The 68,770-nt window shown below is 39.0% G+C and overlaps 5 protein-coding genes and 1 non-coding gene across 11 annotated transcripts in view; 3 read left to right on the top strand and 3 right to left on the bottom strand.

Annotated features, from left to right (window-relative positions):
• Positions 1 to 17,045: 17,045 nt before the first annotated feature.
• LOC122639306 (F-box protein At4g00755) lies at positions 17,046 to 22,504 on the bottom strand. Of its 3 annotated transcripts, none has more exons than XM_043832128.1 (5): positions 22,318 to 22,504; positions 20,898 to 21,311; positions 20,634 to 20,812; positions 19,809 to 19,927; positions 17,046 to 17,223 (listed from the first exon to the last, which is right to left on the bottom strand). In XM_043832128.1, exons 1-5 carry the CDS (start codon positions 22,439 to 22,441, stop codon positions 17,115 to 17,117), a joined length of 945 nt encoding a protein of 314 aa, XP_043688063.1. In that variant the 5' UTR covers positions 22,442 to 22,504; the 3' UTR covers positions 17,046 to 17,114. The 3 variants fall into 3 exon arrangements, with proteins under 3 accessions (XP_043688063.1, XP_043688065.1, XP_043688064.1); XM_043832130.1 differs by lacking the exon at positions 17,046 to 17,223 and adding an exon at positions 17,586 to 17,616 and having other exon boundaries at positions 22,318 to 22,503; XM_043832129.1 differs by lacking the exon at positions 17,046 to 17,223 and adding an exon at positions 19,457 to 19,490 and having other exon boundaries at positions 22,318 to 22,503.
• Positions 22,505 to 25,263: 2,759 nt separating this feature from the next.
• LOC122639990 (ubiquitin-NEDD8-like protein RUB2) lies at positions 25,264 to 32,724 on the bottom strand. Its single transcript, XM_043833064.1, has 3 exons — positions 32,591 to 32,724; positions 26,994 to 27,253; positions 25,264 to 25,525 (listed from the first exon to the last, which is right to left on the bottom strand). Exons 1-3 carry the CDS (start codon positions 32,681 to 32,683, stop codon positions 25,414 to 25,416), a joined length of 465 nt encoding a protein of 154 aa, XP_043688999.1. The 5' UTR covers positions 32,684 to 32,724; the 3' UTR covers positions 25,264 to 25,413.
• On the bottom strand, positions 28,504 to 28,640 carry LOC122641238. Its single transcript, XR_006329884.1, has one exon. It is a non-coding gene; the product is annotated as a U6atac minor spliceosomal RNA (small nuclear RNA).
• A 14,719-nt stretch (positions 32,725 to 47,443) lies between the features above and the next one.
• Positions 47,444 to 48,327, top strand: LOC122639989 (VQ motif-containing protein 22-like). The gene is made up of 2 exons (XM_043833062.1): positions 47,444 to 48,144; positions 48,231 to 48,327. Exon 1 carries the CDS (start codon positions 47,500 to 47,502, stop codon positions 48,139 to 48,141), a length of 642 nt encoding a protein of 213 aa, XP_043688997.1. The 5' UTR covers positions 47,444 to 47,499; the 3' UTR covers positions 48,142 to 48,144; positions 48,231 to 48,327.
• Positions 48,328 to 52,923: 4,596 nt separating this feature from the next.
• Positions 52,924 to 55,526, top strand: LOC122639987 (probable pectinesterase 8). Its single transcript, XM_043833057.1, has 5 exons — positions 52,924 to 53,450; positions 53,544 to 53,715; positions 53,957 to 54,163; positions 54,868 to 55,127; positions 55,352 to 55,526. The coding sequence occupies exons 1-5, from the start codon at positions 53,044 to 53,046 to the stop codon at positions 55,503 to 55,505; spliced, it is 1,200 nt and encodes a 399-aa protein (XP_043688992.1). The 5' UTR covers positions 52,924 to 53,043; the 3' UTR covers positions 55,506 to 55,526.
• An 11,222-nt stretch (positions 55,527 to 66,748) lies between these two features.
• Positions 66,749 to 68,770, top strand: part of LOC122639988 (choline-phosphate cytidylyltransferase 2-like) — a 5,602-nt gene continuing 3,580 nt past the window's right edge. For 3 of the 4 annotated variants that reach the window (XM_043833061.1, XM_043833060.1, XM_043833058.1), the window contains exon 1: positions 66,786 to 66,939. In XM_043833061.1, coding sequence (XP_043688996.1) covers positions 66,812 to 66,939 — 128 coding nt within the window. In that variant the 5' untranslated portion in view covers positions 66,786 to 66,811. The other variant, XM_043833059.1, reaches the window with a different exon arrangement.

Below are 68,770 nucleotides of genomic sequence, written 5' to 3'. Positions count from 1 at the left end.
ATAAGACCAGACCACAAAGACTAGTCGACGTTTGAACTAACGAGAGCAAACTCTCCCCATGGCCGAGCGAACAAAGTCTAAAACTAAGCTAAGGCATTACGCTCACTATGGAGGCCGCTCGGCCACAACATCAAATGGAACAACATACACAAGGAAAAGAAGGCTAAAAAAATTCCCGAGCTAAAATAGTTAGACAAATTTTGAGAAATAAAATTTTCATTGATTAAAGAGTCGACTGCTCGACACAGTACATAGAGAGGCAGCTCGGCCCGGTACATACCCAAAAAAAGAAAAAAAGAAAAAAAGAAAAAGAGGAAGAGTTCAGCTTGATTCAACGATCCAAATCAAAAGACGGTTCAAAATCCTGAGCATCATCATTACGCCGAGGAAAGTGGCACGACACCCTAACGAGACGAGTACAACGTCAAATCACCGAAGGAAAAGAGCTCGGACTTAGCCTCGGCAGAACCGTTAAGCGGACCAAAAGATGACACTCTATCAAGGACAAGCCGAGCCTTGATGAGTGGGGGGGCCTGTGATGCGTCATAGAATCCCCCAACCAACCAAAAGCTACCATGTAAACGCATCGGAATCGAATCCGAGGCCGAGGCCGAGCACTAAGACCGAGGCCGAGGCCGAGGCCGAGCACCGCCGAGGCTAGGTCGAGCACCGAGATCGAGGCCGAGTACGAGACAGAGGCCTAGGCCTAGCACCGGCCGCCGAGGCCAAGGCCGAGGCCGAGCACCGGCCGGCCGAGGCCGAGCACTAAAGTCGAGGCCGAGGCAGCACTGAAGCCGAGGTCGAGGCCAAGCACTGAAGCTGTGATAGGGCATAAAATCACTTCACCAATTAGAAGCTGCCACGTGGCCAACCTGAGGTCAGTCCAAGAATCGAACTGAGCTGAAAAGGAAACCGGGCCGACCCGGTCTTCGATAGGTCACCTGACAGAGCCGAGCTCACACAAGTCAGCCATAAACTCCTGACCGAGCATACACAGGACAGCCTAGGCCGAGCTGACTGTCGAGACCGACTTAACAGGCTGACCTCTCAAGCCGACCTCCTAGGCCGAGGTGACTGCCAAAACCGACCTACTAGGCCGACCTCCGAGGCCGAGTCCTCCTCCACAGAAGCTACCATAGCGCCCCACCGGGGATCGCGGGGCCACGTCAGCACATCCCGAGAATCACGGGATAAGGGTCGAGCAACAATCCCAACGCAATACGAAATCACACTTTACATGGATTCTTACCTTAATAAGAACCCGACCCCGAAAATAGCTCTCTACTCCGCTCTACGCGAGAGAGACTTCCAAAAGAAGGACTCCTACCATACTAGGACTCTCCCAACCGCCTCATCTCATCCTCACTCTATAAATACCCAGGTATGGAGCACCATTCCTCATCTTGCTTTCACTACACAGTTACGCTGTTGCATTGGAGACCTGACTTGAGCGTCGGAGAGTCCTTGGCCGGAGCCACACCGGCTCTCTTGTGCTCATCGCTTGGTTTTTGCAAGCTCATCTGTGGGCGAACCGAGCATCTGAGATTTTCACCCGCAACAGTGTGCTTGTGTTTGCGATTTCTATTCTTCTCTGCATCATGTTAGGTTTAACAGTTTTTAAGTTCTAGGTGATGATAGTGTGCTTGTATCCGATCAAAAAAAGATATAGTATTTTTTTAATTAAAAAGAAAAAACAAAGTATAGTCATGCAAGCATATTGATCTCTTGAGGATTTCATCCTGGACACTTTGATAAACTTATCATCAATTGAGAATGAGTTTTTAATAAATTTAATTAAAACAAACTTAACAAACACTAATTAAAAGAGAGAGCCTCACTCTTCCACCCCCCCAACCCCTAAATTAACAGTTTAAAATTTTGGAACCCAATCCATATATAACATTTCCATTAGATAGGATAAAGACATAAAGTAAAAGAGAATCACCATTTCAAATAAAAAATATAAGAATAGAAAGAAGTCGATAGGAAGAGAAAATCATATAATTATCCCGGCCCCCTTATATAATGTTAATCATAATACAAGGTTAAAGATATAAATCATCTCAACAACCCCAACCCCCTGCCCCACCAAAAATAAAATAAAATAAAATAAAATTTCCCTTCCATTGGCAGGTACATATAGGGTTGCAAAAAAATTTCTTCCCTCCCGTTCATATCTCTGAAATGTTCTATATATTAACTAGTTGCAAGCCTCAATCGAATTGGATCAAATTAATATCTAATCCAATCCATATATAATATTTTCTCATTATAGATAAGATAAAGTAAAAGAAAACCATTTCAAATAACACAAAAGCATATATAGAGAGTACTTTGATAGGAATAGAAAATCATATAATTATCCTCCTTATATAATTAATGTTAATCATCATAAGACAAGATTAAAAACATAAATCAGATAGGACATCTCAACAACCGGCCGCACACCTTTTCCAGTTCTCTACCAAGAAATTGGTGTGAACCAGATGGGAAAATACATAAAGGGTTGCAAATAATTTGAAGGAAAAAACTCAATGCTCATATCTTTCAAGTGAAACACACCCAGATAGTGGCAAGCTTTCGATCTATCATTCGTGAAATATATGTAGTTTCCTCTAAATCCAGGGTAATCAATTGCCGAGAGAGATACGCTAGTAGTACTTTTGGTGCTAATAAATAGCATTTGATCACCCAAGTCCTCCACCTTAATCCAACGTCCACCCTTTAGATCTAACTTGAATATCTTGAACGTAACAGTTCTGGATAATCCTGATGAATCAACAAAGTGACGAATTTTGATTACTAAAAATAATTCTCTAAGACATTCCACCAAATAAAAGGAAAGTATCCTGCCCGAAGTAGAAAAGTTAAATTCGTCTTCTAGTGTTGGAGGAGTAATGTTACAGCTTGTTAATTAGTAGTTTTGGATGAGGAACTAACTCCACCAGTATAATATCAATAATTGCTATGTAAGAAATGGCATACAATTTTCCATCGTAGAATAATGTCTTTGAGGCCAACCGTAATTTCCAATGGCAGTCCACATCTCATCGCCGGGACTAAAAAAGGCTAAATATCGGTCACAATGAATCGCTATGACTACACAATCATCATCAGCAACAGCAGCAGCAACTGGAGGAGGTGGCGACAACAACAACGCCTTATTGATGTAGTTTTGGATTCCATAGGGATCAGGAGGAAGAGTAGGTTGAGGTGGAAGGTCGATTAGTAAGTTGGTCAATGGATTAAAAAGGAAATGGATTCCCATCTTACCCCTCATTATCAACCATCCACAGTTAGACCCACAAGACTCTGCGCCAATGACTTGGGGCGGCAATTCTAACCTGAAAAATTTGTTATGGTAGAGACTGAAAAACCCATCATATTCAGATCTTGAGGAGAAAAGCATCAGCCATGGGAGTTGTTGAGGAGGTCGCAACTGCATATATTTCTTGGCAGATATGGAAATCAAATGCCAGGACCTACAGACTGCACTAAAGCGATGGAAGTCCACCAAGTCTAACTTCTTTAGGATTAACATCTTCAAATCCTCTGGAAGTACTGCAATCGCTACTGCTCCTGTATTATTATTATTATTATTATTATTATTATTATTATTATTATTATTATTATTCTCATTCTCATTCTCATTCTTAACTACTACTACTACTACACTATCGCAACCGTCAATGAAGACCCGAAGGGAATCCGCCATGCTAGCTAAATATACACATACACCTATATATGTAAAGAATGTTACGAAACTGATGAGAAAAACGAAGACAAACAAGCAGTTCAATGAAAATTATAATATTAAAAAAAAACAAAAAAACAAAACAGATTTGAGGAGTACCTTGAGCGACTGATCTATCCTGAATAGTAGGGTTTCGAAGTATGCATCCACATACATGTAAAGAAGAAGAAACCAATTAATCCTGCCTTCTTTCTAGACTTCTTACTCTCGCTCTCTCTCTCTCGTCTTATACTCCTACTCCATAATTGCTTTAATTGAATTTTAATCTTAATGGTTGTTTTAAGTTTTATCTTCTCCATCCAACAAATCCAAATCTCTCACGTCTCTCTCTCTCTCTCTCCACAGCTCCTAAAGTCACTCCTTCCCTTCCCTTAAAATATTGTTTTTAATGGTTTTCTTTTTAAATAAATAAATAAATCATCTGTAATTGACGAACCAAATTATTACTAACCAATAAGATGACGACACGTGGTAGAACGAGAAGATTTTGGACTGGTTGGACGTACAATACCCCTAAGGAACGAATCATCGGAAAATTATCTCCTCAATATGCCTACCCATCAATTTCCTCAATTCCATCTAATAGGGGAGGTGGACCTCACCTGGGCAATATGTTCATGTAGGGGGTAGGGTGCTCATTTGCGTCCCCCCTATTAGATGGAATTGAGGAAATTGATGGGCAGGTAAATTGAGGGGTCAAACCTGGATAGATTACCTTAGAAAACACCACCACAGTCCACAGCACAACATTTGTTGATCGGTCATCCCTCTGACCATTAAAATCGGCCTGTCCCGCATGTCCTATTCAGCAAATATGATTCAGTTGTCAGCCAGCACACAATCTTGCGTCACTCTTACTCGGCGGACAGTTCAAATGAACACTTAGCTTGAACACTTAGCTTGACCAACAAGCAACTTTTCTCCTTTTTCTTCATGACCTTCTTACTGACAGGTGTCCAACCGAAGACACTCCCCCCCACCCCTACTCAGATAAAGGATGCTCCACAACAGTCTACCATCGCAAAAGTCATACATCGATCTATCATCTTAGTCTTATAAATAGTAACACCTAACCCAGGTAAAGGGTCTCTCTCGTTTCCACTTTTGGATTTGAGTATTATCTGTTGCAAGAGGTTTAACTTAGGCCTCAGAGCATCCCAACCAGTTCAAACCAGCACTCATTTGCTCAACTCTATTCTCCTGTGCAAGTTAGATCGGCCGCGGAAGATTATCAATCAGATCTTGCCACAACACTAATTATTGAGCAATATCCAAAATAAACAATTAATTGAAAGACCTCTGTCTGAATCTGGGTGGCCGGACCACTGGGATTAAGAATTGAATATCTGCCTAATGCCTCATTGAAAGACCTCTGTCTGAATCTTTTTTCTTCTCACCAATTAGACAAGCAATCTACTAGTTGCTTTTTTGAAGTATTTATTATAACTTGTTACTTTATCGGCAAGGAACAAGACTATTCTTAGGTCTAAGAAACCTAATCCTATTTGGGTAGTAAATCAGGTCAATCGTTGGATATCACATTTAAATTTATCCCTCCCCCTTCATTTTCATCCCACAATGTAATTAATACCACTGAAGAGGAGTTTAAAATCCCTAATTTGTCTTCCATACCAAGACTCAATTCTCCTATTTTAATCTGTGCAGGATTCCAAAGTCCGAGAGTAAGTTTGGCAGGATGGTCATATGTTATCTTGCTAGATGGTAGGTTTATGGTAATTGCTACAAGATATATAACAACTACCACATTTTTGGAACTTGTAGTATTCAGTATTAGGGGTTGAAGATAAAAAAAAAAAAGTGTGGTATTCCAACCTACAGATCATCGATGTTCTTCCATCTCCAACAACATCCCCTTGGCCTTGGTATCTCGTTAAAGACTTGATATATATTAGTAATGTAGATCAGGATATCTCTTTTGACAAAAAAAGAGATAATTTTTGTATAGCCATTCTAAGGTACATATTTCGTTTATAATTCAGTAAATTGACTTGGCAAATTAAACGTGATGATTAGGTAGTTAGTCAATTTTTAGGTCTAGATTCTTGACCAGGACACGTACCTTAAAGAAGGGTTATATAAAGGAAAGATATATAGATTGGTTTTTTTTTTTTTTTTTTTTTTTTTTTTTTTTCCTGAAAAAAGAAAATAATTATATTAATAAAAAGGGGATTTACATCCTATAGAAAATTTGCCCTGAATGGCAAGAGTATTCTTTGTTTTTTGGAGGGGTAGGTGGTTTCTCAATTAAAGAATTGAATTTTCAGGGCTGGATATAAATCTCTTTTAGCAACACAAATTAACTCTCGTCTATCAGATTTTATCCTGAATTGTAAACAGGAGTTCCCTGAGATGGGTTCAATTCATGCCTTTAGTGAACCAAACCGGTTGCCCTTTATTTTTGGGTTGGTCACGGTTTAATTTCACAGATTCAATCCAGTTTGAAATTAACGGTTAGATGCAGCTCCATCCACGTGACGCGCTCACGAGGCTGCATAGCACGATGGCCGTTACATACTTGGCTGCAGACCATAAGGGAAATGCAGATCGTGATCCTCTACTGCCGCCTGCTCGTGCGGCCGGTGTGTAGCCTCGCACAGGTAGGGGTGAAATGACCGCCTGTGCCTACCCAGATAGGGTGCTCAAGAAGTGGGTACTGCCGTCATTTCGCCCTTGTCTGTGTGAGGCTGCACGTCGGCCGCACAGGAATCGATATTACCTCCAATTCCTCACATAGGGGCGGAAATGATCTCCTGCCTGAAACACTGCCCAAAGTGGGGTCCACTCCCGAGTCCGGATCCTCTACTTCCACCTGCCTGTACTTCCATGTGCGCCCTACACACAATGGGGCACGCAAAGACTACCTTACCCCTGTCCGAGCGCCTTGCCCGAGCTGGGGTAAGGCGGTCTTTGCTCGCCCCGTTGTGTGTAGGGCGCACATGGAAGTAGGGGCAGGTGGAAGTAGAGGATGTGGATATTCCACTCCCCCCTATTAGAGGAATTGGAGGAATTGGAAGTGATAATTATTCGACCCGTACGAGCAGAGAATTATTTCTTATAAAATATAATCTATGGATAGAGAGGAATGCTTGGCGTTTTGAAGGTAGAAGGAAATTAATCTTCTCGGCATATGTATCTCTCCCTAATGAGAAAATTACTTAGACCTCCCCTGACCTTTCTGACAATTCAAGGAACCTCCCCTGAATTTCTGATATGAAAAGATCGATCAGTTCAGTGGTGGGTCTATTGAGTTCAAGAAGATTGCATGCATGGGCCTGCCAATCATTTCCGCACTCTCCTGTTCATATCTCTGAAATAGATGTTCTATATATTAATTGAAAGCCTCAATCGAATTGGATCAAATTAATATTTGATCCAATCCATGCATAATATTTGCATTATAGAGATAAGATAAAGAGTAAAAGAAAACCATTTCAAATAACACATAAGTATAGAGAGTATACTCGAGAGGAACATAAAATCATATAATTATCCCCCTTATATAATGTTAATCATAAGACAAGGATAATTAATTAAAAGACATAAATCAGATACTACCCCATCTCAACAACCGCCCTCAAACCTTTTCCCTTCCCTACCAAGAAATTGGTGTGAACCAGGTGGGCAGATACATAGAGGATTGCATATAATTTGAGGAAAAAAACTCAATGCTGTTATCTTTCAAGTGAAACACACCCAAATAGTGGCTAGCTTCCGGTCTATTCTCGTTGAAGTTATTATTCGTGAAGTATATGCAGTTTCCTCTAAATCCAGGGTAGTGAATTGCGGAGAGAGATAAGCTAGTACTACTATTGGTGCTAATAAATAGAATTTGATCACCCAAGTCCTCCATCTTAATCCAGCGTCGACCCTTTAAATCTAATTTGAATATCTTGAACAACCTTGTACCACGTTTGAGGAATCCTGATGAATCAACAAAAGGAAGAATTCTGATAACTAACAATAATTCTCCAAAACATTCCACCAAATAATAGGAATGCATCCTGCCTGAAGTGGTAAAGTTTTGAAGTTCATCTTCATCTTCATCTTCTGCTGTTGGAGGAGTAATGTTACAACTTGTTAGTTTTGGATGAGGAACTAACTCCACCAGTATAAGATCAATTACTGGGTAACTAATGGCATACAATTTTCCATTGTAGAAAATAATGTCTTGAAGCAAGTAATGGTAATTTCCAATGCCAGTCCACATCTCATCGCCCGGTCTACAAAAGGCTAAACAACTGTCACAATGAATCGCTACGACCACACAATCATTATCATCCAAATTGGAATTGTTGTTGTTAGTGGTAGTGGTAGTAGTAGTAGTAGCAGCAGCAGCAGCAGTAGCAGGAGGTGACAACAACATCGCCATGTTGATTTTGTTGTGGATTTCGTCACGTCCTTCGGGATCAGGAGGAAGAGTAGATTGAGGTGGAAGGTCGATCAGTAACTTGGTCAATGGATTAAAAAGGAAATACTGTTGTTCTATGTTTCCATTCATTATCAACCATCCACAGTTAGACCCACAAGACCGAGTGCCATAGACTTGAGGGGGCAATTCTAACCTGAAAAGTTTGTCATGGGAGAGACTGAAAAACCCATCATATCCAGATGTTGAAGGGGAAAGCATCAGCCATGGAAGTTGTTGAAGAGGAGGTCGTGGAAGTATATAATATTTCTTGGCAGCAATGGAAATCGAATGCCAGGACCTGCAGACTGCACTAAAACGATGGAAGTCCACTAAGTCTAACTTCCTTAGGATTAACATCTTCAAATCCTCTGGAAGTACTGCAATCGCTGCTGCTGTAATATTATTATTATTATTATTCTCATTCTCAACCACTACTACTACTACACCACCATGGCAATAGTTACTGTTCTTCATTAGCCGCTTTCTATTAATTGGAGACGTTGAGCCCACAGGAGCATTAGTATTGCTGCAACTGACGACAGGAAGGGCAGACATGCTGCTAACATACAAATCAGTGGAGTTAATTAAAGGGGATCTAGCTCGTCTCCAGGGAGCTCAGCGCTCAGAGAGTGTCCAAGGGGTATCCAAGGGTTGGGCTGTATTGCACAGATTTTGACGTATGCTTAGGAATGTGTGCGATACAACCTAACGGCTGGAATATGTTTCCTGGGCATGCTAGGCTCCCTGGAGAGGAGCTCAATCCTAAATAAAGAGGGAAACAAAAAACAGAAAAACAGATTTGATGATGTGTACCTGGAGCGGCAATAGTAGGTTCCTCTTCCGCTTGATCCAATTTTACTGTAATTCCTTCTAAATTTCTTACTTCTGAGATTTATAATCTCTCTCTTTCTGTCTCTCTCTCGTCCTACTCCTACTTTAACTGGGAGTCGTATCTTCTCCCTCCAACAAATCTCTCACGTCTCTCTCAGATCCTAAAATCACTCCTTCCATTTCCTTGAAATATTTATCTCCTTTCTTATGGTAATAACGTGTCTCTCTCTCACGGTCTCACCAATCTTAATGATTTTTTTTCCTAAATAAAATCCATGCACCAAAAAAATTAAAAATAAAAATAAAATCCATCACTAAATACCCTATTACTTACATGAATTCTAAATTCTAATATTTCTATTCCACTATCCTTCCTTAATTAGGATTAATCAATCTAATCCTTATGTGCTTCTAAATTCTTATAGCTCTATTCCATTATCTTTCTTTAATTAGGATTAGTCAATCTAATCTAGGTTTTATTTTTTATTTTTTTAATTTAAATCTCGATTATCAAATAAATAATTTAGTTTTTTAATCTTATTTATATTTATGGGAAGAGTTTCCATACACGACCGTGCATTATGCACAATCATGCTTTCAAACATTGGATGGGCATGATCATGTATAGTGCACGACCCTCATCCACATCCATTGACTTGATGAGAAACTTGGTGATGGCCAGTACAACTTCGAACCCTTTAGGGGGGCCATGGTTATTTGTTTTGTTCAAAATAGACTATGAAGTGGTAAGACTTATATTGATAGACATCATCGCCTATGTTAGGAATTGGGAAGCTCGGTAAGAGAGAGGTAGGGCGGTCATTGTGCCCCTATTTGTGTGAGATTGTATGTTCACCCGCAGCACGGGTAGCGGCAACAGAGGATCCAAATTGGCAGAAAGAACAAGTTAATCTCACACGACCGAATTTGCAGAACATGGATCATTTGCACAACGTACATCTCAAAGCCAATCACATGTTTATTTTATTTTCATAAATACCCTTTCTCCCCTTGTAAATGGCAAAAATAGGACAAGTGGTTGCCTCTCACATGTACATGTAGGTGCAGAGGAACCAAACTCGAATCAGAACACGTGGCAGTGGTTAGAAAGCTTCACCATTTCAATCACCGGATGGATATTAGAATGGTCCATTAATGTGGCCAAGATCAAATTAAGTTTTTTGTTTTATGACTACATGGTTTGGCCATTACCATCCGTTTGTCCATTCATGTGGGGATGGGGCTCCTCTGTAGCGCGATAGGGTGTGTAACACACATCCAACGGTTTGCAGTGCTCGGGCTCGCAGCCCAACACCTTGTCTGTGTGTTGGACTGCATGTCTGAGCACTTCGGACCATCGAATGTACACTACACGCCGTGTCATGCTACAGAGGATCCAAATCCTTCATATGGCCAAGATTGCGGGGTTTTTTCCTTATTTTTATGTCCTTCCGTTATTCCTGTTAATTAAAAGGAATCTTAAAGGGTTAAGAAGTCGGACTAAAGAAAAGATAAGATGGGTTGTAAAAATAAAAAACTAGGGATAATTAAAGCAAATGGGATGAGAAAGGAGGACAGGGGTATTATTGGTAAAATAAAAACAGTGAGAGGGAGGATAATTCTGGAATTAAGATAAAATAGGTCTTAAAATGAATAAAATTAAGGGGGAGTGTGGCCCCTGTGCTTAGAAGCATCATGGGGGGTTAGGATTTTCGCCTTTGATAGGGGGCAGGGTGGTCATTTTACCCCCCTCCCCCCAATTTTCTGGACATGGTTTCTCCTAAACCAAAAAAGGGTAGTGGGCACTATTGATGGAGGACATAAGCGAAAAGTAATACAAAGGGAAGTGGTGTCAAATGATCAGTACAATCTGGTTTCGATTAGGCTGCATCGATTTTGATATGAGAATGAGTGAAACCAAAACCAAACTAGTAAGGAACTTTGGTTTTCGTTCAAGTTTGGTTTCAGTCTGGTACGGCTTTGATCAGGCTGAATTGGTTTTTGGTCTGAGAATGAGTGACACCAAAACCAAATCGTTAAGGAATTTCAGTTTTCAGTCAGTTTCGGTTTACCTCGGTTTTTCAATATCAGGTTAATATCGATTTGTTTCCGTGTTTAACCACAATAAAACCCCACATTCATAACCTTTAATGAGAAAAGATTTGGTAAAAACAATTTAAATCATCTTCCCCAAATCAAACAAAGAAATAACAAGGAATAGGAAAATTAATTTGATGTGTTCATGTTGTAATCAGAACACAAAGGGGAATAAATTATGAGTGGAAGATAACAAAAATTGAAACCAATGGATTAATCTAGTTTGTAGCGAAATCATTTTTACAAATCAATTAATTGTTTATCATTGTAAGGGGAATATAACTAATATTGAAATCAATGCATATTTATTAGTGAGAAAATACCTAATATTGAAATCACAAAATGAACCTATCTATCAAATCATTCATTTGTATGTCTAACAATTTTGCATAGTGAACTAGGAAATCAATCTTTACCAAAAAAAAAAAAAAAAACTAGGAAATCAATGGAAATCAATGGAAGTATTGATACAAATGAATTTCCCCATTCATAACCTTTTTTTTTGTAAGGTCATTCATAACCTCATACTCATTGTTTGTAACAATTCCCCTTACAACCCGAAATCTTCTCACTAATATTGAAATAAATATGTTACCAAAAAAATATACATTAAAATAAATGTATGATCAATTCACTTATTCATAAACTCATACTTAATTTTTTTTTTATCGGTTTCAATCTAGATATTGGTCCGTTCGATGTGGTCCGATTTTCAGTCGGTCCCATTAGACCCTAGTCCAAAACCAATCTAATAAGGATCTGTTCGGGCCAGGTTTTTACATCGGTTTGAGTCGGTTTTACTTGCCGGTCGGGCTAGTTTTGACACCTGAAGACGGGGTTTTCACACATAGGGAAAAGGGTAAACTTGGAAACTAATAAAATAGAGACAAACTAGAAGAAGAATAAAGGGGAAGGGGTAATTCTGGAAAAGTCAAAAAATACGAAGACTTTAAAAGACTAGCAGACAATATGGAAAATAGGGTTTAAGAGGGAAGAGGACTTGCCATTTGGAGGGTAATTCACTAATTTGGGTCGTCTTCGACCTATGAAAGGCAAGAATGGCAGTGTAACGTTAGAAGTTCGAACTCAACAACACCGGAAAATCAGCCAGCGAAGGAGGAGAGCGAAAGCGTCCTCTACTTGTACACGAAACCAATAAAGAGTTTGGCTTCCAGGAGGATTTCTTCCACACTGGATTCCTCTTCAATGGAACCTTGAAACAATGTATGCTCGATTCTAAAACTAAAAAGAAATCGCCTAAGAAAGGGGGACCTATAAGTAAAGACTAAGGTAGTGTATTGTAGAATTCTTATCGTCTACGGTTTCCTGACCGGTATGGTTTCCTAGTGCCTCTCACAAGAGGGGGGTGGGACCCACCCGGAGTACTTGACCAAACACTCTACCCTGGTGGGGTCTACCCTTCTCTTGTGAGAGGCACTAGGGATCCGTACCGGTCAGGAAACCGTATACGATAAAAATAAATTTGTGTATAGTATGCATTCTCAAATGATAAAAATAGTTGTTTTTATCCCCCGAGAATGTGAAATCAACCTAGAATATATACCAAACACAACCTTAACTCTCTAACTAGGAGACTAATTAAAATAAAGAAACTGAGAACAATTGAGAAATCAAATATCATACTTAGCTAACTTGTAAAATAAACAGAATGAAATAAAGTTTAAAAAAAAAAAAAAAAACATTATCTTTTCTAAATAACATAAATTTTTTAAATTCCTATTACATCCAAAAACTAAAACTAAACCCCATTCATCTCCAAATAGCCAAACGGTTTAGAATCGGTCCAAAGTAGCGCACCAGCATCAGACCTCCATCGATGTATAAAAAAGACATTACCTTCCCTAAATAGCATAAATTTGTTAGATTTCTATTAAATCCAAAAACTAAAACTGAACCCGATTCATCTCCGTCTACATAGCCAAACGGTTTAGGATCAGTCCAAGGTAGTGCACCTACCTACATCAGACCTCCATCGATGTAAACCATGCAATAATAATGAGCGAACAAGTTTGGATGGGGATTCCCATTTAAAAATTGCAACCTGTTTATACAACAACAACTCAGCCTTGTCCCAACTAAATTGCAGCCTGTTTATAATGGTAGAAACAACCCTTTTTACTCTAGGGCCTTTGCCCTTTGGATCAAAATATTTTCCTGACCGGATTGGATCGAAGAGTTTATTCCTCCATAATTGATTTATTTCATCCTTGCTGTAGCAAATAATCTATGCTTAACTGTTCTCTCAGTAATTCTTAGTTTGTTTTCAATTATTTCGAATTGGTAATAATGAAATAGAATTCATGGTGAACTCAAATAACATTTGCATTAGATAAGAAAAAGTAAAAGAAAGTCATTTCAAATAACACATAAAGGATAGGAACTGAAGAAAATCATATAATCATTCCCAAATTAAATCTCTTCCCTTCCCTACCAAGAAACTGGTTCAGGTGTGAACCAAATAGGGAAATACATAGAGGATTCCACAGAATTTGAGGAAAAAAACTGAGTGTTGTTGTCTTTCAAGTGAAACACACCCAAATGGTGGCTAACAGTTTCCGATCTATTCCGGCCGAAATAATTATTTGTGAAATATATGCAGTTTCTTCTTAATCCAGGGTAGTCAATTACCGAGCGAGAGAAGCTAGTTCTTGTACTAATAAATAACATTTGATCACCCAAGTCTTTCACCTTAATCCAGCGCCAACGCCGACCCTTTGGATTTAACTTGAATATCTTGAACGTACCAGTTCTGAAGAATCCTGATGAATCAACAAATGAACGACTTCTTATAACTATCAATAATTCTCCAAGACATTCCACCAAATGAAAGGACTGGGAAAATTCAAGTTCCTCTTTTTTTGGAGGACGAGTAATGTTACATCTTGTTAATTTTGGATGAGGAACTAACTCCACGAGTATAAGATCAATTACTGGGAAAGTAATTGCATACAATTTTCCATTGTAGAAAATAATGTCTTGAAGCCAGTAACGGTAATTCCCAATGGCAGTCCACTTCTCATCCCCTGGTCTACAGAAAGCTAAACATTGGTCACAATGAATCGCTATGACCACACAATCATTATCCAAATTGGAATTGTTTTTGTTAGTGGTAGTAGTAGTAGTAGTAGTAGCAGCAGCAGTAGCAGTAGCAGTAGCAGGAGCAGGAGGTGACAACAACATAGCCTTCTTGATGTAGTTGTGGATTCTATCGAGACGAGGAGGAAGAGTAGTTTGAGGTGGAAGGTCGATTAGTAACTTGCTCAATGGATTGAAAAGGAAATAGAATCCCATCTTACCTGCCATTATCAACCATCCCCAGTTAGACCCACAAGATCGAGCACCATAGACTTCAGGGGGCAATTTTAACCTGAAAAGTTTGTCATGGTAGAGACTGAAAAAGCCATCATATCCAGATGTTGAGGGGGAAAGCATCAGCCATGGGAGTTGTTGAGGAGGTCGCGGCATATATTTCTTGGCAGAAATGGCAATCGAATGCCAGAACCTGCAGACTGAACTAAAGCAATTGAAGCCCTCCATGTCTAACTTGCGAAGGATCAATATCAAGACATCCTCTGAAAGTACTGCAACCGTTGATGCTGTAATATTATTCTCATTCTCAACTACAACACCATTAATGCAATCACTATTACTGTTCTTCATTAGCCGCTTTCTATTATTTGTAAAGTATGTAATTGAGCCGACAGGAGCATTAGTAATGCAATCGAAGACAGGAAGGGATGCCATACTAACATGCAAATTATAATCACTCACAGATTTGCCGTGTTACTGTCTGCTGCATAGCCTGCCCTCTGCAAGCTATGCTCGGCCGACAGCCGCTTCACCGTTGCCCTCTGCAAGGTCGTTGCCTCTCAGACGTGGCTGTCACCTCCGCTTGGCCTGCTGCCCGCTTGATCGTGGTCCTCCGCTAGGGCAGCACTCCTCTGCTGTGGCTGTTTGTTTGCCTGTGATGCTCCGATTCTCGTCTTGGCGGCTGGTCGATGTTGTGCTAAAAGCCTAAGATATTTGGTTTAAGGTTTGTGGTTCCCTACCCGGTATTTACTTGACTGCCCTTCTCTTTCTTTTGGGCTTCTTTGCTCTCGTGGGTTTTTGTATTTTCTTGGACTTCCGTTTTTATGTCCATGTGGGTTTTTGAAAATATGTTGAAACACAAACATAATTGGGAGCCGTATCTCTCTCTCTCTCTCTCTCTCTCTCTCAACTCCTAAAATCACTCCTTTTAACTATTTATCTTCTCCCTTCAACGAATCTCTCACCTCTCTTGTTACTAAAAAACAAATCTCTCACCCCTCTCTCGCAACTCCTAAAATCATTCCTTCCTTTTAAATATTTATCTTCTCCCTTCAACAAATCTCTCACCTCTCCTGTTACCAAAAAAAAAATCTCTCACCTTTCTTTCTCTCAACTCCTAAAATCACTCCTTCATTTTAAATATTTACCTCCTCTCTTATGGTAATGTCGTCTCTCTCACCAATCTTATTTTATTCCTATTGAATTTTTTTTTTCTAATTAAAATTCATCACTAAATACCCCATTACTTACATTACTTCTAAATCTTCTAAATTCTCACTAAATCTTCTTTTTCCTTATCTACTTCAAAATTCTAATATCTCTATTCCGCTATCCTTCCTTGGGAAATTCTATTTTACAACTATTCTAAACTACAGATTTTATTTTATTTTTTTTACTTAAATCTCGGTTTAGCAAGTAAACAATTAGTTTTCTACCCCCAAACAAAAACAAAAAAAAAAAGTATACATTTAGTTTCCTAATCTAATTTATATTTATATACAAATACACCTTTACCTAAAGGGAGCTTTCTCTTAGCGCGGTTATTTTGAATGGAGTTGGGGTGGCTCCTTGATTCTCCAATAATTGCCATGTTGATGAGGTTATTCTTTATGTTTTGCCATTTTTTTTCATGGTAAGTTGAATAGTTATTAGAGTTCTTGAAGATATCAATCAAAGTAATAAGAGATGATGTTAATTTAATGTTTGTGAAGATTCGAAGGGAGATGGAGATGGGTTTGAATACATTGTCAAGAGGTCAAGTACTCTTGAAGAATTTGAAGTCTTGTCTTAAAACTCTTAACATTTACAAGGTCAGTAGCCATGCATCTTTCTTTTTTGTTTCTGTTTTAGCACATGATGGCAAGTTAAAATTTCAATTAGAGGTCCTGTTGTGCATATGATGAGTGCCACATAAAACAAAGATAAAAAGTAATAATGGAGTAATGAGAAACAAGCACACAAGAACAATGACTTAACATGGAATGGTCACTTTGCCATCTCAGATTCAGTTCTTTCTTAAATCAGACTGTTTGGAATGGACAGTTAGAATGGTGACCACTGCACCAGTCTGTTCTTTAAGACAGAGACCGGTGCATTGAAGGACAATCTAGTGCTTACAGAAATCATGCTTTCACTGCTTAAGCAGATTGTATCTTGCTATTATTAGTTCGTGTGTTTACCGTGTTCTTTAGATTGTATGTGTGCTTTCATGTGTACCACGATCTTAGAAAACTGGAGAAGCTCTATTGTGATCCAATGCAGAGGCTAGTTGCTTAGTGCTAGTCGTAGCATGGTAGCCCATGCCAGCCTTTTGAAGCAACCTTAAAGCAGCAACCAAGAAACTGTTATGGGGTAATGGAAACAATAGCTATAACCAGAGACCAACTGATTTGCAAATTTCGGTGTTCACTTTGGTTTTCATAATTCAAATGAGATTCTTGGATAGCTTAAGGTCCTTAATGAAAGCTCATGTGTTGTGCTATTTCAATTGTTTTTCAACCATGTAAAATCATCCAATCATGAGTGGATTCTAATCACTTTCCTCAGCAGAGTATTGATAATCAATTGCTCCCAACCCCTCACACATCTCTGCATTAACCTGAAAACATGCAAATGAGAGGATACACTTGCCTCATCCTCAGCTGATCTTGCAGGAGACATGCAACATTCACCCTAAGGGTAGTACTTCAGTATGATCTTTCCAGACTCTCCAGGGCGATCAAGGATTTCAACATCGAAAGTAGGTAAGAGTGGGCGACCAACAACATTAACATGGGAAACACTGTAACACAAAGCAAACCAGAAATATAAAGATCATATATAATCTCATATACTCAACTAATTTAAAAGACAAAAAGCTTATTTGGTTAACAACTTGAGGGTATCTCTGAATCATGTACTTAATTGTACCACATGGAAGAGTACTGTGGCAATTCTAGTTGTTGAATATCTAAGAAATGGTCTGGATTCGTTAAATTTCAGACTCAAATTCAATTATATAGTATATACCCTTTCTTGCATACCATCCTGTGTTATGGTATGCACACTCTCTGTAGTCCTGGTTCTTCAAATGCTTTGTTTTGGCACTTGGCCAATTCCTTTTGGGCTGAAATTTTACATGTAGAGCAGGCTCCTTGGGGTCCATCTGTTCACAAAATTTCAGCCCCAATTTGACCTACCATGTGGCAGTATTTGTATGGTCAGGAGATAATCTTTAGAATGTCCAGACCAGAAAAATCATTTATAATAAATAATAAAATTTTAAATATTGGCTATAAACTGTAATGGCTTATGAAAATGGATTATGCACCTCAAATGATCTTAGATCACCTTGACTCTCAGATGTAGAGGGGCAAAATCACCTTGGGGCTGTACAATATGAGGATGCTGCGATTTTGCAAAGACACCAGCATATTCCCTCAGGCCCAGCTTGTTTAGAAGGAAGTAGGGAGTGGGATAACCTGATATGTGGATCCCGTAGTGTAGTGGGGTAGAAAACAGGAATGGAAAAGATACGGTAAAAACATAGTTGTCAAGGCGTCCAAGCACCTTGGTCAACTTGGGTGCCTTGTTTGTGTCGGCTTGATTTTGGACCCTCTCCTATGCCTTGGGTAGCCTAGACGCTGTGACAACTATGGGTAAAAATACTGTAGCATCCCAGCCCACCTTGTTAGTTGGGTGGATAGAAAAGTACGAGACGGATAAGGTGAGACTTGAGAGGGGAGGAGTGAAGAGAGAAAGAGAGTGATCAGAGAAAGCGGGTGCGAGGAAGAACACGGTGGACTGTGTAGTCCTTGGTTACTGGCTCAGCCCCTGGTCGTCGGGAGAGTGAGCAGAGAGAAGAGGGAAAGGAACATGTTCTTCATCACATGTAATTTGGTAGTTTTCTTGGTCTTTGAATGGGACTCAGGAATGAAGAATGTTCTCTTCTCTACTTCTGGATCCCTCTATCAGTGTCTATCCTTTGAAATTTTCTAAGATTCTTTCTTTTTGTTCAGACTGAACATGTCAATGCATGAGAAAACATTTCAAAGTTTTCTTCTGCTTCAACGATTTGAGCTCTGCTTAAGCAGCAACTATATGTTTCCAGCAATAACAGGTCATTGAGTTCAGCTTCAACAGAAATATGAAAAAAAAAAAGAGGGAGAAAGGAAAGACAAACACAGAAGAGAAAACCCAGGTTTCCAGCAACAATACTGCTCTCTGATTTTTAATCCTTGGGCGATTTGCTCTCCGGATTTCTATTCTCTGCTCTGGTTTTCTACCTCTGAGTGATTTCAATCTAAAGAGGCTGCTTTGAATCTCAAACATTTTGATTAAATTAAAAAATGCTAATTATTTTATCATTAATTTAATGGTTTTTTGTGTTTATGGGTTCTTTGTTAACAGGAAGAGAAAAATTTCTTTTCATTTTTGTTTCTCAGATATTGAGGTAACGAATGGAAGAGATGAGATGAAGAGATGGGCGACCAAAGGTTCTATTCTTTTTTGTTTCTCAGCTGCGGAACAGAAGCAGTTGAGAACGAGATGAGCCGAAGAAGACAGAGGTGTTTCAGTCGCCTATGGGACACCAATGGCATTTCAGTCGCCTATATCCAGAGAGGCAGAGATAATGAAACTCGCACTGCCCTGCCCGGAGGTGTTTCAGCCCTAAATGATCCGGTGTTTGGAGATGCAGACGAGACGAATATGACGATGAAAAAAACGACTGCTACCATGATTTACCAGTGTGCAAGAGTCCCGCAGATTTTAGAGGATTTCAAAAAGGGTGGAGCAGAGAAAACAGGGTCCCGACAGGGAAAACCTGACGGTCCGACAAGTCCACATCAGTTTCCCACCCCAGTGCTTAAAACGCACCTAGAATTTACTGTTCATAGGTGAAGTGTTTCATTCCCAAAATCCCACTCCACTATCCAAACAGGCCCTCAAGGGTATAATCAGGGTTAGTTCAAAATTCACCGTACTGGTGATTTTAAACAGGAGGAGGGATTTACAACTGATTAGAAAATGTCTTATCTGTAGTGGCAAATTCAACCTGGTACACAGCAACTAACATGTAGAACTTATTTATTAGGTGAACCAAGGAAAACTTGCTTTTAACCCACCCCCAACTCCAGAATAAAAATAATAAAGCTTGCTGATTTGAACTAGTGCATCAGAATTTCAAGTTTTTCTTTGCCATTTAGGGCATGATTTTGGGCATTATTTAGGCTCAGAGATGCTTATGAGCAAACAAAACAAATTTTTCATTTTCTTTTCTTTCTTTTAACATATATATACACCGCATCAAGTATTAGAGCACATTCTAGTTGAAATTGCAGCCATGTAAAACACAATAAGAAAAATATGGCTGTCACAGTTACCTACCATATGTAGAATAAACCATCCATTTTTTGTCTCTGGACCCTACCCAATAGCTCAACCTGCAGAATTCCACCAATACAGAGAACAGGCTCTGGTAGCTTGAACTTCTGCAAAGTACTATCCTGTATGATTGAAGCAACAGTGAGCAGTTAAGAATTTTGAATGATTAAATTAGTATTGACTCAATTCCAACATGCAGTGGCTTGCTTGTTTTTTCGAATGCCCCACATCATAGCATCTGGAGATAACCAAGAATTCTACTCTAATTTGTTCACTTTTCCGCTTTGATTATGGAAGGGTTTTCAAATAAAATCGATTGTTGGAAAGTACATTGAATTCATATTTCAAACAGGCTCTTTAGCACCCACAATGAAGTGGCAGGACTGAAGGGTGACTCATGCTTTGCCAACCCACCTTCCATGTGTTAAGCTTCCACCTAATAAGCCTCTTTTCCATATGGCATCAATAGATATCTTCTAATCTACATGCTCCCACAAAAGAAGAAAGGGTTGGAGGAGCGGGAGGGACAAACCTTATTCCATTAGGAAAAACTGGACCAAACAAGTGCCTATTTAATTATCTGAAGGAGAGAAGAGAGAAGTGCCAATTTCATTTTTCCACTTGATGAAGGGTTCTTGAGTTTAATTAAATAAAGAGAGAGGATCTTAAAAGTGAAAGAGTTACACATTCTAGATATTCTAGTAGTTTAATTAGTAACATAGGTTATAATTTACAACTAATGTCTGTAAATTGACCATCTTTAGACTTGTGGAAAGTTTCTTTTGTAAGTTCGGGGGAGAGGGGACTACATTATTACTATCAACGCACCTGAGCCATTGGGAACTCTGGTGAAACATATGCTGAAATGAAGTTGTCTTCATTATATCTGTGCCCTGCCGAAGACTCATCCATGTGATCACTCCCTGCTTCTAGTGGTTCCTTGAGATAGCCCATTCGAAATCGCACAGCCTTGGCCGAATATATAGGGTAACCCCACTGAAAAAATGCTGATAAAACAAAATAATAATAATAATTTACTAAGGAACAAGGTATAATATGCTATGAAAACCAGGAAAATATCAAGAGAGCAACCTTGGAATGGCTGTATGCTGATTTCAGTTATAACACACAGCCTGGAGACCAATCTATAAGTTAACGTCTCAGGCACTGCCGGATTCTTTTCTCCTTTGCTTGACCAGTATGAAGGCCTCCTTTCTACTCTGTCACTTGGTTCCAAGGTGTTGTCAATGCTCTCTTCAGGATAATTATCAGTACTAGAAGCACTAATGGCATCTAAAATGCAATCTTTTGTCCTAAAATTTTTGGAGTTGTGAGCTAAGTGAGCATAAACACGATGGTCCCTCTTTAGATTTTGCCATTCCAAAGAACTGTATGATCCAACTTCTAAAGGTTCTGTCATGTTTTTTACTTCAATAACATGTGCAACCCTGGAGATTTCTGAAAACATTCTTAAGCACAGGTTCTTGCAGAAACCATTTGCAATCACTGCATGGAAACAAAAAAAATACATGTAAGGAACATAGACAATTGAGCTTGTTTCATTCATCATCAAGCTGCCTAGTTTTTAAGATTAAAATCCTCTCATAACCCTAGAACCTCATTAGTACTCATTACTTTGAAAAAGCAAACTGATTATATACCACAAATTTTCATTTTCCCAGTAAAAAAGAAGACAGAAATAGAAAAACTGCTTTCCTTGAACCTAAACTAATAATGCTCCTACAAAACTCTAGTTGGATCCCAGTTTACTATAATACCACTTTTTAATTAATCAAAGCTATCCTAAATTGTGTTATGCATATATCTCTACAGAATTACTAGGTCCTTGATAATGCCCACATGAGAGAGAGAACTAATTTGGGTTTGGTTTGCTAGAGGATTCGCATAAGGAGCAACAAAGGTAAGTCCTATATCCACCTAAATGGTGTTTAATGAAGGCACAGTTATGACCAAAATCGTGACAGAAACCAGAGTAATTTGGCAAAAACCACTGTAAGTTGTAAATGACATTATTACTTCAGTCAATTTCAGTAGAAGCAAAGAATATGTCAGGTTACAGTCCTCATTGAAACAAAAATATCTGAGACATTTCAACCCAAATTTGTTGATATATGACTCCATGGTTTTATTAGTGAATACCCACCTTAGTTCTACACGTGGATCAGATGGGCCTTTCATAGGATTTCGTTTCAAACTTTGTGAGAAAAATCACAGTATTTTGACCATGTTTTAAACAGTTACACGATCATCTTAAATTTTAACTGATACTGACAAAATGATGACTATAAATAAGCAAAATTGAAAGTAGTTTTTGGGCATGCAAGGTTAAAAGAATTCAATATACACCCCCTGTCGTCTGAGATATGTTCGATGATTCCCAACAACAGTAATTTTACTCAAATTCGCAAGAACAAATAAACTGGGATGTATAAATACGCAAGAAAATTGGAAAGTAGCACAACTTATCGAATGGGCTAAAGTTGACATTTACCGAATTCACGCCAAGCACGAGAGACAGCACTAGCACGGACGAGATCAGCTGGATCATCTAAATTATTGAGAATCCTTGACGCGTCTGGTCCTAGCAATAGCAGGAAATCACTACAATTCTCCATTTCAATGAAACAAACGTAATTCTAAGCAAGATCCGGCAGATTCCTCACAAACCTGATAGGCAAGGAGATGATAATAAGGAGCATGTTAGAAAGGAGATAACAGAAATTTTAACAACAAACTAATTCAAACAATCAAAGAAGAAACCCACATAGAAACAACAGATAAGAGAAAATTGGCAAGGTAACCCCACACTTCAATACACAACCAAATGCAACATTATTCACAAATTAACCCTAACAAAAGGGAAACCAGATTAATTATACTTGACCAAGTAACTACTTTTCGCATTCAAGTTGAAGAAAGAATCGGGTAAACGTATTTTTTACACAAAAAAAGATAAAATTTTGTTCTTCGAATCGAATTCAAGGAATTTAATGCAGATATGATGATAGATGATCGAATCCATGGTAATGAAAAATCAAATTTTGCATTGGAATTCATGTAATAATAGGAAAGAAAATGGAGAAGGAAGATGATGCTCGTTGAGACCAAAAGAAAAAAGTTAATTACCTTTCTGTTGGGGACAAGCAGCAGATCCAGAAACTATAGCATGGTAGCATCGGAAAAATGAGGAAGAGAAATTAAAAGGCCAAAAAGTCTTCCCTCCAAGCATGCATACCTCTCCTCGCTGGTCTCCAGTCTCCCCAGTGACTTTCACTAGACCACCTTCGCTCCTTTTCGGCTTTTCCACGAAAGAAAAAGGGTAAAAAGACCATTAAACAGCTCGGATAAACCATCATCAATTCATCACTCATTTGCAGTTTAACAAATGAAAATGCATTCTTACCAACAGCTGCCTAGTACAATTGGTGACATGTGGTGTGCTTTATGCCCATGGTCACTAGGACGTCTTGAGTTGGAGTCTCCTGAGCGCTACCTTCCGGTTTCCCCCTCCCACTCATGCACAACACATTTGGTGGCTCCCCTCAAATTCATCATCTGTCCTTTTTGGTGCTTTAGTTTGAGTTGGGTCCTGTCCTTGCCATTAGCCGCTTCTGGCTTCTACAAGACTGCAACGCAAATAGGTCATTTATGAATTGTGTTGCTTCACTTCTGGATCTCTTTTGCATCTGATTTTGAAAGGTGTAGTAACTACAACCAAGACACGGAATTAGGAGGGAAGGAAGCTCACCAGTAATCCACTATAAGCTCTTTTTGGTATAGTTTATATTTCTATTTATCTGATATATTTTTATGTATGCAACTGTTTAGTATGGTATATGGTTCTTATTTCTCATTAATACAAATCAAAATAAACAGAAATTCATAAACAGTTGAAGATTTTTTTTTATGATTCCTAGCCATGAATCACTTATAATTGTTTATGTGAAAGTTGCCAATGAACACGAATTTATAAACAATTTAAGTCAAAGGTTAATTGCAACTTGTTGGTTGTGAGTTTGAAACTTGAAAACAGTCTCCCCTGTGAAGTAAGGGGTAAGGTTGCGTATATTTGTCTCTCCCAAACCCCACAGTAACGGGAGCCTAGTGCATTAGGTTGCTCTTGTTTTTCAAGTCAAAGGTGAAAAGGTCACTCCATGTTATTTTTAAAACAAACGCATTGAAAGCCATTACGCTCGTCTCTCTCCCTCCCTCTCTACAACAGGAGACTAATTTGGTATTGTTTAAGACTCCAGAGTATGGTACGATCTTTCCTGATAAAATGACAAGTTCATTTGGGGCTGAAATTTTGTTACTTATGGTGCTTGCAAATCGAGTCCTACATCTCAAGGAACCATCCATGCACAATATAGCATATTGTGAAACCTTTAAATTGTGTATCAACATTGGGTTTTAATTGTAATCTTGAGGTCCTTTTATGAAGAGCCAGATGCAAGGGAGAGGACCAGAACTCTCTACCCCTCACCTCTGACAACTCAAAATGGTAGAGCTTCTTGTTTGAATGGCTATGGAAGGCACACACTGTCGGTCTTCCTTCCCTACAAGCATAAATCATGGGTACCGTGTTAGTAAAGCGTTCCATTTCTGCATTAAACTGCTGCACACCCAAGTGAAACATATAAAATGCTTTATCAATTTTCTATTGCATGGATATTATTTCGGACCTTTATCTGCTTCATTTCCTGGGCAGCTCCATTTCCCCAAGTTCCTCTAATAGAGGAGGTGGAATGACCACCATACCCCTGCCCGAACACATTGCCCAGGTGGGGTCTACCCCCTTCTATTAGAGGAACTTGGGGAAATTGAGCGTGCAGGAAATGGAGCAGATATAACTACTATTACTTCTTATATCATCAATCAAGGATTGCCTGGTAATTCTTGAGATGCAGTGGAATATTATTTTTTTTTGGGTAACAAAGTTGTCTTTTTGGCGATGCATGTTTTGTGTTTGATGAAATTCTGCAAACGAATAGAGGACCAAATGATTATTATCCATAACTTAATCTTATAAATAAATCATCAGTAATAACAATTTGTTATAAGCCATCAACTAAAACCCAATGTTAGAAAGCTCCAATCTAAGTTAAACTATTAAACCTCAATTTTGATACATGTTATAAACAAAATCAACAAATTGAATAGGATCTAGGTTCATATCTCTTGAACCAAAAACCACGAGCGCATTGTACAAAGAGAGAAGGTAAATTAAAACAATTCCCATTCAAAAGTCTATGACAAACATGCACCATGCAGCACCTGAGTTAGATATCATATAACCCTTCACATCCTCCTTTGTATACAAACAGATCAATCATATGCCTGGGGTAACCAGTAACTCAGTAAGTCCCAACTCAAAAAGATAGCAGCTTTATTTACACGAACTTGTGCAACTGACGGTATAACGACCAAAGAGAACCTATTAAAGCAACATAATGTTCTCTTAATCTGTTTTCATTTAAGATCTCAAAGTGTTTTTACACAACATAGGATCTACATACTCAAATCTTCACAGGATTAAAATGAAAATTTCAATAGTTTGGATGCTATGTACGAGAAAAGAAAAAAAAAATCAGAGAGAACCGCCTCTAAGAGCAAGCACGAGATGAAGAACAGAGCCACCCTCAATGTTGTAGTCCTTGGCAGTTTTATCATCTGCGAGCTGCTTTCCAGCATAAATGAGCCTGTAATCAAGGGTGATAAAGAACAAAATCATGTAAGACATGGACCATGATAACATATTAAGCAATGCACATAATAAACCAAAGGATAAGTGGCAATGGAACAGCTGTAACTAGGCCTCATGGAACTGCCGCAGAAACAGCCCCTTGGCATCTAATCTGGCACCAAAATTTGGAGCACAGTTAGGCCCACCCTCCCTAGGCCTCCCTGTGTCGTGATAAAGCTTTTCAAAGAGTCAACTTTCCATTTTCGTTCAATGACTGAAAATATAAGGAGAAACACCAGCAAATTAAGAACTATGGTTGGGATGCTTCACCAAAACTTGACAGGTTGCTAATCCAAGAGCACCTTACGACAAATGTCTGATTGCCCACATCAGCCATCCATGTGGACTCAAAACAAACTGCCACTCTGTTAGGACCTAGCAACAGGGCCATCCTTCTAAACTCTACCAAAACATACCCATAGTTTATACCCAGAGTTCACAGCATTCTACTCAGTCTTCTTCGATCTTTTGTAATCTCACTTGGTGACTCAAGGAGGCTTTTGACACATATAGAGGCAGAAAAGTCAGCAATACCTTAGGCTCAACATCAATCAACCAGAGCTCTCACCCACAATGGGTCAGAATCCTGGACATTCCCTAAAGGTAGACAGAGGTAACCATTAAAACAAACCCAACTAAGATTGTAAGTTCAACCATAACAAGAGCTCAATTCACATCACCATCATCACAGCTAAACTCAACTACTTGATGTGAAATTTTGCATATTGAAGAGTTTATGTCAATATATTCAAAATTATATGTGCATTCAGATGGAAACTTCTTGGCAGGAAAATTTATTAGCTTCAATGCACGAGCAATTCATAGATAGTGCTGATACATACTGGAATGCACAGATAACAGAATAAACACTTTTAGGACGAAAAAATGCAGCAGTTAGCACATTGAGTCCTTTACTGGCCTCAGAGAGAGGGTGTCTTCAAGACACTTCCAAAATAAAGTTTTAAAAGAAAAGAAAACGGAATTGCCAAAAGAAGGGCAGCAACAAATCTCCAAGCTCTTAGCCTCAAGCAAACTGACCAGACAAACACCTTCTGATCTTCAGAAGGCTTTGTTTGAGAACTCAATCCCCCCTGGGTTAGATTTGACTTAGGGTTGAGATGTCTAACTTCATGCTAGCATGCAACTTTGGTCAACGGTGCAAGGTTAGAGTCATAGAAGTCTAACTGAGTGCTGCCCCAAGAAGGGACGGGTTGACTCAAAGCTGAAGGTGCTCAAAATTTAATACAAGGCACAAGGTGGAGGGTATAGGTTAGTTCAGGGTCAGATTACCCTAAAGCAAGTCTCAGAAGGTTATATTTGGGTCCGTTCCAACTTAAATTTTGTGAAGTATTAGGATGGACTGTAAGCTTAAAAAGATGTCATACCACTTTGTAACATTGAGAGAGAGAGAAGAGAGAGCATACCTTTGTTGCACTGGGGGAATCCCTTCTTTCTCCTCGACTCTCTCCTTGATCCGTTCAATGGTATCAGTCGGTTCAATATCAATCTCAATTTCCTTTCCAGTAAGGGTCTTCACCTTGATCATGGTTCCACCTCTAAGCCTCAAAACCAAGTGAAGGGTTGACTCCTTCTGGATGTTGTAATCTGCAAGAGTTCGACCATCTTCCAGCTGTTTCCCGGCAAATATCAATCGTTGCTGATCAGGGGGGATTCCCTCCTTATCCTAAAAAACCATTTATTAACCTTAATTAGTAAGAAGGAGAAGTGAAAAGTGTTTTATGCCACGTTCTCAATAACAACTGGTGCTGGCTTAGATCATAAGCAACAAAGATTTGCTGCCAACAATACAACAGGTGTGTTAATTGAGCATTATATATAAACACATGAATTTAAGCATCGATTCCAATGAATTTAGGTGTGTAAGGATGGAAAAGCATTCCAAACAGGAAAATATCACCAATAACTAAACGGAGAGGCAAAAGGTAACTCACACATTGATAAGCATGCTCCCACCTATACCTATTCTTTTTTCTACTTCTTTACTTTCTTTAAGATGGGAAATTGGGGGATGCACTTTAGTTGTATCAAAGATGGAACCTAATTCACCCAATTTTTTGACAGTTTTGGTGTTACGTGCAAGTATTTAGGAAAGTTGTTCAATTTATTAAATGATTAATTAGTGTATTTAGATAAATAGACGTGGTGTAGTTATCTATTAATTTGTGGAGTTAAATGGGATACTGTCAGTAGTGTCGTACGTGGGTTGAAGGAGTTAAAAGTGTTTCTAACTGTTTTAAATCCTATTAAATAGGTAGGAGATGGAACGGAAAGTAGATTAAAAATGTAATTGGTTCCTATGATTTCTCTCTGAGAAAGGAGGTCCAGCTTCCTCAGTAAAGCCATGAGGCCAACCCTATCATATTATTCTTAGTTATCTCTTCTTCCCCTGTTTTATCTCTTCTCCCTCCTTCTTTCCAATTTTCTCTCGTCTCTCCTGCCAAGCACGTAACCTTTGGCTACACTCCTCCAACCCCACCCCCAACAAAATAAATCTTAATAAACAACCAGGATTTCCCATATAGCAATCAAATAAGAATCAAATGGTGGAAACTAACAAAGAAAGAAGACAAAATCATAAAAGGAAAGGTGAATCATTTATCTCAAGAAATTCAAGAAGCCAAAATAAAAATAGAAACTCCAACAGAACTACTGAATTAAAAGCCAAAGCAAAACTCAGGAAATTAAAATGGACTTCAACCAAAAGTTAAACTTCTTAATGAAAAGAAAAGAAGCCACCCAAAACAATTGGAAGAAGAAACTATAAGAAAATTTAGAGGACTTTAGTTAATAATACTAGATAACTATCTTTAAATTCTTTTGTTACAACTTAGGATTCATAGGACAGTAAGAAACAGTAAGCTAGACAAGTGTTTTATTCCCCTCCCCCTCTTCAGAACCTTAACAGCACAACTCAAAAGATATTGGAACAAATTTTCCTTTTTTTCATTTCTGGACAATTTGAAATTCAAACTGTGTGTTAAATGGTAACCCAAAGTCTATTCCCATCCCTGTCAGGGAAGATGCCAACCATCTCTCATTTCAATGACCACATTTCCTTTTTGACAGTTCCAAGGAAGATGATATTGTCAAAACTTAGTCCATCATAATTATCTTCTTATTGTGGTACCATTTTAGTCTTCCATATGTCTGGCTTCATATTACTCCAGAAAAGGTGAAGCATATTTTCTAGTATATAGTCCACTAGAAAAGGATCACTCTGGTCTGAAACATTAGGATTTATAGCTAATGACACAGACATAGGGGATGGCAGACTCGAAAAAGCTCCAAAAACAGGACTGAGGTACTCCAAGGATATACCGCATACAGCATATTAATTATATAAATATTTTTAAACTAATTTCATTTAATGTACTGCAGAAGCCCTTTTTTTTCTTAATGTCATGCAAAATTTCCTAGAATTGTTATGAGAGAAACCAACAATTAATGTATGGAGGGCTGGTAGGGAAGAAGGGGATACCTGAGGAGAAATCAGAGTAGCAGGGGAGAGAGGAACGCATGAGAAGAAGGGAGGAGGAAGAAGAGTGCACACGCATAGCCACACAGGCTACTCAAACCACAACTCAACTATTCCATTCTATTCAATCTGACCAATACGTTGGTTACAAACATATAAATAAGAAATAAAAGACTTAAACAAGGAAACAACTATTCTAGAACTCTTTAAAATTTGCTAAAACTCTTCCTACGTATCCTACCCAAATTAAAAGATTATAATACTTTCTCAAACAAATAAAGTTCCTAGAAACGTACTAGACTCCAAAAAATCAAACTGGAGCCGGTTCTCGGTCTGGATTTGGGTCTTCAAAGCCTATCATGCTGGTCCAACCAGTGAAGAGATACTGCATCAATTCTCCAGGTGTTGAGAAAAACTCGACCTCGAGTTTTGCAAAATGATAAAATCAGCACCACTCGATCGGCATCTACAAACATTGGCATTGATGGAGCAATAATCCAACACACCTCACGATCAACCGTCATGATCTTCTAATGGTCATTACCAAACAACATCTCTTTGATGGGAATCTGATCATGGGATTTCACAACTGAAATTGGACCGTCGATCAATTATCCAACTACAACCTTGATCAGACAGTTCACTTTAGGTGGATCGTCACGTTCGTTGGCTAAAACTGATCCATCTTCTGAAGATTCTATCATGCTTGACATCTTATCATAGAAGTGCTGTGAATATTGACAAGCTCCTAACGACATGTTTTCAAATCAAGTATTGTTTGCAATTTACGGAAATCATCTCTGATTGAAATGAGCAAATCGTATCAATCAACCTCCATGATGTAGCCAGGTTCGGCTTTGCTGTAAATAAATAGAATCTCTAAAGGCTATTGGGACATCAAAACAAGGAAAGACAAAATGAGGTTAAGAATTAAAGATGGAGGACAAATTAGGAATTGAGGCTAAAATAAGGACAAGGTCGAATAAAGAGGCATTAGAAGGGTACAATGGGAAGATAAAGGGGAATTATAATAAAAGGATAAGGACAAACTTGGAAATAATGTTAAATAAGGATAAAATAGAATAAAAGAACAACAGAAGGACAATTTGGGAAATAAAAGAAATTTAAAAGAAAGAAACAAAAGGGGAATCGTGTGGGGTTACCGAACGGGGTCCTACTTGGAGTCCGTTACTCCAGAGAACAGTGGGGAATGGAGTTCTTGACGGTCTGTTGCGACTATGGACAGAGGAGTTCGAGATTGATTAGGATTCAACAACTTTGATGGAAGAGGCGGTGATTTCGAAGGAGGTGGGGATGCTGGGAGTCAACTCTCAGGAGAAATCTGGAACCAGGAATGTAAATATATATATATATATAGTCTCTCATGATTCTCTGTCTCTCGCTATCTCTTCTCTACTTCTCTTTTTTTTTTCACTCGCTGAAATCCTAGAAGGGGGAGGGTCCAATTGAAGCTATGGAGCAAAAGGAAAGGGAGGGGGATGCAAAGGGAATCGGGAGGGAAGGGATTGGGGTGGGTTTGAGTGGGGGAGTTTGTTTCTGGGAATCGAGGGGAGGGTCGAAGGTTGCTGTTAGGGTTTTCAGTGGAGATCGAAAAGAGGGTGGAAGTTGAAAACGTAGGGGAGGGTTGGGTTTCGGTTCGACTTCTGTTTTCAACAAAGTTGATACTTTTTTTTTTTTTTTTTTTTTTTTTTTTTGCGTGTGTGTGTGTGTGTGTGTTGGCGGAAATAGGAAGATGGGGTGTTGCAACAGTCAGGAGGGATGGGGTTGTAGCGGAGGGTTTGAGTTTACTATTCGTTGTGAAAGTACAGTAACACAGTAAAGATATAGGGGGAAGCTTATCAAAGGGAAGAGATCGATGGGGAAGGATGTGGATCCTTCGGCTTTGATACCAGATTGGTGGAGGGCCGGTAGCGAAGAAAGGGATATCTGCGAAGAAATCAGAGTTGTAGGGGAGAAAGGAATGCATAAGAAGAAGGGAGGGGGAAGAAGAGTGCACACACATAGCCACACAGGCTACTCAAACCACAAGTCAACTATTCCATTCGATTCAATCTGTCCAATACGTTGGTTACAAGCATATAAATAAGAAATAAAAGACTTAAACAAGGAAACAACTATTCTAGGACTCCTTAAAATTTGCTATAACTCTTCCTACGTATCCTACCCAAATTAAAAGATTACAAAATACTTTCTCAAATAAATAAACTTCCTAAAAATCCTACTAGACCCCAAAAAAACTGGACCCGGTTCTTGGTCTGGGTTTGGGTCTCCAAAGCCTATCATGCTTGTCCAACCAGTCAAGAGATACTGCATCAATGTAACCAGGTGTGGAAATAGGCGAGTTTGTCTCAAGACACAAATACAATGCAAAATGGGTCAAGTTGAACATGACAATAAGTTACTTCTTGTCAAATCAAGGGTAGTTTAAAATGATTTTCATCATACAAATAACTATATAAGTAATTATCAGAAGAGATGAAATTATTTATTTGTGTAGATAGTGGGTAGCAGTTGAACTATTGGTCATGGTGGTGGCATTAGTAGGAATTCCCGCACTCAGTTGTTTTGGAATCTGCATCTAAATGTAGGTGTGGCGAAGATTGTAGCTGCTACAGAACATAAGTAATAATTTACCAAGTATAAAGAACACAAAATCAGCAATTATTTATTAAAGCTTGAGGAAGAGAAAAGAGACATAATTCATGCAATAAAACAGAGAGGCTCCAATGTTAACCAAACAACTATATTTAGTTTTGAGCATGATGGCTTAACTATCCACAAAGAAGCTAAACCAAATGAGCTATAGGGTCAAAGATTAGTGAACTAATAGCAAAATATTCAAAAATAAGAAGGAAAAACTAAATAATTTAAGTGAATGAATCAAAAGCGTTACTTCAGAACAACTAAAAAACAGGAAATACTTGCAGAAAAGAGAATCGATAACTTATTCAGCTAACAAAAGGTATACACTTCAATAAACAACATAAGTTCCGAAGAGATGGGCATACCCAGATTCGAAAACCATATGCCAAAACAAATCCAATTATAAGAACCAATAGGAATAGAAGATAGGAGAACCAATAATCATACACAATCAGACTAAGATTAGACGGAACAAAGGAAATAATAGGACCCTCTGAAGAAAGAAGTCAAACACAAACTTGCACAGAAAAGCCAACTAAATCGCAAGTTAAAACAAAAATCCCGTAACAAATAACAGAAGAAGAAAAGAAACTCAATACTGAACCACAATCAAATACAGAAAGAATCTCACAAAGCCCTATGACGGGTTTTATAAGCAACATAGCTTCCCTCCCCCAACCCCCAAAGATATTATTTTATAAATCATGCGAATAAAAATTCCTTCATAAACCCTACAAGCCTGATCAATGAAAGAAAATCTAACCATTTCCACCAACAGTGAAGAAATCGGAAGCCAAATTCCCACTATCTAAACTGAACAATTTGAAGGATAAAAGATACAATTCAAGCAAAGAACCAAACCTGAATTTTGGCCTTAACATTGTCGATCGTATCACTGCTCTCGACTTCGAGAGTGATAGTCTTCCCAGTTAGAGTTTTCACGAAGATCTGCATGTCGACTGGCTCAAGCTTCAGCGATAGAGAGCGAGAAAGGTCTAAGCATTATGGGGTCGTATAGGCCACCGGATTTGGCTCCTGTCCTACAGTGGCGGGAGCTGGAGCGTCCAGCCGAGCAAAACCACACCAAAAACAGGGGTGGGGTGGTCATTTCACTAGTGGGGCCCGATTTGGCTCCTGTCCTACAGTGGCGGGAGCTAGAGCGTCCAGCCCATGGAAACCACCCAAAAACAGGGGGTGGGGTGGTCATTTCACATGTGGGGCCTAGGTGGGACCCACTTGTGAAATGACCACCCCACCCCTATTTTTGCTGTGGTTTTGTTGGGCTGGACGCTCCAGCTCCCGCCACTGCAGGACAGGAGCCTTTTCGATAGGCCCCACCACCAAATTCTAGTTTGTGTCTCAGAGGTGGAGGAGGAGGACATCAAGGTTGGTGAGGACCCCACAACGATGATTCTAAGGAACGGAAGATATCGGTAGGGCTGTAAATGGATCGGATTCGGCTCGAATAGTGTTATATCCGCATCCGCATCCGATTAGCTATCGGACGGATTCGGATAGTGCTAAACGGATATGGATCGGATATTTTATCCGTTTACATGTAAATATAGCTTTTCGGATAGCTATAGCATATCCGTATCCGCATCTGTTTAGCTTTCGGACGGATTCGGATAGTGCTAAACAAATACGGACACGGATATGGAAACAGATTTCGGCTATTCATTTACACCCCTAGATATCGGTGTCCGGTCTTGTAGCACCTGCACCAACATGGAAGCCAATGAGAGGGACTTGGGTCCTCTATAGCGCGACACAGCGTATAGTGCATCATCCGACGGTCTGCAGCACACGGGCACGCAGCCCAATACATAGGTGGGTTGTTCAACTGCGTGCCCATGCGCTGCAGACCGTCAAATGTGCGCTACACGCTGTGTCGCGCTACAGAGGAGCTCCACGCCCAATGAGAGGGCACGCTAGAAGATCTATCCGATTGAAATTTTTTATTTCATTGAAGGCTGAATGGTTATTTCAGGCAGTCCTATGTCTGGGCGCAAGAACCATGCAGCCAATTAGATCCCCTCCAAAATTATAACTGAAGTGTTCTTATAATTTTGATCCCAATTAGGGTCTCTTAATTTTTTATTGTAATAATTCCAAGGCTAAGTTATCAAGGATGGGCCATCTCAATAAATCTGTCAAGAGAGACCAAATATTTATCATGTGACATATCAAATGGAACCCAAATTTTATAGATGGATAGAGCCCGAGGTCCTTTGCCAACATGTCGGGTTTTAGCCTATGTAGAGTTCGTCAAATGACAAACTAAAGCTTTGAAAAATCTTTCCATCAAAAAAAAAAAAGCTTTGAAAAATCTAGAAACTACAAGATTGAATTTGATCTTGAATATGATCTTGAATGGACGGCTAAAAAATGTAATAGGATGCATATTTAGGTGGTTATTTGATTGAATTTGATCTTGAATATGAAAAATGCCTAATTCATAAGGTATAGAACTTATTCATTGGTCAATTGGTCAAAAACAATTACTAAAACATAGTGGACAGTCCCAATAAGCTTGTGAAGATGGGCTGAAGTTGGTCATCAACCCAATATTAATTGGCCCATCCCAACCTCAAATTCTATTATAAGCCTAGGCCCAATAAAGCTTATCCCTTTATTTATGTCCCTTCATCTATTAAAGTATTAAGGCTTCAGCTAGGTTCAACTAAAGCCCATCTCTACCACTAACTTTTAGAAATTTTATTTTGGGTTTCGAGCATATCACCATATCACCATATGACGATATTGCCCCCACGTATGTGACAAATTGGTGGTTGATTGACTTATCGATAAAAGATATTTTTGGTAATGAAAATATCAATTTGATGATGATCTTTTGTTTTAAATCCTGTGTGTTTTTGTATGCCACTTAGGATAGTGACAGTTGCGTGTAACCAAAGATGATTTCATGGAGATTAATCCTTTTATGTAATCAAATGAATGCAAAAAAATTATGAAAAAACAAAAAGACATGTGATTGCTAAAATATGTCTTCTCACCAATTCGACTCTTCTACTTCCACCTGCTTCTATTGTCGTGTGCGCCCCAAACACAAGCAAGGCGGAATGTACCGCCTTACCCTTGCCCGAGTGTCTTGTCCGAGTGAGGATAAAGCGGTACTTTCCACCATGCTTGTGTATGGGGGCGCACAGCATACCAGGCAGGCAAAAGTAGAGGAGTCAGATCCTCCTCTCACATCTCTCTTTTCTCCAATTCAATGATTTGAGCCCCCTTTAGGATAATTTATGACCCATCAAAAGATAATTTGGGCCCCCTAATACATATATGATTCCAATACAAGTGGACAATGTGCTATCATGAGTCCGAATCTGTTCCCCACTTGAGGATGGGGACAAATCCCACAGCCCATGGAGGGTTGGGATCTGTCCCCACTACTCCCCATATGGGTAGTTGATCCCAACTCTGCTATCGCTATCCTAAATTATTATTTTTTTGTCTCTTCTTAAATTAAGGTTGTGTTTGGTATGCATTCTTGGAATGTATTCTAGGTCAATTTCACATTCTTGGGTGATAAAAATAGTTGTTTTTATCGTTCGAGAATGTAAAATCGACCAAAAATGCATACCAAACACAGCCTTAGATTTCAAAAAAGACTTGATGACTATAGAGTTTATCGTAGTTTGTATTAGTCTCATTACATTAAAAGAATCATAAGAAATTTAATATGGGAGAAAGAACGGTACCTAGGCACATCCAGTGCACTGCCCTTACGCTTAGATACATGGACATGTAAAATAACCACCGCACCCTCAGGATTTTCCGTCTTTCTTATTAAAAACATGTTTTTTTCTTCTGGTGTTCGGGTTTGTATTGATTTTTATCGTGTCTCTTTTTAGGTCTGGTTTTCAATTTAATTCTGATTTCTGGTCAGTCTAGTAGGGTCCGATTCTCAACTAGTTTCATAATACCCCAAATCGAAACCAGACCAATAAGAAATTGATTCGTTTTGAGTTTATTCGATCGGTTTGGGGTTTTGACATCCTATTTGGTGTAGACTCATTAGACAATCAATTAAAGGAAGGGCTGGGTCAATATCTTAATTCTACCAGCCAATGCTTTTGCATACTTTGGAGGTTGGAGGTTTGGTATGAGACCTAACACCGGGAATTGGTTTTAGAGAGCGACTATATACCTGAAATCAAGGCGCACATTTTGGAATAGGCACATCTCATAGTCGATTTATACCAAAGGATTTAAAGTCAAGGAAGGGGACCAGGATCCCCTGCAGTACCGGTGGGGTGGTGGTGCACATCCGACAGTATAGCAGAGGTCAGGTGGCACACATGGTACACATAACTTTTGTCGTGCCATTGGATGTGCACCGCTGCCCTGTCGGTACTACTGAGGATTTTAATACTTTGGGAGGACGAAATTTTTCTGCTTCCAAAGAAATAGAATCTTAAAAGATAATTTAAAAACTACAAAACCTTGGAGGGTATTTATGAACCCAAAGAACAAAGGGGAAGTGAATTATTTCATTTCCTTGGTTGACGATAGGGTAGCAAAACAGGCATATTTGACATAACTCTTGCAATTCCAATCTTGTTTTCACTTCAAATTCACAAACACCATAACATCTCGCTATGTGGTATTCATATCACCTTGTCTTTGAAAATTAAATTTGGGAGGTGGGGGGACTATAGGAGAGGCTTTTGTGCATAGCTATGCATGGTTCACGGTTGTGAACACAACTGTTGGATGGAGGTGAGGAACCGTGTACTGTACATGGTTAGATCCATCCAACGATTGTGTGCATGACCATGTACCAAGCACGGCCGTGCACACAAGCTTTTGCCAGGGGATTATTATATTCTGATGCATAGTAATTTTTTAATGGATAAACGATTGCTAACAGGCTGTGTAGCCCCTGAACAAGCAAACACAGAGAGCACTTGGGCATCATCAATGCAGCCAGACAAGGATATTTTTCCCATTTTAAATTTAGTTCAATTAGTTTGACTTTATTTTACCTCTTCGAGAAAGGGTGTTTTTTGGCATCAAGGACAGATGGTATGTGAGCACATCATCTGTATCTTTCTTCTCATCTTTACATGAAATGACCTCTTTGCCTCTGTCCATGAAACCATTACGTCTTTTCTTATTGGTGTGCTCCCCTATGGTACTTGCTCAGGAATCCTCTTTCCTTCTTTAATTTGTAATAGGATTGTTGAAAAAACAAGATGAATCACCTTGTGAAATGGGCTATCAAAGTAACATGTGGCTTATCCATGTCATTATCCATTTACCCAACTATCCAAATTTCCCTTTCCTCCATCCCTTTTGACTCATCGTTGGAAAACTAGGTTTTCTAATTCGACTCGTCTTCTAGAAAAACCTGGTAACTCAGCCTTGTCAAATCAGATCAAGACGAGTCACATTTTTTGATTTTATAATGCAATAAATATGTATAAATTAGTAAAAAATTCATACAAATATAGAAAAAATATAGGAAAAAAAAATGAAGTAATCACATATCAATGCATTCTGAGTTTATACCATTGAACGAGAGAAAGGAATCGAGGAGTTGAGGCTTTCTTATTGTTTTAGATTATGGATTTACTATTTAGTTAACTCCGTTTCTAAGTGAACTAGTTTTATAATTTTTTTAAAAAACGATTAAATTCACCGATTTTGTCATGACTCGGGTAAAAACATATCGAGTCTTATCTGACTCGGACCATTTATGATCCAGTCTCATCATTTTTTACCCTGACTTAATCTACACGATTCTTGACCAAACTTTCAAAATTTTGATTCAACTCAGACAACTTGCCCCAATCAAACCCCGATTTTCCAACAACTATGCTTTTGACTACTAATTATTTTCAGTTTTGCTCTAATTTTTTATAGCATATGTAAGGCACTAAGGGAGAATAGTCTTTAGTAGTTTTTATATTCTGCAAATGTGTCTTATAAACTTTTTATAATAAAAGTACAGTTTTCACCATTTTTATATGGGTTGTCTCATCAAAAGAGACAGGGTCGTGTCCTTGGGCTAGAACTCTTTCATAAATTTTAAAGGGAGATGGTTATATGCCATTTGTCTAATTTTGAAGAATAATTTTCTCCTTTTCTTGTTCATTCTACTCAGGGTCAAATTCAGATTTTGTCCATGGAAAAAAAAAAATCAATTTCATATTAAATCATTGTAGAGAATAACATTTGGAAGTCCAATTTTATCACAGCTTAGACTATTCAATGTTTACCAAAGACAAAAAAAAAAAAAAAAACTATTCTATACTATATATCAATCATTCTAAAATGCTATGCAATGTGGGTATAGGTACTAGGGAGGAGGCAAAACCAATTTTAATTAAGAAGACATGTCATGAGTTAACATCATATCTAGACAAATCTTTTCTTTTAATACACATATATGCCTTCCTTTTTTTATCTAGTGCCGTGTTAGGAATGTATTCTACATTGATTTCGTATTTTCGAACGATAAAAACAATTATTTTTATCATCTGAAAAATGCAAAATCGACTTAGAATGCATTCCAAGAATGCATACCAAACACTACCTAAGTATGTTTAGTTAAACATATGTTACTACATTTTTGGATTGTTATGTGACTGATATTTATGATATTTAAAACCCCTCATTTCCAAGGTGTCACCCTTGGCTTTGGTGGTAAGGTCTCTAACGGTTGATAGTTGAGAATAGAGATCAATTCCCACCTCACGTACTTTGGTTATGGGTTTGAGAGAGAGAGAGAGAGAGAGAGAGAGGGGGGGGGGGGGGGAGTATCATTGTCTAAAAAAGAAAAATATTAATCTAAAAAGGTTTTCTTCCTCTTTACTATGCCTAATGAAGTATAATATTTCACTGTTTATCGAATGTCAATACATTGATTAGTCTATGTGATAGAGGATCCAAACAAACATCTCATTGGTACAATTTCAGTTTAAAATGAGTAGAGGAAGCAGCAAAAATTACAAAAGATATGTTTTGTATTTCATATTCATCTGCATTTGATGATATTTTAGTAATTTTATTAAAACTTTGAATCAAAGTTTGAGCAACTTTCCTTATTTATTTTGGAATAAAATTTGGTCATCCAAATATATGTGGGGTCCTCTATCACATGGACTACCACATGTGGTGTCAAGTGGCAAATAAAGATGTGTTATATTTCACTAGACATAGTGACGCCTAGAAGAACCCTTTTCTGAAATGATCTTGAAATATTGTCTTCATGTGACTTAATACTAAAGGGCGAAGATTGCCACATGGGAATCCAATGACATGAGAAACACATGAACAATTTACACTAAAAAGTAAATTCAAATCAAAATTGGAACGAAAACTTTTGTAATAATTAGCTAACATAAATTTGTAACTAAGTCTAAAACATTCCAAATTCTAATTTAAAAATAAAGAATGAAGGTACGAATTTTACTATCGGTTTCAAGTTTCAACCAAATTCTTGTTTTTAAGGAGGAAAATAAAGTTCTATTTGAAAAATATGATTACTATTTTTAATAAGAATTTAACATAATTACACAATCATGATTACAAAAATTTCTAAAATCCAGCCAGATGGTACATGTTTCTAAATTTCTATAATCGCAAACCCTTTGTGTTACATGTCACTATAAATTCTGAATTGAAGATCATCAAACAATAATGATTGCAAAATTGTTTATTTTTAATTTAAAATCAACCATATGAAATCTAAGGTTTTTTTTTTTTCCCCGTTAAAGTGTTACACCCTAGTATAATTTTTTAGTATAAAATTAGAGATCTGATAAAGAAAAATTTGCAATGTGTGTCAGAATGCCAAATCATACAATTGATGGCACAGTTTTAGGTATCATATCTGATCGGCCATATCCCTTGCTTCGTATCAGTATTGGTTGCAACCGATAAAGGTATTTGATCAATATGGGTTATCTAATCTAGTACAGGTGCCCTTTTTTTTTTTTTTTTTTTTTTTTTTGAAAATGATGTTTAATTTGATCTTATATCAGCCTAATATGGCGCAATACGACGATACGTATCGATATCAATATTGCCGACAACCGGATACTAATATCGATACCGATACCATGAACTAAATCCTTAATTGATGTGCCCACCTAGATTACCATCCGATTATGCCATTTATTGAAGTTGGATTATTAGCATCTAAATCACTTCATTCTTGTAATTACAAGTTTAATGGGGGTCATGGGACTCCTTTGTCAAATCATCATTGTTATAATTGGAAGAAAAAAAAATAATTAGTGGATGGAGGAGTTGTTGAGTTATTTGGTGAAGCAGTAAAAAATGCATGTTTCCCGTAGATTAAGCAATTGATGGGTTTGAGGTCATAAGGTGAGACGAGACTTGGTCAAATAAATCTGGTGGTCATGTGGTCATGTGGTCATGTGGTCATGTGGTCAGTGGTCATGCCTTTGGAAGTTTGAATCAATTATTATTGCAAAGAAAATTATTTGTTTATTTTATTGTTATTTTAACATTTGGTGCTTCTTTGACTTCTTTATTATCCCTCCCTATAAAGCTTGAACCTTTTTCTCATGCTGAGTCACAAGTCACAATTGATGACCACAACATCATCTATGATGCTAAATCGTCCGGTTCTTATTAATATGGGACCCACATTGGTACCCTCATCAACGGCACGTGAAGTTTGACTTTTTGATTTTGTGTTTTTTCACTCTTCCTCCAAAAGTTACTTGACTTTGATTAATGGAGTTTTAAAAAAAAAAAAAAACTCATTATTAATTTACCATTTTACCCTTGATATTATTAGACCCAAAAACGAATAAAATAAATGAAAAAAAAGTTTGTTAACTGTCCGAGTATGCACGTACACACATGTTTTCTTTCTATCTTTCTCCTCCTGACACTCTCTTTCCTCCCCATCCTTTATTGATGAATCGTCTTCCACCCTCTTTGTTGGCAGACTTGCCATCTTACTTTAGCAGTTTAGAGATACAACAATAACAACTTAGCCTTATCCTAATTTAATGAGGTGGACTACATGGATCCAATCAAAACAAAGTAAAAAAAAATTGAAATAAAAAGAGTGATGAAAAATTAAATAAGGAGTGAAAAATAACATAATACTCTCCCAAAATATAACAAATGCAATGTTTTCAACACGGTCAACTTATTTGCCATGTGGAAGGGTTATATTGTAGCTTTGGATATCTTACTATTGAATATATAAAATCTAAATTGAATTAGTCATTTGTAAAATTTCAAAGCCATATTCAATTATAGAGCCTATGAATTGGTATTATTTCTTAGGGAGAAGGTTCCTTTCAATGCTCAAGAATTTTACCGGTCAAGAATTAGGATCAACTGATTGGATAGAAGCAACCATTAGCTACAATTAGAAGCACATTAGTAGTTGTGTAACCGTAGAGGGTTCCTCATATCAAATCTTCAAATAGGGGGACTTTTGGAAGAGAAAGAGTGAGTGGGCCCCATTTTTATGCTTTAGTGTACGGATTCCTTCCCAAACAAGCCTCTTTGGAATACTTTTCCCTATTTCTTGCATTTTTTAGACACACAATGCTTCTAACTAGGGCTGATGTTCTCTCATTTAATAATATGAAATGATCCATATTAGATCTGACCAACTACAATTATGTTTTAAGCGTGAGAAGAGCATTTTTAGGGACATCTACGATACTTACATGGGCTGAGCATGCATCATAACATGAAGTGTCCTTAGATTCCTTTTCCGTGCGATGACTAGTTAGCTTGGTGACTAAGGGGGAACACAATCATTTTCTTTATGAAATAAATTTTCATCAAAATATTATTAAAATGCAATAAGTCAATACTATGGTAAAATGTACATTTTTTTTCTTAGTTAAAGTACAATTTATGTTAACTGCACCTTTTTTTTTTTTTTTTTTGAAGAAAAGTACAATTTATACTAATTGCCTTCTCTTCTAAGATGAAGGCATTGGGGATAGGGTGCATTATTCTAAGGAGAGAAAAGCAGGAGTTAGAGTTGGCCGCAATGGTAGGTCTGATTTGAATCAGTTGATTGAATTTGAGATTGTCTCCATTGATTATTAAACTTGTCAAGTTCAAACACTAACCCGACTACTAAGCGTGTCGAGTTCAAACAGTAACAGACTAATAATCGAGCACTCCTAGTGCAAGGTAGTGGCTTGGCGGTTGCCCGACCGAGACCAATCGAATATTGTGATTGAATGATAATTTATCATTTTATGACCTGATTAACCCATTTAATTCCATTTATCCCGATTGTAGCTAGTTTATGGTCTGTTTAAGGATCGTTTACAACTCAATTGGTCAATTAGCTCAATTATCTCAAGCCTGGTTATGGATTGATAATCGATTGATCGAATAAAAACATGTCCATATCTTGAACTATGAGACCCGATTACTTAAATGGACGAAAAAAGTGCAAGTCCTTACATTGGTGAGAGACGATTAGTCTTAATGTTCAACCAATTGGCACTTCTAGACAGAGCATCAGTATCCTACCTCAACATTAGTTGGTGAGACCCTAACAATTAGACTTGGCTTGACAACAGCTCAACACCAAAGGTGATCCAAATCGATGGTTAGTTGGACTGCCAAAACTTTAAACTCTATCTCAGTGTTTTTTTTTTATGAGAACTCTATCTCAGTGTTTGATAAGCTTCAACCACCAACTGAACTCGCAGTTATCCTTCAAGATATTAAATAAATTATTTTGAATTCTAAGTTTTTTTTTTTCCCCTCATGTAAATAGTTTAAAAAATGTGTTACGTGTAAATGAAGTCTTGTGCTACTCACATCAATACACCTCAAGTTACCCCAAAAAAAAAAAAAAGACTTAACACTTTTCCTAGGTCTTGGTTACAAGAGTACCTCATGCCTATTGTAACTTTCTTATTTTTTTTTAATAAAACCTCTTTCTTGCCTCAGAGTGGATGAATAAAAATTTCCTCTATCCGTTTGGGGGTTTTGCACCAAAAAATAAAAAATAATTTATGCCCATTGGGACTTAAAAAGAACAATCATAATGACATTAAATTCCAACATTAATTTAAGCATATCTTAGTATTTCAATCCAACATATAAATAAGAATAATGTTATAATACATTAACTTAACACATCTGCATTGCATCGATTTACGGCGAAAAAGGATTAATTAATAATTAGAAGATAGAAAACGCAAAATCTCGGAAAGATTTGCGCTAATCTAATACACATAAGCATAGGGCATTGCACGTGCTGCATCAATCTACATTTTATAATAATGTGAATCAAAATTAATTAACTTAAATAAATCATCCTTTAGTTTAGAAAATAAGAATTCACGCTCTCCACGCAAGGAATAACTATCTCAATCCCTCATTTGATTAACATACATCACTTGAAGCCATTCAAAACACAAGATTTTCATTACAGGTAAGCATCTTTGTCTCTTGTGGAGTTGTGGTTGTGGAGGACCTATTTACAAATTTTCCACAGCAGAGGAGATCTTTATACCCTCCAGTTCCCTAGTCCCCTTAACAAGGGGGGTGCAATGACCACCCTACCCTCGCTCGAACACTCTATCGGAGTGGGATCCACCTCACCTTATTAGAGGGACTGGGGAACCAAGCCTAGTAGGGAACTGGAAGAGATAATTTTCCATACCAGAGGTGATTCAATAGCTAGAGAGCTACTATCATGAAATGTTTAATGGCTCCAATCTCTGAATTAGATACATCCATGGGAAAAAATAAATATTCTAAATTGGATAGTTCAAGCTATGTGGTTGGTTCAGTCTGATTTTGATTGAGTTGAATCAATTTCAATATGTTATTAGGTCAAATTAAAACCAAACTGGTAAGACAAAGTTTGGTTTCAGTCCACTTCAATTTGGTCTTTCCTTGGGTTTTTTCTGATTTCAATTTGGTTTCTGGTTCTACTTGATGTAGTCTGGTTCAATTTTATACTGATTTCATAAGATCTCAAATGAAACAAATTGCTAAAGGTTCAGTTCGATTCAATCTGAATTGGTTTTTTTCAGTCGATTTCGCTGGAAATTGACACCCCTACTATTGCCACTACTTTTCAGTAAATCCTATCATTAAAAGACCAAATCAAGTTGCGTAATTGGACACTCACAGACTTTGCCTGGTTGCAAGGAAAATAAAAGGTAGAGAAATGAAATGAAATCAATATTACAAATGGAATTTTTTTTAATCAATACTCGACATAATTGTGTAACTAATTTCAAAATATTTTAAATCTACTTATTATATTTTGCAAGAATATTTCTAAGTTGGTGGGGATAGAGAGCCAACCAATGAGGAGGTCAGGAAGTTAAGGGTGTCAATGTGGAACCGTAAACGTATACCGAAACCGAAACCGCCTGTGTAAAATCGTACCAAACCGTACCGTTGCAAAAATGGTACGGTACGGTATGGTCAAATGGTATTGACCACGGTATGGTACAGTAACGGTTTTTACGGTCATACCGTCAATATGTACCAAAACCGTACCATTTTACCTTAACCGTACCGTTTTGGGGTGTAAACATGTAAAAATGAAACCGTACCATTTTCGTACCGTATGCATACCATTTTATACCATATATATACCATTTTCATATACATACCATTTATAAAAATCAAATTTATATCGTTTTTTGTACCGTACATATACCATTTCATACCGTACCAAAACCATACCATATATATACCATTTTCATACTGTATCGAAACCATACCGTAACGATACGGTTGCGGTATTGAAAATAGAGTTCTTAAATGGTACGGTACGATATCGGTATTGGGTACCTATATATGGTACCGTACCAAAATCGTACCGTATTACCAAAACCGTACCGTTTGACAAGCCTGCAGGAAGTAGAGGGTGGACAGGAGAGGAGAGGAGAGGAGAGTGAGAGTCAAGAGATGAAATACAGAGAGGGTGTTGGCGTTGCCTCCACTGCCAGCACAAACATTTTTACATTTAAATTTAACTTTTACTTTCAAATTCCTTTGATTTGAAAAATAAAATAAAATAAAATTTCATTAAAAAATATAAATAGAAAAAATTACTTGAATTTTAAACTTATAAAATCAAATTTTAAGTCATTAAAATAAAAAAAAAAATCAAACCAAACCAAAGTAAACCAAACCAGCTTCTATGTTGCACTTCAATGGTAATTTATTACTTATTGGAATTTGGAACCCAATATTGACAATAGCTCGACCTTATAAATTGTTTATCAAACAGTATAGCATCTAACCACTTGACCCAATGATGCTATAACAATTTTTGACTGAGAAATATAAGGTAAGTCTAGTCTACTTTGTCCGGGTCGGGGCCGTCAGGCTCATCTCTTCCAGGTCAGCGGTGCTACCGGACAGGAGCACCGTCACCTGGTCTCTCAGATTCTTAACCTGATTCCACACCAACGCAAGTCACGATGCCTGTCTTCGCCAGTGTTTGGAACTGGATCCGTCGGATCTAGGGATTTAAGTGTCGATACCGTAACGGCAATGCATATCGATATCAATTGTGATTGATACCATTACGAATATTCTGTCAACTAATACCAAGAAGTAAATCTTGGATCTGGATTAGTTATTCATATGGGGATGGATGGGGATAGATCTGACCTCTCCATAGGTAGTGGGTCTCACACTTTAGAGGCGGATCCCACACCCCTGTGGAGAATTCATAGCTATCTGCAACAGCAGATCCAAACTCGTCCTTAGTTTTTACGAATATTCTGTCAAAGATAAGCTGGATTGACGGTTTTACCGGGTCTATGATATAAAGTCATTCTTGACTTTACCGGTCCAAGCCGGTCAAATATACCTAGGTTTCATTTTTAATTTAAGTTTTTCCTGATTGATCATAGATTGGCATCTATAGTTCTTAAATCGTTGATTATGGTGACATATTCACGTATTGTGATGGAGCATATAAGGAATCATGATTTAATAAGTTGGGGGGAGATGTACCTGATCGATTAGGTCCTTCCCATTTGATCGAAGACCCGCCTCGAAATGCTCCGAAGTCACCTACCACGAATCGGCTGCGGACGCATCAGTACGATATGATAACGTCACGATCGTAAGCTGGCGTTGCTTCGAGGAAAGAACCCCCAAAGGCCTTTCGGTACCCCACGTTGCGCCATAACTTAAGTTTTATAGGCCCTAAGCTTTCCAGAAAACACGAGAACCACAGAAAATGCCAAAGATTCCGTTTGTCCACGTGGCAATTTCATGTTCAATACCGACGGCCAGGATCTCCACGTGAGTCAAACTTTTGACCACACTGAAGACAACCGCAATTCTGCTAGCCTTTGCTGGTACCATTCCTTACTACCATAGCAGGGTTCCCACTCTGCGAGAAGGGAGGGTTAGGCCTTGAGGTTTAAGAAAAAAATACAAATGCATTCATTGCACGAGGTTCTGTCATTGTTGGGTTTGGAGAGAGTCATCATGTATGCATTCTTATCTTTGCTTGTAGAGAGAAATTATATTCAGACGTCGAACGGTTGCACTAGTATTTCAAAGGTATTTTATATTTAAGAAGGAATGGGAAGGAAATGAGACTTTTTATTTAATAGCAAGTGGAACCATAATTTTGCATGTTATTAATATCATTTTTTTTTTCTGAATATAATGGGAAAAAGAATGTTAACCGGTCACGTGATTCTTGTAATAAGACACATCTTTGCATGAATTTATTGTTCAAACCGCAGTAAAATTAAAAATCTCATTCAACTAGATCCCCCTATGCACTTTTTCATTGGCCCTCACGCTAGTAGGATTATTATTTTTTTTAATTCCTGAAGTGTGGTAAAATGACAGTACTAGGTGGAGATGTCGACACCTGGTAGCTGCTGCATCCAACGGTCCGATCTCATTGATATGGACCATTGGATGCACACTCTAAGGAATTGGAGAGAATAAGTTTCTCACACTAGTGTAGACATCACAAGACTAGACAATGATCTCTTGCTCAATAAAATAAAAAAGAGAGTTTTATTGAGCAATCGACATAGAAGAACACATCAATGAAGTATAGTGGAATCATTGTTTCAAAACATGAAAATTGGATTGGTCTAAGTCAACCGATTTGGATCTAAATCACCTGTGATTGATCCCAGTTATGGATGTTTTAGAGTGGTCGATTCTAGGATGTTTTTTGGGACCATATTATTGGATTTTCAGATTTGAGGGGCGATGCTAGGGGTTTTGGGAGTGATTTCAATATGATCCAATCCAAATCTGAATCGACAAGACGAATTTAACCCCTAATTTTGATTTTAAAATCCATGGGTAGAATGATTTTGTATAAAAAGGCAATGAGGTCATTTTATATACGAAGACGAAAATGACTGAAAGAGGGTGCTAGTGTACCGACCCTCAGCGGCTTAAAGAATCTTTACTTATATATAATAAGGTCAAAGATTTTGTGCATGACATGTACATGAAGTCGTTTCAGCCCTACGATGTAAGAGAAAGATAATGTATAATACCATTTTTGCCCCTATTGGATAGAGATAGGTTACCGTGCACAAAAAAAACCTTATAATATAACTTTCTTCGAAGGAAAAAAAAAGAAAAAGAAATTTTGACCGAATAGTTACAAGTCATACTTATTGGCTTTATAAATACGCCTCTCAAGTCTAGAATTGCTTCCTCCTTCAATTCCCTCACTAAATCCACAAAGAAGAGGGAGAAAGAGAGAGAGACAGAGGAGAGTGTTTTATTTTAGTTAATTTTCCTCATTGCCGGCCATGAGTGACACAATGGCTAGTCCCGGTGACTGGTTCCAATTCTACCGGCGAAACCCCACCGGAGAAGATAGATCACCACCTCCAGCATCATCAGCGATGTACGGTCAATTCTCCGATGCAACCGTTGTCACTTCAGTTAGCACTCCGGCGACCGGAAATTCAACTTTGATGAGTACTGGTAGTACCCACTTGAACGCAGAAGGCCGTGTAGCGAAACCAAGCCGGAGGAGATCACGGGCTTCAAGGAGAGCTCCTACTACTCTACTCAACACAGACACCACCAATTTCCGAGCCATGGTTCAGCAATTCACCGGAGTTCCTAGTGCACCTTTCACCACTACTGGATCTCAAACTGGTCCAACCACCAACTTCAATTTTGGGCTTGGAAGTGGCCAACACAATCTGAACACAGCTACAGTCATGAACCCTTCTGGGTATCATCTGCAACAACAGCAATTCCAACAACAACAACAACAGCAGTATATGCTCTACATGAACAACAACAACAACAACAACAACAACAACAGTACAAGAGATGAGTTTCTTGAGAGATTCAATAATGGCAATCAAAGATCAAACATGGAGGTTTCTGTCTCTGATGGGTTTCTGATGGATAGTATTTTCCTCCCACGTGCTTCATAGGCTATTATTTCCTTTAATTAAAGCTGAAAGGAGAGCAAAATGGTTACATCCGGTGAGAAAAGGACTAATGAAGCAAGGAAGGAAGGAAGGAAGGAAGGAAGAAAGTTAGGTATTGACTTGTAACAGAAGGCTTTTTGGCTGCTTTGTCTAGTGATGTAAATACCATAATCTCTCTCTCTCTCTCTCTCTCTCTCTCTCTTTCGCACTTAGAAACTTCCTCGTCTATAAGACAATAGTTTTAATAGTATTAATATGTTGTTTATTAATTTTGTTTAATTCTGATTTATGTACTTAGGAACTGTGTTTAATTTCAGTGATTAACTAAAACATGGCTTGAAATATTCTCAAAAGTTGATCCATTTTATATTTAATTGGAGGGGAAGATTTGGATAAGGTTTTTGTGTGAGTGGGGGTGGGGCAGGATCATTACCGATTCCTACTCCTTGCGCGGTATAGTAGTCCAATTCCACTCATAGGAGCCGGAAATGACAATCTAAAATTCGGGTAGGGTATGAAAATATCAATGGATATTAGATTGAATTTCAGGTACCCTTTCTTATTAGAAAAGTCATGGAGGTTTGCAACTCATCATCCTTGGTAAGTTGAATATTAACAAAGCACATCATACATGCCGCCTTCATATTTGGATTTGGTATAAGATACCTTTCCCTATTTATCTTTACAAAGTCTTTTCCTTTTGGTTGGTAAGCTGCATTTAGACCAACTATTCAACCTTATTTATTAAGTTGATGTACCCTTGAATGATTCATGTCCTCTTATGGAACATCAAACCATCGGATCTGACTCCTCTACTTCCATTGCCCGGTACTATCGTATATTCCCACACACAAGTATGGTGAAAAGTACCGTCTTATCCCTATTGGGGTAAGGCGTTCGAACAAAGATAAAGCGATACATTCCACCTTACTTGTGCGTGGAATGGACACAACAGTAGTGACAGGCAGAAGTAGAGGAATCCTCTGTGTGTAAAGAAGAGAAAAGACAGGGATATGAAATGTTGGGAAGAGCCGTGTTACAGAAGAATTTGGGTTTTTGGGTGGCTGGGGAATCTTCATACATGCGACAAGGGCGGTGGCAGCAGCCAGGTTTTGTTCACATGTAAATTTAAGGTGTAAGGAAAGGTCCAGGGCTATGCAGGGTTGTACATCTTTGCCACGGTTTCAGGTGTCGGCATTGGATCGGTGTATCAGTCTCGGTTGTTATATACTGATACTAAATGGATTGCATTTGCATAGGTGGTATGGGTTAAACAGATTTTTATTTGGGTTTTTGTCAAATGATCTCCTGAAAATGCTCATTTGTTCAAATGCCCCCTTGAAACTTTTCTAATCCTAAACTCCTCCTTATTTTCAATAAATTATAGCATTTTTATCCTGTCCGTTAATTTGGGATATTAAACGTTAGTTTTAGGATATATAATGACCAAAATGCCCTTGTGATAATAATCTACCAAAGTTAAAGATTAAAATGACCATAATGCCCTCATCTTCCCCAAATCGATTAGGGTTGAAATTGATATTTTCTTCCCAAATCGGTTAGGGTGCTACCCATCTGAAAATTTTTTTTCCTGCAAATGAATCTCGAAAACTGATTTCCAACCAGAGCTGATTCAAACCTTAATGATGAACTCAATCTCTTTTCCTTTGCTGGAGACCGAATCAAATAGAATATCAAAATTTTGATTCGTTTCATTCCGTTCTGTTCAAACTTCAAGCTCAGCGGAAAATTCGTTTCTTCTTATTCTAAATTCTAAGAACCCTAACAAGTTCAGGGGAAGGATCTTGATCTCGAGCAGAATTCCTGCTTCGAAGGTTTGGATTTTGTTCGTTTCCTTTGCTTACTACTGGATTCTGGCCTGATACGCGACGCTCTTCGGTTGGGTTATTTTTCTTTCCCACCTCTGCTTCCTCTCTTTTTCCCTCTTTAACTTGGAGGAGTTTCTTGTTCGGAAATTTTGATTTCTTTTAAGTGGGTTTTCCCCTTTAATCGATTTCGTCTGATTTGGGGATCTAGGCTTTTGGAGATTCCATATTGGTACTCGGATTCACCGTGGGTTTTCCCCTTCCTTCTCTTTCTTTCTCTGTGGGGTGTTTCTGAGTTGTGGTTTTGTTCTGTTCTGTTTTCGAATTGCAGGGGAGGACAAAGTAAACAAAGCCAATAGAATACTTTTCCATCAGCCATCATTTGGATTAAAACAGGAAAATAAAAAACAAAAAAAAACTCAAATTTGTAGTGTCGGAGTCATTGCAACTTCGAGCTTCATTATCGAAATCGGCTGAGCAATCAACGCAGAAGCATTCCACCTTCAAGCAAAGGGCGACTTACCCATCTCCATTTCTTTTGCTTCTGAATCACTGAAGGAAGGTCACCACCGTAGTCACCATAGTGTGGGAGAAACGCCAATTTGTAATACCACTTAGAGGATTAAATCCCTACGCCGGCGCCGGTGGATTTAAAATGGATATTGTCAGAGAGGTTTGAAATCGTTTAGGGTTTTTTCAATTTTTTTAATTTTCAATTTCAAACCTAAATTATATGGGGAAGACGAGGGTAATTTGGTCACTTTACCTTTTTTTCCTTTTTTGAGTTTTATCACAAGGGTATTTTGATCATTAAACCTTCTAAAACTAATCTCTAACGTCTCAAACTAACGGATTGGATTAAAGTGCTACAATTAGTTGAAAATAGGGGGAGTTTAGGATTAGAAAAGTTTCAAGGGGGCATTTGGACAAATGGACATTTTCAGGGGGGCATTTGACAAAAACCCTTTTTATTTTATTGTGTTTTTGTATTCGATTTAGACAGTATACGGTCTGAATCGAATCAATATCATATCAGTATCGAGCGGGAATGGGTACCGGTACCAATACTGGGCTTCCCTTTTTTGGGGTTTTAAAGGGAAATAACAACTTTAAATATTTGGGAAAATGATGGACATGCTGCCCACTCTCTCTCTTCCTTGATACATGGGTTCCTATGTGCAAATCGTCGCGCAATTTGCTATCTGCTTCTGAGTTCTCATTAGCTTGGCATGAGAAATTCCATCCCACACCTTGTAGCGCATTGATCCCTGTCTTAATCTTAACTATTAAAAGATTAAAAGAAAATGAAAGATACATAAGGGGGTTGGGAGAAAAGAACGCTATCTCGTTTCGTGTGGGTATAGTGATCATTTTGTGTAGCCCTGTGTCTAGGCACGGGAGTCGTCAGCCGCACACAACTAAGTAGCATTCTCTTTCCCATTGTTTTATGTTGATATCAAGTAATGAGAAAAAGATTCTATGACTCTCTAGGGGATGAGTTTTTGCTAACACCCTCTATCTATCTCTCTCCTCATATGAAATGACCTTGTTGCCCTCCTATGTATGAATTAACTGTGTCTGACGGGCTACTCTATGCAACTTGTTCAAAGAATCCTCACCCTAATGATTAGAAAAATGATTCACACACTGACCGTGCAAGAATCCCTATCCTAATTCCCCTCTCTCTCTCTAGCGTTTTCTACAACTTATATTACACCTTATGTTCAGAGAGACTTTTCCCATTATTAATAGAAAAGTGTGAAAAAACTACCTAGCAATAAAATTCTGGATGTCATTTTCTATTAAAATGGCTTGATCCTGAGATGAATTTTCTACTTTCCCACACAAGCTCCTAATCATTTATGAGGATGAAAAGACAAAATTGCATAAGAATTAGTGAGTTTGATGTTAGAATTGATGAGTTTTACTTGGACTAGGACATTATGGAATCCAGCATTATAATCACATATGACAGTTTTGATCCCACCTCAAAACAAGAAGGATGGCGGGGATTTGTCAGACAAACATGAATTATATGCATCTTCAATGAACTTTAGAATTGCAGGAACAGCATAGGCACAGAGCTTGGATGACTCAAAAAAGTAATTAAAAAGACACTTCTACTAGGATGCAAGAAATTAATAATCTGGAGTCTGGATGCACTCTAAGGAGTTGAAGAACCAATTAACAAACTCAGATGATCCACCCGTAGCCATGGGAACTCTTTACCATTTATTTTTTGATATCAAAACTTTTTTGAATTTATTTTAGTCTATAAACTTAATTAAACAGCCAAGACCCTACATCCAGCCGGCACACAATATGGCACAACATGCTAGAACACATCAATTATCATCGAATTGTATGTTTGACAATATTTCAATTATGATTTAATTCAAGGTTTTCTTTCATAAAGAACAGGAAAAAAAAAAAAAGAATTGATGAGTTTAGGTGGGGTTAGTGTGTGAAGTTAGAATTAATGAGTTTGGAGCTAAGGACTCGGTCCATGCAATTGTTAAATTTGTAAGAGAGTACACATGGGCTGGGCTGGGCCATGCAATTGTTAAATTTGGAATAGCCCCAAACAGTCCAAATTTGGGGGATGGGGTGGGGTGGAGAAAACAAACTAATTAATGGCCAGCCCATATGTGTGTGTGTGTGTGTGTGAGAGAGAGAGAGAGAGAGAGAGAGAGAGAGAGGATTTGGTTTCCCTACATAGAGAAGATGATCTGAATATCTTGTCTTGCCAAGATGGTATTAGAAACAGAAAGAAACTGAAGAAATGTTAGTCTTTGGCTTTCATTAGATACATGGTTTTAATTTTACCAAGATTATATAGGTTCATTTGTATCCAGTTCTTAATGACTCTTGTTGTAATTTCACAGGATTCCTTTTCAAGCAACACCCATACTAAGATTGGTAGGTTCACATATCCAAAAGCATAGCATAGGAGAGAGAGTAATTTGTAAGGCATTCCATTTAGACTTAGACTTCAAGGGCATACCGGCCTATATCTCCTCTATTTGGAAAATATTTTTCTTTCATCTCATCCCAACCTCTCATCATCCTTCCAAGAAAAATGAATTTCAGAGCTTATTCTCAAGCTACTCTATTTGCAATTTTTACTGTTTTCATATCCACACAACTCATAAATCCAAAACAATCTCTCTTCACATACCTCACTAATCAAGGTTTCACCACCTTATTCTCATCACCCATTATTGTACAACTGATCATCCCATACAACAACATAAACTGCTATGGCAGCCACCATCACCACCACCATGTTGAACCAGATAACAAACCAGATTCTATCTGCGACGACTTCCCGCCGGACTTCCCTCCACCAGACACTAACACTACCTCAATCATTTGTGTTGATAAGAATGGTTGTTGCAATTTTACTACAGTGCAAGCCGCCGTCGATGCAGCCGGAAATCTTAGCCAAAAAAGGATCATTATATGGATCAACAATGGCATATACTTGTAAGTTAACCAACTTAATTAATTACTTTCTTAATTTGGTTCTTTAAGAATTTACACTTGCAATAAGATAGTTCCTAATTCAACTAAGTTTAGTGAGAAGGTGATGGTACCAAAGACCAAACCTAATATCACCTTCCAAGGGCAAGGGTTCCAGTCGACCGCGATTTCATGGAATGATACAGCCAATTCTTCTCATGGTACATTCTATAGTGGTTCAGTTCAAGTTTTTGCACCCAATTTTGTGGCAAAGAACATAAGCTTCATGGTGAGAAACACTTAAACTACTATTTGCATATCCATTAACTTCACATTCATGCCTTAAATATTACATTAACAAGTTTTATGGTAACTTAACAAAAAATTTTGGGTTTCCCTTGAATACATAGCTTGGAAGGAACCATGTGAGAATCTTAAAGAGAGAGAGAGATGTTTAATTATGATAATTATCACACATAATAGCCATGCTTATCCAAATTAGTATCTTATTAAACTAGTACCTTCACAAGAATGTAGCTCCCATTCCGGGTCCTGGTGATGTTGGAGCTCAAGCAGTGGCAATTAGGATAGCAGGAGATAAAGCTGCATTCTGGGGTTGTGGATTCTTTGGAGCCCAAGATACCCTTCATGATGATAAGGGTCGACATTACTTCAAGGACTGCTACATCCAAGGATCCATTGATTTCATTTTTGGCAATGCAAGGTCACTTTATGAGGTACTACTTCCCTTAATTTCCCTTATTGCTACATTCTAAGCTGCAACTAAAAATTACAAAATCTTAACATTGCCTTCTCATTTTCCAAACAGCTCTAACTCCTCATACCTAGAATCACTTAAGGTATAATCTCTAAGTTCTTTAATTATGACATTTTAGAGAGAGAGAGATGTTGGAAGAATAGTCCTACATCGGTTACCCCAAAAGCCTTCCATCTCTTTTTATATATATGTTATGTAGACCCGCTCGAACATTTTTGATGGTGACCCGAATATAACTTTTTCTGAGATCTACGATCGGCCCAAGCCCGAAGCCCATTACTGATCTCGTTGGAGTTGCGGGGGCTATGCCCTACAGTATGGTTCGATGTGATCCGATGGAGGAGTATTTATATTCTTTACCCACTTTATTGTAAAGTGAGTGAGATTTGGGGTTTTCGATTTAGGGTTTCTGGGAGAGAGCAGCAACGCCATTTTTGGGTGTTCTTGAGAGATCTTCATTGTAAGTTTTTCTGATTTACATAGTGAAACATCTTTGCCTTCGCCCGTGGACGTAGCACACCATACTATTATGTGAACCATGTTAAATCTCTGTGTCATCTTTCTTTGTTTTTCGTTTTTGTTCGTGCTTTGTTTGGTGTTTGCTCTAACAATATACCTGTGAGTCCCTCCACCCAATTAATTCATCACTCTTTCTCTCCTCAGAACTGCCAATTGATTTCTATAGCCAACCCAGTACCAGTTGGAGCAAAGAACATAACTGGAGCTATTACAGCACATGGTAGAACTTCCAAGGATGAGAACACAGGATTTACATTTGTCAACTCCTCCATAGGAGGAACTGGAAGAATATGGCTCGGTCGGGCTTGGAGGCCATTCTCTCGTGTCATTTTCGCTTACACAACCATGACAGATATCATCTCCCCTGAAGGTTGGAATGACTTCAATGATGCTACCAGAGATCAGTAAGTATCAAAATTTATTCTGTGTTTGGTATGTATTCTTGGAATGCATTCCAGGTCGATTTCGCATTCTCAGACGATAATAGCAACTATTTTTATCACCAAAGAATGTGAAATTGATTGGAATGCATTCCAAACGCAACCTAAAAAAAATTAAGTTCATATGCATTAAAGTTTCCAGAGGTAATTAGTAATGAGAGGCATTGTGTTTTGTGTGTGTGGAACAGGACTATCTTCTATGGAGAGTATATGTGCTCAGGTGTTGGATCTAATATGACCATGAGGGTTCCTTATGCTCAAAGCCTGAATGATACACTAGCTTCTTCTTTTCTTAATACAACTTTCATTGATGGGGACCAATGGTTGCAACCCTATGCTTAGGTATTTTAATTTTTTCGAATTAAAAGGAAGTGGATTCCTAAGAGTAATTATACAAAATGATTTATGTATTTATTTATCCATTCATTTGTATATATAAAGCATAAATATGAGAATGTCTTCTTAAATTGTATATATCCAAGTACAATTAGGATAGCCAAGGCTGATCCAACTCAATTTTTGGATTTAGTCCACACATCTAGGGATGTAAACGGATCGGATTCGGCTCGGATAGTGTTATATTCGCATCCGCATCCGATTAGCTTTCGGATGGATTCGGATAGTGCTAAACAGATACGGACATGGATACGGATCAGATATTTTATCCGTTTACATGTAAATATAGCTTTTGGATAGCTATATCGTATTCGTATCTGAATCTGTTTAGCTTTTGAACAGATTCAGATAGTGCTAAACGGATAAGGACACGGATACGGAAACGAATTTCGGCTATTCATTTACATCCCTACACACATCCATACTTGAGTACTCCATAGTTTTCTTATATGTAATTCCTAAATGTGACAAGCTTCAGATGACCTAGGTTCCTATTTGAATCTGCTTAAGACTTTAATGATCTAGGGTTCCAAAACACTAACTAGGTTGTTAAGGGCCCACAAACACAAGAGAATTTACAATTGAAGGTCAAATTGAAGCTATTGTAATTCAACCTACTTTGCTAACTTATAACCAATTAAACCCATCCCCATTATCTTTGGCCCACTTATAAAGTGTGTGTTTAATGAATGGGCCCATGGTTTTTTACTACAAGGGTTGTGTATACACTTGGCCCATCATTGTCCAATGGGCCCACGTTTGTTAATTTTGAATCCATTGGAAGGCTTGCTTTTGTTCCTTAATGAGTCTTGGAGTTCTTCCGGCCCATTCTTGAGGTGGATGTATTTGGTTTTTTGAGCAAAAGGTGGATGTATTTGTTAACGATGTCCAAAAATTGAAAACATATCTATTTTTTTTTTTTTTTTTGGGTAGAAACATATTTAATTCAAGGGGCATTGTTCTCTGTGCTGCAGTCCAGGCTGGGCCCAGACACATGGGGGTGGGTGCAATGACCACCCTGCCCCCCTGCACAAGCTGCCCATGTGCCTAGGCGTAGCCTGCGCTGCGGCACAGAGAACATTCTCCCTTACTTCAAATAAGCAATAGATGTTAGCCTATAAAAGATAAAATGTTTTGGTTGTTAATAGGTGAAAATATATTTTACCTTGATAAATAAAATAAATAAAAATTTACTTTGCATAATAGAGGACTCATTTTTTTGCATAGCCATGTTAAGGGTGTTATAATGGAACCAAATCGACCCGTTTACGATCTAATTGAACTACACCGCATAAAAATGATCCTGTTTTGATTTCATAAGTTATATTTCCGGTTCGGTTTTGATTTGCACCATAAAACCGACTGTTCTAAACCGAATAAAAACTGGAAAGACCAAATAGAAATTAGTACCTCACTCGAATACTAGCTCATGCATCAATTGGGTTAATTAATAAAATAATGATTAAAAATATAAAATAAGTAAAATGTCTTGGGACAAAATATATAATATATATGTTCAAGTTCGAATTGAAAATGATGGGTCATATTAAATTTGATTAACAAAACTCTATCTGTTGATGGAAGAAATAGTTTATTTATCATGTGAAAGTGGTGAAGGAAAAAAAGGGAAACAAGAAACATGAAAAAAGGAACGGGTGAAAATGAGATGATTTTATTTTATTTTATTTTATCACAGAGGTATGGAAAATAGTATCGATGAGTGAGGGAAATCGGGAGAGAATGGGAAAATACGGGAATATATAGGGTTTGAAAAGCTGAGGTTGACTTCATTATCGTTTCTCAAAACCGGCACTACAAACCGCATGTGAACTAGTTGTGAATCTGATAATGAAAACCGAATAGAAATCGGTAAAACCGGACCGTATAAAAAATTCTGATTTTGATTGATTCCTATTTGGTTTGATTTTGATTTCACCTTGTCAAAATGTAAACTGCATCGTAACTGGACCAAATAACTGGAACCACATCGATTGACAACCTTAGTTGTATACATACATAGTTGTGTCTTATAACCATTGTATAAGGATGGAAGTAGAAGTATAATTACACATCCCCTTATCTCCCCCATCCAACGATTGGAGTCACGATCATATACATATACATGAATAAAACCTTTTGCCTAAAAAAAATATTCGCATTTCCCCCACAATTAAATAGAGCTTCTCCATATATATCTTTTAGGATCATAGGGGGTGGCAATAGAAGGCCATTTCAGTTCCCTTATACCTTAGCTCGGTCGCTCAAGGAGAGGCCTTAGCTATTCGCCATGCGTTATCTCAGGCCTTGAATCTGGGTACAACCGACTTCAAGTTAAATCAGATAACAAGGAGGTTGTCTCCTGCTAAATGTAGCAGCTATTATTGATGATGTGAAATGCCTCTCAACTTCTTTTGTTTCGATTTCATTTAAGTGTATTCCACGAGCTTTGAATGTTGTAGCAGATGCCCTGGCTCGAAAGGCCTTGTCTATCATGTGTATGACAGATTGATCATGTTCCATTATGTGGCTTCATTGACCTTTATTTGTCTGAAGCTACAGGCTCTTCATAGGCTTCATTTATTAAGTAAATTTCATTAGGGAAAAAAATCTCTACTTGGTGGTGTTTCCTACGCCCTCTCATAGGGCACCATGAGATAACGTCTCTGCCCCCTAGGTAGATACCTAGGCATGCTCACCCATTGGCCTTGACGCTTGTGTAGAGACTATGTGACCAAGTAGCTATCTCTTGCCCATTTATTTATTACCCAAAAAAAAAAAAACCTTTTGAAGTTGAATGGAAGATGCTAGGGGTGTCAACCGGTCGGTCTCGGTCGGGCCTAGTCGGGCCTCACCAATTTTATAGGCTGCACCGTGTCCGACCGTTTAGGCATTCGGGCTTGCCTTGGGCGGGTATGGTACGGTTTCATTTCGGTCGGTCGGTGTTCGGTCTTTAATCGGGGTAGCCTTATTCGGGCTTAAACGGGGTCTAAAACGGGCTAATGAATCGTTTAACTCACAAAATTTTAAGTTCAAACCATCACACCGTTGGGCACTCACTATACACCTCAACTCAAAAACAAATAAAACTTATCCCAACTAAAATAGCAGCAGAACACCGAATAGAAACACTTCTAACAAACTAAGTAGAGGGCAATAAAAAAATAGCAACACAACACCAAATAGAAACACATCTAACAAAGTAAGATCTAAAAACTAAAACTAAGCCTCATCTCACCTACGTTAAGTGTATCTAAATCTAACCACTAAATGTCAAAGACCAACAAAAAAACAAATAAAAAAAAGGAAATTTGGAGGGAAGGGGAGGGGAAGTTTATAAGTTAAAGGGTCGGGCTAGGTCGGGCTGCAATAGGAAGGTTTAGGTCGGGCTTGGAATCGGGACCAGGAATGAAATCATCTCTAATATTTGGTATCAGAGCCATGTTTGGCTAAGCTTCTCTTTGTATTTTATCCCCCGGAGCTCTACTCTTTGTGTTTATCTTGATATGGTGTGAACTGCTTATTTTCCATGCCAAAGTATGCTCTGCAGTTGCCGTTCTTGATGGATCCTCTGCATCAGAAATGCTTGTTAGAAAACGGTATTCAGTGTTCTCTCAGGACTCAGGCCGATAAAAGTTCCTTGAGCAAGGTGTGGGTTGCAGGCAGTGACCGCTATAAATCCCGGTGAGCTCGGATTACCTTCAGCTTGAACCCTGGGCAGTATTGTTTAACTGTTCATTTCTATCTCCGGCAGCTAACCCATATTTAGATCTATACCATGAGTATCTCTTAAGGATAAGATACACTTCTCATTAACTATGAGTCTTCAACCCCCTTCTTCTTCTGGTGTTTCTCTTAAAACCTCTCATGCAGCAAAAGTTGATTACTTGTACGAACTCAGCTACACTCCAGCTGAGCAGCAAATACACCCAACCAACTTTCCCATCATCAACCCCTACGATGTTTTCCCTAAAGCATCCACTTCGGTAACTAAGAAATTCTGGACTATTCTTTCCCCTAAAAAGACCTCTGGTCTCAAGGAATACGTCCAGGCACCTCCTTTTTCCCAGAATCAGATTACTGCCAGCGGCAAGGAACAATATTTTTCGGTTGAGATCAGCCCAGATCTCATCTGCCAGTGGATCGCCCTTGGATATACTCACCTCCATCTTGGAGCCGTAAAAATTACTGCTACCTTTCATGGTCGAAAAGGACTTCCAGTGGCTATGTGCCTTAATCTCCTTAATACAAGATTCCATAATTTTCATCATGCCACGATCACCGATGTCCAGACCACCCTGAATGATGGAACAGTCTTCTATACAGTGTGCCCAAACTACAATGTCTCCCTATAGGATCCCAATCTCCCGGATGCCTGGTAGTTTCTCGTTCAACTCACTGGTGCCCCTCAGAAAGAATCAGCCATTGCAGCGACCCTTCACTATCAGATCTGTTACAGGCTTCAGAATCATGCTATGAATCTTAACACTGGATTCTCCAATAATGATTCGGCATTATTTATCCAGATCGGTGAAGATCGGATCCCTACGATCACTCATGTTCCTCGACAAATCAGCCGTGCCGAGCTGATCAAGCTGATTCCAGAATCATGGATCACAGCTTATGAGTCCACTCACAACACACCTGCTGTAACTCCTCCTATCACTGCCACGAATCCTGTCTACCAGCCTCTTTATGATGGTAGAACCATAGTAACCTACCCAAGGCCAGCTGATTTCTGTACAGCTATCCCGATCTGCCCTCAGGATCTCCCAGAAAGGTTACCTCATGTTCCCATCGAGGCGTTTGACAGTTACGGTGCCCCAATCTATCAATTCTTTGGACCAACAGGCCATACCTGGTTCGATGTCTGTGAATGTCTTGATTGTGATCATACAGACGACGAGCCTGCACCTCCCCCAAAGCCTAAGAAGAAAAAGAAGAAAGGCCCTGATCCTCTTTGGCAAAGATATCAGGCAGGTTGCCCTAATGTTGGCCCCCTTGGCGAAGACAGAGGTTGTTACCAGTTCATCGTTGAATACAGCTCCAGCAAGCCTTGCTTTCTAGGTTGCTGCTCTCCTGTCACTCCAGCTCTAGAGCCTCCTTTTCAGGACCCACCTCCTACTACTTGCAAGCCAGATCTGCCTCCGACACCACCGTCACCACCACCGTCACCACCACTGATGCTTTGGCAGCAGTAAGTCCAGCAGCCTATCCCCTGCTTTATGGCCTCCGATTTAGAAGGCATCAGCAGGACATTTCCCCCCATGGTCGATTATGAAGATTCTGATCGCCGTTGTCATCGGTGGAAGACTACTCCACCTAATGTTGTTGATAACATGGGACAGCTATCCGTCAATTCCTCTGTTGAGGCCCAACTCAATTGGCAAGCAGAAAATGCCCTGGTCCAGAACCAATACTTACACAAATTGGTCTCTTACCAGGAACACCATATTCTTTCCCTTCAGCAAAATGAAATTGATATTCGTTACCTCAAAACAAGGATTGAGACTCTCCATCAAGAACTCATGCATATTGCTACTACTGTGAAAGATGTTTCTTATGCATCTGCTCTTATTGCTGTCCGCGAAAAAGAAAAGAATCATCTTGAGGACCAGTTGAGGTATGCCCAGGCACCATTACCCACACTACCAACAAGTCCGCCTTCTTATAGCTACCCCTTATTCTCTGACTCCTTTTCTTCCCCTTTTCATCCTTCACCAGAGGTTCCTCATACTTTCCCCATAGCCATGTTCAAAGAACTTCAAGAGCAACAGAAAAACCTTGCTTCCCAAAAGGCCAAAGCCCAAGCCCCGAAATCAAAAAGATTTCAGCCATCTCATCCACCCATCGTTTCTCTCCCTTCGTACCTTACATCTACATCCACACCAACCTCACAACCCACCTTCCAACCTATTCTGGGCTACACTCCACCAGGACCTCCTGCCTTTATCCCATGGGTACCTCCTCCTCCTAAACCTACTATCCCTAAGACAGCTCTTGCCGTAGTACCCTCACCTCAAAACCCGAATACTCTAAGTACCTATCTCACCCAGTTGACCATGCAAGACTCTATCCCGGTGCTCTATCTTACCAAAGAAACCTCCTCAAATACCTCAAGCTGTGACTCTTTTGATGAGCCTCTCCCGATTTTTCAGACTCATCCCGAGTCTCCAACCAAAGCTCTAACTGAAGGCATCACTGAGCCTATTGTCCACAGTGACAACGACCATGGATTTACCCATGCTACTGGCAGGCAGCAGCCACAGCAACAACCTCCACCAGCTACTCCTCAACCTTTTGCCAACCAGGACCCGAAGCAGCTGTTCACTTTTGATGGCCTCCCTTTCCATAAGTGGCTTGACAGAATTTTTGAATTCCATGCCTGGTTAACAACTGAACTTTTACATGACGGGTCTACAGATGGTAGTGTTATCACTAAGTTTCTGGCTCAAACTCACGACACTCTCTGTGAATGGTTCATGGCTCTTGGTGGCTATCGGTAACTCCAATGGACACGGGTCCCCATTGATGTTTTCATTGCCCAACTCTATAATGAGATGATTGGCCCAATCGAAAACAGCAGACTCAAAGCTAGGGAAGAATACTTTCAGATGAAGTGTTGTTCCTTTCAGAAGGCCGACCTGGCAAAGCATTATACCAGGATGCTTGACAGATTCTACATCCTTGGTGGCCTTGATGATCCCAATATGAAGCAGGTGTTCCTTAATTCCTTCCCTGAACCTTTAGGCAAGGATGCCTTGAAAGCTCTGCAACACCTTGGTCTCAAGCTTGACCAAGCTCCTATTGGCCGACTTTACCAGGAAATTTTGAGTGCCCTCCAAAAACTGTGTGATCAGCAGCAGTTCTTCAAACAGTGGGGGAAAACTACCCACAAGATCACTGATGCATGCGACACATCTTATCTCAAGATCAAATGCAAAGAGAACAACTGCTCTTGCCCCCCCAAAGAAGAAATCACACTTCTCCAAATACAAAACTCACTCCAAAGAAGCTCGTCCCAAGCATAACCGTTCCAAGAAACGGTTGCATCGCCCTTCTTCCCAGAAGTACAAGTCAAAAGAAAGAAGTTCCGCAACAAAACTTCTACTCGATGCTATGCTTGTGGAAAAACAGGACATTTTGCCAAAAATTGTCCCGATCAACAGAAGAAGGCCAAGCTCATGCACATGCTCACTCAATTCTCCATTCAGGATGAACCAGAAGCAGATATAGAATCATTATACTCTATTGATGATGATTTCTCTCCAGATTTGCTATTTGCCATTGAAAATTGTGACGATGACTCCGACTCACCTTTAGATACCGAGTCCGATGGATTTGACCCCATCTACCCGATCATCTCCAGAGATCCTCCAGATCTTCCCCAAGCTCAGCCCATCTCTCAGCCCATGTTAGCAGTGACCAAAACCCCTCTTCCTCAAGCACCGATGTACATTTTCGCCACCATGTGGGATCGCCCAGTCAAAGTTATTGAATATTTTGATACAGGGTGTTCCATGACAATCTTAGCCCCTCATGTCATATCCTTTTGGTATTGGAAGCCCCACAAGAAGTATTTCATTGCAGCTGACGAAAAAACCTTCTCAGTCGACCTTATCTCTAAAGGTCCCATTCGTTTCAAGATTTTTTTGACCCTTACCCTTAGCCATACTGTGTTAGGTTCTTCTCTCCCCGGCCGAGATGCTCTTATTGGATTCGACCTCCTGTGTCGACTTCCCCATCTCCGATTGAGCATCCATGGTATCAGCTATAAGAAACAATTCCTCCCTTTGACCAATGTCTCTAATTTGCTACTAACATCTCCTCTTGCAGATATCAAGCAGCAACTCATCTCTCAATGCAGTGCCAATTCTCACATTGAGTTTCTCACCAAGTGCGACCATCCCTTATGGCAAAATTCGAACTTCTTTATTCGTCTTCCTTTCAAGAAAAATGAAGATGCCAATCCTACAAAGGCAAGTCATTCAGGAATGAAGCCTGAACATCTCACCCTCGCTCGCCAAGAAGTTGCCCTTCTCCAAGCCCAAAACCTCATTGAGCACACCTCCTCTCCTTTGGCATGTGACGCATTCTACGTCAATAAACATGCTGAGCAGACTCATGGTAAACTCAAGCTGGTCATCAATTACCAGCCTCTCACGCTTTTCTTGCTGACGATAAATTTCCATTACCCACTCGTCCAACACTTCTTCTCCAGCTCTCCAAGGCAACTATCTTCAGCAAGTTCGATCTAAAGGCAGGTTTCTGGCAACTTGGCATCCACCCAGATGATCGTGCCAAGACAGGATTTTGCATTCTAGGTTATCATTTCTAATGGACTGTCATGCCATTCGGTCTTAAGGTTGCACCTTCACTGTTTCATAAAGCAATGCTTCGGGTCTACGAACCCATCCAATCCTAGGCGCTTATATACATTGATGACATTCTTCTCTTCTCTGCGACAGAAGAAGATCATCATCAGCTCCTTTAGCGGTTCCTTGACCTCACTATCTAGCACGGTATCATGCTTTCCCCGAGCAAGATGGAAATAGCAATGTCTACAGTCAATTTCCTTGGTGTCACCATTACCAAAGGACAGTTTCATCTCCAGCCTCATATAGGCCGATCACTTCGTCAGTTCTCTGATGACCCTCTTATAAGACAATAGTTGCAGTAGTTCCTCGGTATTGTCAACTACATGACAGAATTCCTTCCAAAGTAGATTCAGTTTACCAGCCATCTTCATCGTCTTCTCAAGAAGGACCCTCCTTCATGGTCTCAAGTCTATACTCAAGCTATCCAGTCCCTCAAGAAGCTTGCACAGACACTTCCCACCTTGCAGATCCCATCCACAGATCTCCGTATCCTTCAGTCTGATGCCAGTGATACCCAATGGGGTGCAGTCCTATTAGAAGAAGCTCCAGACAAGTCCAGAAAGGTTTGTGGATACCGCAGCGGCGAATTCAAGCCCTCAGAACAACATTACCACTCCACATTCAAAGAAATTTTAGCAGTCAGGCGTGGTATAGAAAAGCTCCAGTTCTTCCTCATCGGTCACACCTTCCAGGTTGAAATGGACATGATCTCCTTCCCCAAGATGCTCCACTTCAAGCAGAAGATTCTCCCAGAATCTCAACTCTTACGATGGGCTCAATGGTTCTCTCAATGGTCATTCAAGGTCAAGCATATAAAAGAAAAAGACAACTCTTTAGCTGATTTCCTATCAAGAAACAAACCCCCTGTTTCATCTTCCATCCCTGTCCTATGCATGCCCTTATACCCTAGCTCTTCTTCCTCCTCCGGTCCAGACCCTGGTTCATCTTCCTCCTCTGGACCACCACCCATAGATCCCCTAATCTCTTTACTCCCTGCTCTTCCACCACCCATACTATGTGAAATTCCCCTCCGAGCATTACAAGCCAATAGTATTCAAACCTACCAATCTGTTCTAGCAGCCATTATCCACAAAAATGGCCTCTAGTTTGATTGGGTTGTCTGTCATCCCGACTATCCTTTCCTTACTCCCTTCACCATTCGTGTCCCAACCATGTTTGACAAAGACTGTGTAGTCTTTTTCTGGCACCTTTTGGCAGTCCACAAAATTGCTATAACTTTCTGTAAACCCAGTCTTCTCCACTACTTATGCACAATCTCTGCTATTTTTGCCAATCCTACTCATACCTATTTCTTCCGCCTCCAGCGTCCCCAATACCTGGCCAGATTCCTTCGCCTCTTCGCTCCAGTCTCCCAGTGGATCGCCATGCTCCAGGATCTCCCTAGTGACGATTTCTATGTCACGTACATATTCCACCGTCCTCCGGACTTTATCCACCATGACCTGGTCTCTCCACCTACCCTTGACCACCACTTGGTTGCCTATGACCCCATCTTTCTTCTGCACGGAACCCACCAAGAAGATATTTTCTCTCACCGTGATGACACTGAGAGCACTAAGGAAGGATGGATCACCTTCATGCATACCATATGCTCCTACAATGATGTGAACCCCAGCACTTTGCCAGCCTGTCTCGTACAGTCCACCAGCACAGCTTGGGAAGTCAACCATCAACTACAGCATCCTGTCATCCACCACTTAATGCAGCACCACGTGGAATTCGAGATCGACCATGCTTTAGATGAGTTTATCCCTTACTCGAGTGATAGTGGTCCCGACACAGACTAAGAAGTCTTAAAGTAACTACAGTTTGTTAAAGTAATCATAGTTTGTCTGCCTAAAGTAACTACGGTTTGGTTGTAATGATTGTAATCATGGTTTGTTTGTAACCATAGTTTGTTTGTAAGCCTATAAATATGGTTCGCCCCCTTTGTATTTTTCAGAACAAGTTTGGAATGAAATTATGAACAGTGTCGACCAGCACACCAAAAGCCCGGACTTGTGGGGAAGGTGCGACACTAATTACATATGCAGTACGTCCCTACACGGGTCCCACCACACTTTTGCAGCACGGCGCAGTGCTGCCAGTACAGCTGAGGACCATGAATGCTTCCGCAGTGATTCGATCACGCGACCTCCTGGCTTTGATACCAACTATATGAATAGTGCCGACCAGCACACCAAAAGCCTGGACAGCTTTAACCGGGCGGGCTCGGTCCGGCCTGGCGGTCTGGGCCTAGAATTGACACCCCTAGAAGATGCTGATACTCCCTCCTAGAGAAAGGGAGGGAGGGGGACAATCAGATTTTGTCCTAAATAATCAATGTTTTTTTTTTTGGGTAATAAATAATCAGACTTGCAAACAACCGTTGGCTCGGTTGGCTGGAGGCATTGCAAGTTGATGCATGCCCCCCAGGAGGTCAAGGGTTCGATTCTCCTAGATTGCATATTGTGCCAAATAAAAGCACCTTTTTGCCCTTCCCCCCTCCTCTCTTAGTTGTAGATTGTGGGCTTGTCTTGGCCTTCCCCTTAGCTTGTAGTTGCCCTTTGGCCCTTGAGTAGGATAGACTAAATAATCAATGTGAACTGTAAACTACTTTGCACGGAGCGTTGACCAATTGTCTTCCTTCTTCTCTGATGGAGAACTTAGATGTTGCTGTCTTTGATGGGTCCAACGCTCGAGATTGATTAAAAAGGACCATATTTTTTTATAACTAAAATAGAACGGAACTATCGGATAATTTTGTAAAGAAATATTGGAAAAATTGGCGACAAACGAAAGCGAAACACACGGGACAGCTAGAGGGAGAGGGAGAGGGAGAGGGGGAGAGGGAGAGAGGCAGAGAAGTCACGGAGAATGGAGAAACAAAGCGAGACGAATGGTGATGTTGCAGAGGCCAATAGGCCCGTTCGTGTTTACGCCGATGGAATCTACGATCTCTTCCACTTCGGTCATGCTCGCTCTCTTGAGCAAGCCAAGAAACTGTAAGGATCTAACCCATCTTGGAAATCGAAATCTCAATTAAGATTTCTCTTGGTCTTTACTTTCTTATTTATTGGATTCTTTGATTCGTTCGGATTTAGTTTCGGAGTTACTGTTTTGCCTTTTGATCAATATTTTTACATGGGTTTCTCTCTATTTTTCTGTTTTCCTCTTTGGAGGGTTTTCCCTGCAGACGTGATGTTTCATCTAATTTGATCACTCATACTTATTCTCTTTTTCTCTGTGTCAAATTTCTTGGTGTTTTTGTCTACCCCATTTCCTAAACTTGTTTATAGTATTCTGTCTCTCTAGTGTTTCCTTTTGGGTATTGTCTGTCAACAATGTTTGTTTTGCCTGCCCTTTGTTTTATGCGATTTTGATAATTTGTACCTGTGAGAAGGCAACCCCAGTTGAAAAATTTGTGAACAGATTTGTAGTCATACTAACTCCGTCACACCAAGAATAGTATTTGATAGTTTTGTTGGACAATTTTGTATAGATTATTAATTATAAGAGATCATCGGAATGAAGATACCACTTTGGATGGGAGGATTTCCGCTAGCCACTTAGGAGAGCTGTCTGAAGACTCTGAACCTGAACCCTAAGGGCTTCTTATTATGCTATCACTAATAAAGGACCCATTTTATCCCATATCTTCTAAGTTGCTGGAAATCTGCTTATAAGGGAGTACATCAGGCTATTGATCTTCCCAAAAATGTTTCTTGTCCTACACCTTCTTGAAATTGATTTCCTCTATTAAACCTTAAAATAATTTTTTTTTTTTAAATTTTTATTAAGTAGCAAGGTCTTGTGGATTCTAGTAATTCTAGTAGTGCAGGATGGAAATCCTTCAAGAGTTTGCAAGTCTGGGGGTGCAAATAAGTTATTGAAGGGTGGGATCTTATCTCCATTTTGAGGGTCATGCCACAAACCTTATTCCCCTCCATATGGGATGGGACAATAATTTCAAACTTCTCAAGTGAATCTTATGGTTTTTCAAAAGCTCAAGCTAATCTTATGTCTAAGCTAGCAGGGAGTTGTGGGATTAGATGGTGTTATGAGACTTCTTATCACTTTTTTCTTTTTTCATTTCAGACTTCTCATCCCTAGTGAGAGTCTTAATGTGTTTATGCAAGTACTTCCTCTCCTCCCCCCTCCTGTCGTGGGTGACTTTAGACCTGGCTTCTGCTGTTGGATATCTAATTCTTCCACAATAGGATTATATGGTTATTGGATCCGGTACAGTGGGGTAGAACTAAAGTAAAAAAGAAAGACGAGCTTAGATCAAGTGATTCCTCTTTGTGACTACAGCCAGCACTTGAAGCACAAAACCTCCTTATAAAGGGTAGGAAATTTTGATGTTTTCAATAGAACCTCCATAGAAGCCCGAGTTATCCTAGGTGCACCTTCTAATACATCCTGTCTAACCCATTTCATTTTGTTGTGTCATTGGATCTTGGAATCTAATTTCCGGCATTCTTACTTAATACCTTGATGACATAATTTGCATCTATCCTTCGTGTAACATTTTCAATTGACTTAAATTCTTCTACTTTTATCATTCTTCATTCCTAAATCCTAGATTTGCCGAACCCTAGCTGACTCCTAATTTCCTATTTGGCTCTTATCACTCTTTCTTATGGATCTTGTTTCTTTTTCTTAGATGTTCTTTTGTCTATAGTATGGATGATGTAGATCGAAATATGAAGAAAAAGATGCCAAAACACTGTTCACGTGAACAGTGTCACAGACTCAAAGCCTCTTATTTTGCCTTGGTGAGAATGTTATTAGAAGATTCTGTGGGGCCCTAGATCAGATTGCATGGTGCTTTAT

Source organism: Telopea speciosissima, chromosome 9, assembly GCF_018873765.1.
Source record: "Telopea speciosissima isolate NSW1024214 ecotype Mountain lineage chromosome 9, Tspe_v1, whole genome shotgun sequence".
In the NCBI taxonomy this organism is placed as follows: domain Eukaryota; kingdom Viridiplantae; phylum Streptophyta; class Magnoliopsida; order Proteales; family Proteaceae; genus Telopea; species Telopea speciosissima.
This window is presented reverse-complemented; position numbering and strand designations above follow the sequence as displayed.

Coding starts and splice junctions, on each gene's coding strand:
- LOC122639989 (XM_043833062.1), top strand. CDS start 47,500: ATGAGTGACACAATGGCTAGTCCCGGTGACTGGTTCCAATTCTACCGG.
- LOC122639306 (XM_043832128.1), bottom strand. CDS start 22,441: ATGGAGAATTGTAGTGATTTCCTGCTATTGCTAGGACCAGACGCGTCA. Junction 21,312..22,317: donor TCGTGCTTGGCGTGAATTCG/GTAAATGTCAAC, acceptor GTTTCCATGCAG/TGATTGCAAATGGTTTCTGC. Junction 19,928..20,633: donor CAGAGTTCCCAATGGCTCAG/GTGCGTTGATAG, acceptor TCAATCATACAG/GATAGTACTTTGCAGAAGTT.
- LOC122639990 (XM_043833064.1), bottom strand. CDS start 32,683: ATGCAGATCTTCGTGAAAACTCTAACTGGGAAGACTATCACTCTCGAA. Junction 27,254..32,590: donor ATGTTAAGGCCAAAATTCAG/GTTTGGTTCTTT, acceptor ATGGTTTTTTAG/GATAAGGAGGGAATCCCCCC. Junction 25,526..26,993: donor ATTCCCCCAGTGCAACAAAG/GTATGCTCTCTC, acceptor CCTTGATTACAG/GCTCATTTATGCTGGAAAGC.
- LOC122639987 (XM_043833057.1), top strand. CDS start 53,044: ATGAATTTCAGAGCTTATTCTCAAGCTACTCTATTTGCAATTTTTACT. Junction 53,716..53,956: donor CAAAGAACATAAGCTTCATG/GTGAGAAACACT, acceptor TACCTTCACAAG/AATGTAGCTCCCATTCCGGG. Junction 54,164..54,867: donor ATGCAAGGTCACTTTATGAG/GTACTACTTCCC, acceptor TTCTCTCCTCAG/AACTGCCAATTGATTTCTAT.